This window comes from Setaria italica, chromosome V, assembly GCF_000263155.2.
Source record: "Setaria italica strain Yugu1 chromosome V, Setaria_italica_v2.0, whole genome shotgun sequence".
Lineage (NCBI taxonomy): Eukaryota > Viridiplantae > Streptophyta > Magnoliopsida > Poales > Poaceae > Setaria > Setaria italica.
The window spans coordinates 43,967,738-44,037,188 of record NC_028454.1 but is presented as its reverse complement, the minus strand read 5'-3'; the positions used below and the strand labels follow the sequence as shown (position 1 = coordinate 44,037,188).

Genomic DNA, 69,451 nt, shown 5'->3' with positions numbered 1-69,451 from the left:
GGTAAAGAAGAGAGGGAGTTGTGTGGGCTGGACGGACGGAGAGAGGTAGGACTTAGGCAACGTGGCCGAGTACAGTCCTGGCCCGGATGTTTCATGCTTGGCGCACAGCACAGGTCGCAGTAGATGCGGTGGGCCCGGCCTGGCCGCCTAAATCTAGTAGTTGCCCGGGTTATGGGCGGGCTAGTCATCTTGATCCGCCCGTTAGCCCATCTGGGCTTTTGCCTATTTTTTAAATGTTTTTTCAATCAACAAAGAAAATAGTAAAAATATATCGGCCACTGCAGCTACAGACTTCAAATGCCATGCAGGAATTATAGAGCCTTCCAAGTTCTAATCCAGTACAGCCTTTCGTCTACCCAAGGGAGGATTGATTTCTAGAACACGTGGTTGAACGTGAGGATACGGCATCTGTAGCCGTACGTAGGCACGGTTAGTTGAAGCTGATGGCGCAGTAATGACTTGTTCTAAATCACCCGTCATAAACAAAAACACGTATGCGTTTACTAAAAGTCTAAGTAAATTAAGATAATTCTGAACGACCCTGACACATAAAGCAGTGAGATTGTTTCATGGAGCACCGAGCACTCCGCTTTCTGGATGGGGTCAACTTTCACATCTCTATCGCTGTCGGTGTCTGCATGAAATGCGTTTGCGTTTTGTAATAGAATAAACGATGAAGAGAGGGAAAAAAAAACTGTGCATGCGTTTGGTTCGGCGGCTGTAGATAAGTCAAAATACTTGTAGATCGATCAGCATGCACTGACAACACCTACACTCGTGGTCTTGAAACACGCCGTCTGCAAGATTGCAGCCATGCCACCGTCCACGTGAATACGCTAAAAATACAGGTCCCTTTAGTACGGCTTAGCGTTGCTGTAGCTGGGAAGAAAGATGATGAAGCCGGTAAAGCCCAAATCCCCGGGCTGCGGCCCCATGCAAAAAAATAAATTAATTAAAAAGAGAATCAGAAAAAACTAAAAACTTTGGCCCATGCAGGTCTCGAACCTGCGACCTTCGCGTTATTAGCACGACGCTCTAACCAACTGAGCTAATAGGCCGTTGATACCTTAAAAAGTATGTACTCGATTAAACCTCTGGGTACCACCTCCTCATAAGCATGATCGAGACTTAAATCACAGTACGTAACATCTCATAAGAGCAGTTTTGGACCAATTTAGTTCACCTACAACTATAATTCTTTAACCTGTAGTGATACGAAATCGTTTAGTCAGCACTCTAGGCAAACTTATGGCAGAGTTGCATCCAGCAGCCCCGGTCAGGAACTCATGAGTCAGGACGAATCTCTTCAAATCCTGATGTTCAATCAGTAATCAGAATGTTTCTCTCACCAGCTTCACTCTAGTAATCTGTAATCTAGTCCTTTTCGGTACCAAAATGGCCACTGAACTCCTAGATCGTTGGACTTATTCTTTGTAGAGGAGCTCTCGACTCGCTGGACCAAGCAGCTCCTTCATGTCATAGCAGTACAGCACTGATCCAATGAGGGCGGCAAATGGTATTATCCCACTGCTAGACTTTGAAGAATGAGCAAGTCCAAATTTCAGGACTAATACAGCTGAGGTTGCATGGCAATAAGTAATGGTTGTGGGAGGAAAACTCTCTTGCCAGATTCGGAGATAAGGAAGCTGAATTGTCTATTGTTCCCTTCAACGAATATTTCGACCGCTGAAAGCAGCACATTCGGCAAATCCCCAAGCCGTGCGCTACTTTCCAATACAAAGCCAACTACTGTGTACCAGTATCTGGTGGTTTTGTTGTGAAATTGCAGATGGAGAAGACAGGTGTTTCTCATTGCAGAGATGAACAGTCGTCACAAATGTATGATATACCATCGTAACAGTTATGAATACAGTACCCAAAATCATTAGTCACCACTCTCTAGGAATCTATATCCGAATTACAAGCAGCAGAGGCAGTCAGGAAGTCAAGCACACATTGCTTCAGCTGTTGGAATTCTGTTTCAGAAACAGCTGCTTCAACCAAAAATCTGCATATGTATAGCTCAGAGGCTTCATCGTAGTCCTTCTTCCTCTTCAGTACCAAATGGCCACTGAGCTCCCAGATTGCGGGATTGATTCTCATTTCGAGGAACTCTTGGCTTGCCTTTCCGAGGAGCTGCTTCTCCGCGTAGCACTGGTCGATCGATTAGGAGGGAGATAAATGTCAATACAATGCTAAAGTATGAATTAAGAACATTGTTTCATAATTCAGAACGGAGGTTGCATGGCAATACCTGTGGTAGGAGGAAAACTCTCCTGCCGGATTCAGAGATAAGGACATTGAAAGGTCTGTTGTTCTCTTGCAAGAAGATGCAGACTTTCGAAACCATACATGACAAATCCTCAAGGCTCGCCCCACCTTCGAACACAAAACCACTTACTGGATAACCCACCAGCTGGGCAATGCTCACACCATTGACTAGGGTTGTGAGCTTCTCTGTGGTTGCCTTTTCAACTGGATACTGTACTTTCAGGTAGTATGCCTAATGAACAAAATGTCAGTACAGGACTTGCTGAGAGGTACTGTGAAAAAGGGACAGTTGCCTTAGTGCAATTGACAACTATACGATTCTAAAGACTAACCTGGAAGTGAAGGTGGTTGATAGTTGCAAAGCCACCCAAACTGTTATAACCAACTCTGAAGAAGGGATTCCTTGCCTCCCTAGCAACATACATGGCCATTAAGAAGCTCTCGTGATCAATCCTTTGCGGCAAACAATCCTGGATTTGGGGGGTCAAAAGAACATGGCAGTAACCAATTGGACTCACCTGTGATGTGGAAATGACAAACGATCAATCATGTTTTAATTCTATCAGTAAGGTGTAAGTGAATTTTTGAGAGGGGAACACACTGACATTAATCAAAATGGCACTAGATGAAGATGAAACAGTATCAGGAGCATCATTAAAATACTGGGCAGAGTCTTTATCAGCTTCACAGAATCTGAAGATCACTTCCTCTGGCCTAACTTTTGTGAAATTGAACTTCCCACTATCAAATGGCTGGAGGACTTGGTTCATTCCGAACTCAGTAGGTCGTTTCTTTTGATCACGTCCTTCTATTAATGTTGCCACAAAGTTGTGTTGTCCAGGTAGTACCTATCATCACATGATTGTATAGAATTAGAATAGAAAAAAAAATAAAATCAACAAAAGAAACTTGGGCAGTTAATCAGAGAGAATGGAAAATAAAACCTTAGTTTCACACGAGCTGATGTCATGGTGAAACAATCCCCTTGCCTTGCGATCCTCCCACTGCAACTCAAATCATCATCAAAATGCAAAGTAATGTGCCTCGAGGTTGGGGTGTCAAAACTACAGACCTCTCTGAAAAGTTTGTTCAGAAATGGCGACAAACTTAGACTGTCATTCTCCATACCCAAGGAACAACCCAGGTCAAAACTCTTGACATCCATGGCTAGTTTTGTTTTAACTGAAATCAGCATCAAAACATACAGGCATCAGTCATTCCTCCAGTATATGTGGTTTATTTTAAAATGCTCATATAGTTCATTAATAGCACTATATCCAACATAAGGCTGCACTGTGAACAAACTTAAGCAAATGCCCGACTTTTCATATGCATCAAACGTCCAAAGACAAATAGAGATGTAAAGATAGGTAGTAATGCAGTTCAAGACACTCCATTCGCAGGTTAAATTTGGTTCAGTACCCAGGGACACAAATAATTTCCCATTTTACACCACCAGTTCATCTACAAAATGCTCAATTGGTGATCCATGAGTATTCTAAGACCTCATCCATGAGCCACAAAGGTCACTAAGTTCCATAACCAAAAGCACAGAAAAATCACATAAGCTAAGAGAAATGAAGCCGGCGTACCAACGAAACGCCGCCGCGAGGTTTCGTATTGGCGAGAACGTGATGCCGCGGGAGCAGGAGCAACCAGTGATGGAGCGAGCGGGGCGATAAGAGTATCGACGGTCATGGGAAGAACCCAACTTTTTTTGTGGGGAACGCAGTAAGAAAATGGCGCCTGAGGATTGGATCTCACTCAAAGGAGGCCCTCCCTCAAACCAGCAGCTCGATTCGATGGTTTTGTTGCGAGATTGCGATCGGGGAAGACGGCGAATTCACGCGAATCTCACGTGGAGAAGCAGCGGGAAGAGGAGGGACACTGGGAGGAGGAGCACCAGGACGGCTACGAGGAGAGGGAGGTGTGAACGCACGCTCCGCATGCGTCAAGGGCCGCGGCTCGCCGGCAAACTCCTGAGGGACTGATTCGCAAAAAATTAGATCACGATTAATAGTCGCGATCCAAATTAGGGGGTTTTGAGCAAATAGTTGGATCTTGATTAATAATCGCGATCCAAAATAGGGGGTTTTATGAAAATATTTGGATCGCGATTAATAGTTGCGATCCAAATGAGGGGGCGATTTGCAAAAAATATTGGTCGGGTTTACTGTTGCCGACAGCGCTCCCGACTCGAGGCCGCCGGCGGTCGGCGCTGCGAGAGCGGCGGATGCTTCTGCGGAGGCCGGAGGACGGCCACCGGAGGCAGGGGCCGGTACGCGGTACGGACTTCCCCCAAGGTCGCCAGCAGCGCCGCACAGCCGCGCGCCGCTGTGCCGCTTTCCCTGCACGATTTGCGGCCTGAGTCGCTGCCGCATCCGAGGAGGCAATAGAGGATGGAGATGAAGTGGTCAGCCCCCCAGAGAAGCAACGCCGCGGGAGCAGGAGCATCCAGCGACGGAGTGAGCGGGACGAGAAGAGCAGAAATGGATATGGAAAAGGACCCACCTCTCGTAGCAGAGGAAGCAGGCGGCAATGGCGCCCCGAAGGATTGAATCTCACTCAAGGCAAGCCCCTCCGAACAGCGGTTTTGTTTGGGTTTTGGCCGGAGGTTCCAGCCGGAGAAGACGACGAGCTTACGCGAGGGGAGGACGGAGGAGGATCTGAGGATGTACTGCAACTCTGCAAGCTGGAAGCAGGGGATACGACGGTGCGAAATGGGCCAAGCCGTATACGTATTCGTCCACTGATGGGCCTCTGTGCGAGCCCATCAGGCGAGTTCATGTGGGCCCGCTTCCAGTCAACATAAAGAAACCTCTGTGGACCACGTCCACGGGTGGGTCATCTTGAGACTCTGAACAGTTGGCTCCGCACTGAGATGGGTCCACGCGCGGTCCATCGCGGTGTGTCCCGCGACCGCCGGCCAGGGGGGAGCTCTTCCCGACACCCGGAGTGGGAGCCCGGTGAGGCGGAGACCGGACTCAAAAAGCGGGCGGAGCGGAGCCAAAACCCCAAGCCCCGCAAAACCCCTAAACCCTAGCCCCCTCCTCCTCCGCCCCCGCCCTTCTCCCCGCGGCTTCCAGCGGCTGGGGACGAAGCCGCCGCCATGGCGACCCTCCTCAGGCGCGTCTCGCTGCGGCGCGCCATCGCCGCCGCCTCCTACTCTTCTTCTCACCCTGAGGTTCTCTCCGCTGTATTTAATCGGTTTTATGATTTTGGGCTGGGATGGGTTGGCGAATGGTGGGTTCCCGGTGGAATGATCGATGTGTTTAGTTTAGTGTTTCCAGCGTGCTGATTGGGAGTGGGAACCCTAGTTTGGTCGCGGCGTCGCGGAGTTCGATCATTTGAATGTGAAATCGCGGCCTTTGGGGGCTGATTCCTCCATTGGAATCTCGATTGCCGACTGAGCAAACCCGTTATTTTCCTGTCTGACCTTTTATCTCACTAAATTGATGCACGTTGATCACTTGCTTAATGCTTACTTCTCCCTGCTTTATTGAGCGCCGCCTAAATATCTCGTTTCTGTGGGAAATAACGTTTCCCCATACTGCGTGGTAAGTTTGTTTTTCCAATCATCATACAAAGTCGTAAGCACACTCCATTGCTATTAATATATATGTGTCAGATTAGTAGAGAGGCACCACTGCCTTTCCAGAGGTTACAATCAGTCTCATGCCATGCTAACTGGATGACCAGTGCTAATCCGATTGACTGGCTCATTATTTGTCTATAGTATGAACTGCAACACTGGATGACTAGAATTAAAAAAAGTAATAACATTAGATGCAATGTGATACATGCACTAGAATTAGAAAAGGCTCTTCCTAGTGATTTACTATTTTTCTGTTTCTCTAATACTTGCGCAGAGCTATAAGCAAGGGATCTGTGGCTCCACGTTTCATTGCCGAGAGTTCTCATCTAAAGGTTGTAGTTTAACTCCCATATGCTTTTTTCACATGCTTTTATTATATATAGTGAGCATTGGCATCTGCAGTTCCCCTCGTGCTATCCACGTAGTGTCGCTGTCTTAATCTCCTATTGTTACCTGCACTGTAACTTGATTATACTACTAGATGACTTTTTCCTTTCTTTCTGTTATGCTCCTCTCCTAATACCTACTGGATCACTTACTGATTCTCTTGCCTATGTAGCGAAAAAGAAGTCAAAGTCAAGTGGAACTGACTCTGGTGAGGAGAATATGTCGAAGAAGGACTTGGCTTTACACCAGGCTATCGATCAAATAACATCAGCATTTGGGAAGGGGGCAATAATGTGGCTTGGCCGTTCACAAGGCCATAGAGATGTACCTGTAATATCTACTGGGTCTTTTGCTTTGGATATGGCTCTTGGAACTGGTGGGTTTCCAAAGGTATGCATTTGCATATAAATTATTTAAGCAGATCTTCTTTTCAGTTGATCATTGCATGATTTTATTTTCAAATTGGAAAAATTCAGTTAGTCTAGTTTCTGATGTTCTTCGTTGACTTATTTTATTTTGTAAAAGTTTCGCGCCAATATCTTTTGTAGGGGCGTGTCATAGAGGTTTATGGTCCAGAGGCTTCAGGCAAGACAACTCTTGCTCTACATGTCATTGCAGAAGCACAAAAGAATGGGGGTAAACTCAGAACTTTCTACCCCTCTATAGTATGATTTCCTTGACCTAGCAACTTGCTACTTAGGATAGAGAAAAAAGAGGAAAGTACCTTGATAACTAGGATAACCAAAACTATGAAGTTTAAGATTTTATTTATAGCATGCACATGATGTTGTTAATTTAATGCTCAGCTGCTTTTTTATAGCATTCACCACTAAGGGGTGCACTATCCTATGGAAACTGGGTCCTCCCTCCCTCCCTCTCCCTGACCTAGGAGGGGAGACCACACCAACCTTGACAATTTTTAAGGCAGTTCCTCCAATGCATGATGATTCGTAATTCTTTAAGTATTCTATTTTAACACAAGTCATGAACATAGGTTGCTTTTCAGTTTCATTCACAGATGCCAGTTTCCTTGAAAAAGGTTACTAGCCCACCTATTAAACAAAAGCTATTTGAAGAATGGGAGTTGCAATACCTGAAGTAAAAATGAAAGTATGTCTTACATTTAGAGTATGAAACATGAAAAGAAGTCGGCCGACAGCACCTTTCTCTAGTATGAACATACTTTGTCTACCAATCCTTATCATTTTTCCCTGACATGCACAATCATTTGAGTAGTTTAAAAAATGATTAAATTTTAGTTTTACGTGCACAGGAATTTCTATCTTTAGCTACAAGCTTGTGTTTTTCAACTTCTGTTAAAATATTCTTAATGATTTTATATTTTTGCCATTTTCTAGGTTACTGTGCCTTTGTAGATGCGGAGCACGCTTTGGATCCAGCTCTTGCGGAGTCAATTGGTGTTGACACCAACAATTTACTCCTTTCTCAGCCAGACTGTGCTGAGCAGGCACTCAGTCTTGTGGACACACTAATTCGAAGTGGATCTGTTGATGTTGTTGTAGTAGACAGTGTAAGACCTAGCTCCATCTAGCTGCTTCACCAATCTGATTCTCTCTTTTTGAGCGGAGTTACTCTCAATCTGTGCAGTGGTGCAGTTCCATTTTAGTTTGGAAAAACATTTTCCAATTAGCAGTTCAAGCATGCAGCTCAATTTTAATAGCCTGAAACAATATCTTTCTTTCAGATTTAGCTTACAGTTAATATTATTTATTCAATGATGCAGGTAGCAGCTCTTGTCCCAAAGACTGAGCTTGATGGGGAGATGGGTGACGCACATGTTGCTCTTCAGGCTAGATTGATGAGCCAAGCTCTTCGCAAGCTGAGCCACTCCCTTTCACTTTCCCAGACAATTCTGTTATTTATTAATCAGGTATTAGTCATACATAATTCCTCAGCTTTGGTTAAAGTAATTTATGTAGCATTGAATTATTGATTTCATTATTTGCCACATTGAAGTGAAGCATCACATAAACAAGTCTGAACATGTTCTTGTTACTACAATTGTACATTATTTACCTTCATATTCCAGAATTACATGCTTCTAAAGCTAAAAAAAGAATGTCATACTGTAGATCAGAAAACATTAGCTAACAGTTCTGTCCATTTTTTGAAGGGGTACAGATTTTTCTTGTGCAGTCTTAGCATTTCTACATGCAGTTCATCTGTTTTTAATTGAAGTTCTAGCTATTCTTTTCCTTGCAATGAGCTTTGTATTTTTTGCTACTAACTTAGTTTTTTCATCGCCATTGTAGACCAGGGCCAAGGTAGCCACATTTGGATTTGGGGGACCGACTGAGGTAACTTCCGGTGGCAACGCCTTGAAGTTTTATGCTTCTGTTCGCTTGAACATCAAGCGTATTGGTTTGGTAAAGAAAGGAGAAGAGGTATTTAACTAAGCCGTATCTTTAATATTTCCATGTTTTCTATTATTAGTCAATACTTTAACATGTAAAGTTCTGTATGTTCACAGCATGACTTTGTCGAAACAGAGATGTCCATTTCTGCATGAGACCTATTTAACAGAACCACTACTAGACACATAGAATAGGCAACTTATAGGCACATACATGTGCTGTCACTCTACAAGCATAAATATTAGTGGTTTTGTTTCGTAGTGAATCAGAATAACTGACTTATATTAGATTTGCATGTAGTAAGATTTGGTGCTCCCTGAAACAGTATGCACGTAACTTTATGTTGCTTTTGAATGATAATTGTTTCTATTTGCAGACAATAGGTAGTCAAGTTGCTGTGAAGATTGTGAAAAACAAGCATGCCCCACCATTCAAGACTGCACAGTTTGAGATTGAATTTGGAAAGGGGATATGCCGCAGTTCTGAGCTTGTTGAACTCGGATTGAAGCGCAAACTTATCAAGAAGATTAGTGGAGCATATTATAGTTTCAATGATATTACTTTCCATGGTAAAGATAACCTTAAATCTTACCTTACTGAAAATGAGAGTGTTGCAAAAGATCTAGAGATGCAACTTAAGAAATTGATGGAAACTGAAGCACCTAAAGAGCAGGAGGCTGAAGGCGGTTCCCCAAGTGATTTGCCTGAAGAGATTGTCACACCAGAAACGTCGTCAGAAGAGGATCTAGCAGCTGTAGTCGAAGCTTAACCAGTGATCTGGTGTACTGGCAAGTGGGAACAAAACTTATGAAGCGATTGTTCCACTAAAACAATATTTTGGGCCATGAAGTCACCAGCATGCAGTGCTGTGATCTCATTATAATAGCCTTCAGTTATAACTATGCTTATATAGTGTAGTGTATCCTGAAGAGAATCCACTTTTTGTGAAATCATACTGAGAGCTCGTAGGTGCTGAGGGAGGGTCAGGTATTGTGGCTATTTAAACATTGTTAAGGGTCGGTAAGATGCAGTGATGTAGTCGTGTATATATGCTGCATATCTTGAAGACTCCTCTGGTTGAAGTTAAATTGAGAAGCATTCTTAATTGAATGCTACTAGAATTTCATTGGCCTTCCTCTGCTTGTGCTTGCCTGGTGTTTTTGTTATAGAAACTAGTTTTTGGCTGATGCCTCTGGGAATACAGAGCCTGCGGTGTATGTTCAGGCCTCTTGCTGGAAGACCCGATGAGACCTGGGCTGATCACTTCTCGTTGATCTGATCCACTGACGGGCCTGTTACGGAAGTGTCCAATTGTTGGCCCCTTTTCTGTGAGGGTCTCTTTGCAGGCATATTTTCGTGTAGGAATGGTAGTCATGGTCTGCTCATCCAAGAAAATGGAAGTGGCATCCTTTTCCTTTTCTCGAGATAAGAAAGTGTCATGGCATCTTTTCAGGTGCCGGTAGATGCCCCCTGCAGTACTTTTTGTTCGTTGTGGCGTAAAAAGGTTTAGGTGATTAGGTTGTACTACCTCATTGCCTTTTACCATTTCGTCCAATCCCAAGGTCAAAAGAGGAGCTACTGCCTCAAGCGTGTTTGTTTCTTTAGCACCTCCTAAAATTCCTGTCACATCGAATGTTTAAATACTAATTATGAGCATTAAACATAGACTAATTATAAAACCAATTGTACAGATGGAGACTAATTTGCGAGACGAATCTATTAAGCCTAATTAGTTCATGATTTGACAATATGATGCTACAGTAAACATGTGCTAATGATGAATTAATTAGGCTTAATAGATTCGTCTCGTGAATTAGCCTCCATCTGTGTAATTAGTTTATAATTAGCTCATATTTAGTCCTCATAATTAACATCCGAATATTCGATGTGACATGAATTTTAGGAGGTCCTAAAGAACCAAACACCCCCAGGCGTGATTATAAACCTTTCGGCGAGTAGTTGTCTGCTGGAGGTACTCTTCGGCAAGTCAACAGCAATAATTTACTCCCTCGTTTTTGTTTTTCTAAGGCGCACGTATATTAAGATTTTCAAACTTTACAATCTTTGATCAATAATTTAACCAACATTTTTTATTTTTATAATATAAACTTGTAATGGTTAGATTCTTTATCAAATGTACTCTCCAATGATCATAAGTTCATAATCATAAACAATATAATATAAAATAAATGAACGGTCAAAGTGTAATTTAGGAGACCCTGTCAAGTCATGTCACGCCTTATAAAGATAAATGGAGGGTGGGGGGTGTCCTTTGTTAAGGTGACAGTGACAATGCTTTCAGTTGAGCGCCATGTGCATTATGTAATCGCGCAACTAGGCTCTTAACTACCACTTGGTGCTGCTACTTCTTTCGGAAGACCTAAATAAATATCTCCTCGCCTGGAAGTCATCTTAGGCAGGGCAGTTAGGCTTGGCTTATTGGATGGATTCATTCAAGAGGCGAAAAATTCTTATCCATAGAAGAGAAGAAAGAGGGAAACGAAACTAGAACAGGGCACTCCCAACAAGCACTTGTATCAGTGTATGAGAAAGATCGAGCAGAGCACGATGTCCAGAGCAACGACGATCTATAGAGAAAAAACAGCCAACAACCAGGTGGTGACTCGCTTTACTGCGATCCGAAGCAGGAGGCCCTGTCGTCCGCCGGTGCCCAATCCAGCCTCGACGCGTGACGGCAAGGACACACCCAGCAAGCGTGCGGCAACGCGCACGGACACGGCAAGTACGAGTTGCCCGTATGGCGTCGGGCGTCGGCGTCGCCCCTGCCATCCCGGGCGGCTGTGGCTGGCCCTTGTGCTCCGTAGCCGCCCCCGCCCACCCTCCGCCGGGAGCGGCAGCAGCAATCCAACGCGGTGGCTGGGCGCTGTACGTTGCGGCACATGCGCTGCACCTGGAGGCTGGAGCCTGTCCGTGTCCGTCGCCTCCCCTCCCGTTAAGAAGCTGTGCTTATGCGTGCCCCCGATCTATCCATCGATCGATCCCGCGACGATGATGCCCAAGGACGCGAGAGGCCAGAGAGGGTGGTTCCGGGGGGGACACCGTCATGTGCGGCTCACATGCTCGCGGCGCTTGCCTGTGCCTTGTGGTGGTGATCTTGAGGCCTGCTGCGTCTCTTGACCAGAGGGAACGAACTCTACCATACGATGATGACGCCATCTCGATGAGCTATCCTTATATCCTACCACCTCGTTAGGGGTGCGTTTTTAGCCGCTTCCTCGTTCTTGTTTCCTTTCTTGTTTGCTACCCTCCACACGCGTGTGCATGCGTTGAGGAGGTGCCAAGAGGGGCTTGAAATTTTCTAGGGGTTTCCATGATTGTAGATGCCGAAGTTTGCAAGTATTTGCAAGCACATTCGGGGCCTATATAGGTGTGGGGCTTGCTGTTTCTGCTGATGGCGCCAAAGGAGTGGAGCGAGGGTTTGGTAGGCCTATTATCTAGGGCGGGGCATACGCACACGCACATGCGCATTGATCGCTCGGCGCTTTCTGTTGATGTATATGCTGGGTATCGTGGCGCACCAGCGTGGCCATCATTAGCGCATTGATCATGACCGTTTTGTGTTAGTGGCGATTTGGTGTGTGCCATTATTGAGTTAGTTAAGCGGCGGTACGTGCTGAACATTTTCAGTTGAGAAGTTAAACTGCTTGTGCTTCCGATCGGAGTATGCCATCCGGCATTTGATGTTATCATTCAGGCACATCTCCATTTGTTTAGCATCATTGAATTGAGCCTGAGAGGGGTGAAGAATTACTGGCGGCAAAAGAAAACTACAAGGAGAAACATCTCGCTGCAGTGCCAGACAAAAAAAAAAGGAAAATAGAGGCAGGACTTAGTATATGTAGTTTTTTCCGGCCTCCTTGTGATGTGCCGATAATTCAGCTGTTTATGCTGACTAATACTGGGAAGAAAGACATCACGTCGTATGGTCCCTCCGTAGAGGCCTTTTCACAGCCCCACTGTTGGCAGGAATCTTGACCTCGATAGTCATCCATGGGTCCATATGCCTACAATTCGCCTATTAAATTAAGAGAAACGAGTATTTGTGTATTCAGAGAAAAAAAGAATAATCATTTCGATCAAAACAGATAATCTTGCCGATACACGCACGGACTAGGAATTCATGATTGGCCACTTCCCTATTGCACGTCGCCTTTAGGCATTAAGACCAGCCGGGAATCCGGCCGTTTGACTAGCAAGCTAGCTATAGCTGCATGCTTGTAGAAGTTGTAGTAACGCGGCGTAGCTAGCTTCCGCTTGATCCATTTGATTTTGATTGGACTTGAAGGACCAGGGTGAATTGGGTGTTTTAAAAATTAAGCTCCAAACCCATATAGAAATCTATATCAATTTCTATCTAAATATTCACATAGCTATTTCTACCGCAAAAGAGTTTTGCACCCTAAGTTTCAATCCTATAAATTATACATGGCAATTCTAGAAAAGGTAAACACGGAATTGTAAGTGCAATAAAAAATGCGGAAGGTAAATGAGGTAGAGAAGGCAAACTCCCAGCGTGGCGACACGGTGTTTTTTACAAGTATCGAAAGCAAAGCTTTCCACTAGTTCTCGTTGTTGGAGCCCCTCTCAAAGAGAATGCTCTCAAAGAGAATGCCCGCGCAAGGGCATAAACTCCTCGGTCAAGTAACTCTGTAGGATAGCCGACGGGTCTTCCCCACACGCAAGTGGATCTCCGCCTAGCCTCTTCTGAATGCTCCTTGCCGCTCTTCACTTGGTAGAGCTTTGTCAAAACACTGAGGGCCTCTCCTCCCTCTCACAAGCACCGGCGGCCACTCCACAAACGCGATTGGAGGGTCTCGCAAGACTTACAAGCCCCAGATTTACAACTCTTGGTGTGAGCAAGCACCGATACGGTGTGCAAACCTCGCCTAACTCTACGCTAATCCCTAAAGCAATGCGTCAAAAGGTCTAAACTAGCATTAAACAAGACCTAAGCCTTATGCTAATTGCTTTATTCTTCTCTTTAGCACTTTGGTGAATAGAGCACTTGTGTGTATGTGAGAACCAATCCTATAGCTTCTCCAAGCTCTAACACCCTTGAAATGGCCAGGCAAAGGGGTATTTATAGCACCAAGCCAAGAAACTAGCCATTGCATAGCCGTTGCAACTTTCTGCGCATCACCGACTCATTCGCTGCCATGGTCACTGTAGCCACTGTATGAATCGATGAGGCTCAATTATACTCCAAAACTTCCAGAGCCGATCTGAGCCAAGCTGACGATCACTGACTGATTCGGTGATGGTTACTATTACCAGAGTATGAATCGGTGCTAACAGTGCACGCGCCTACCTTGCCCCTAGCTGTGGTCACCGACTGATTCGGTGACGGTTACTGTTACCAGAGTATGAATCGGTGGTAACGGTGCACACGCCTACCTTTGTCGTGTGGTCACCGATTGAATTGGTGATGATTACTATTACCAGAGTATGAGTCAGTGGAATGTGTCGGTGCATATTTTAAGTAGGATTCGCTTCAAATCTTTGCGTGTCTTTGTCCCGTCTTCATGACCATCATTATAAGTCTTAGAATAAGACTATCTCTGAATTTTTTACTATCATTTGAATGCCATAGAATTCTTCTAAGTCTTTCTTTTTCTTCTCATTTTGATGGTCTTGTAACCTTAAAACACCTACAAAGGTACATCTTGCAAACACATTAATCCTGTTATCATTAATCACCAAAATCATTATGACCTAGAGCTATTTTCCTTACGGGACTAATCACTAGTAACGATGAGCTTGCTAGTGCCGACTACACATTTGCAAATGGATGATGGGACGAGTGGTCTCTCGCGCGCTCCCATCCACACCCTAAACTACTCGTAATCAAGGCGCCTTTTCGGGGGTTTTATGAGCACCACGGCCTATCAAATCAGCGTGTCCCGATCCATCCCTCCAGCTAACTGTGCCGGGGCCAAACACATTTAGTACCAAGAGCTATATCCTAATATCCACATGCATGGCATGATCCATCGGAGCCACTAGAGATCTATGTGGCTACAAGTTCAGTAGTGCTAATTGCCGAAGATAGGCAAATGCGGTGATTTTTCACTTGGAATCGTATTAACTTTTGCCGGATGCAGAGCAGAGCCAATGTTTGGACGAGCGGCCGTCGTACGAGGAAGTTTAGCCCCGCCGCTGCCCGCTGGCGGATTATTGATGAGGTCTCACGACGGCGCACGGCGAGCTGCCGAGCTGGAGCTGCCTGTGGACGACAGCTAGTAGCAAGCAATAAGCATGAAGTGCAGCAGCTAGGCGCCATAGCATTACCATGCATGCAAATACAACCACACGCACACGCAAATGATTGTACTAAGCATAGATATCAATTGCATCGCCATTTATTTTCTCAAAGCTTTGAAGCTTGTGCTGGGTTGGCCCACACGACATGAATATGATATGATAGTGTGTGTGTGTGTGTGTGTGACATGATCTAAGTGTACTGGCATTACTGTTTAGTGTGTGATGATATTTTTGAATGCCGACTCACTTGCTGGGAACTCGAGGAAGAGGAGGAGCAAATAATGGAGGCTGCTTGCAGGCAGAACCGCAGAGCAGGCACCGGCCTCGGCCAATCATTGGTGCCGGCAGGAGTTTGCATTATTATTGTTGACCGTGTATACGTAGAAACCTCTGATGAGCGCATGTGGAGAGCGAGAGAAGTTTTTGCGTTTTTCTCTCTCATGTGACTTGCGCCGACCATTGGCGTGTGATCAACCATGGTTTGTCTCCCCTGGGTGTGCGGAGGTCAAGAGCTGGTTGCCTCTATGGTCCAGGTTACCATCATGGTGCTGCTAGGGCTGGGGCACCATGGGAGTGTTTGGGAGGAGGGGGTTAAATTTTAACCCCGTCACATCAAATGGTTGGACACTAATTAGGAGTATTAAATCTAGACTAATTACAAAATTAATTACACAACCCCTAGGCTAAATCGAGAGACGAATCTATTAAGCCTAATTAGTCCATAATTTGACAATGTGGTGCTACAGTAACCATTCGCTAATGATGGATTAATTAGGCTCAATAGATTTGTCTCGTGATTTAGCCTAGAGGTTCTGCTATTAGTTTTGTAATTAGCTCATATTTAGTCCTCCTAATTAGTATCCGAACATCCGATGTGACAGGGTTAAAGTTTAGCCCCTATCTCCCAAACACCTCCGATAATCTTGCAGTTGGCGCCTCTACCACCACCATGACGCCAAGAGTCTCCTGCAAGGGAAACATCTGGAAGCCTCCTAGGAAACAGTGTGTGTTTCTTCGAATACATAGCGATACTGTATTGTAAAACAAAAACATACTCCGTATAGGAGTTCTTATCTTAGAAAAACAACTGATGCGTGTAGCGATGGCGTGGTTTCAGTTCCTCCAAAATCAGCACTGCAGCAATTGGTGTCGGTGGCCGGCCAGGCCCATGGATGCAGAGATGATTGCCGTGCGCGCGATCACTGGTGAAGATGTGATGCCGCTGCCATCATCAAGAGCATATAGGCACGACGATGCCCTGCTTAAACTCTGTTGTGTTGGATCCATCACTTGGGTGTGGAGGAGAGGAGGCCACCACCGCCACCTGCAGAAGCATCACAACACACACACTAATAACACCGCAGCAGGAATCTCGCATGTGGTCGATGCCGACCACAAACCAAATCGAAAATCAATACGCGCTGCGATCCGGCCGGCCGGATCATGCAGTGCGACAAAAGCAACCTTTCTTATTCGGATTTTTCAGGGACAGACCACGTAATCTAAACCCATTCACTCATTCAGAACCAAGGCCCGTGTGCATGGCAAAAACAGAGGAGCTCAGCTTAGAACCAAGTGGCGACGAAGACACACACGAGCCGAGGTCGAGCGATGCTCATGCGTGCGTGCAGGGACGAGCTTGGCTGGTGGCGTCAGCTAGCCGTCAGGTACGTTTTGAAGTGAAACTGAAGGAAGACGAACGGGCTCGCATAGCTAGCGCATGAGTGCGCGGGAAGGAAACGGTCGCATCGCACCCGGCATCGACCCATGCGGGGGCACGACGGTGGCGGTGCGTGCCTGCGGGGCTTCCGGGCTTGGTTGGTTGGCTGGTTGGAGCTCACCAACAATTCATGCCTGCCTGCATGCATGCAGCATACATGGGGTGGTGTATTTTGAGTGAAGGCGACGGAATCGTAGCTGCGAATGCGCATGTGCCGTAACGTGCTGCTTCTCTATTTCTCTGTGTACCTAGCTTCCGCTTCACAGGAATACAACTGAAAAAAAACATATTCTTTCTATTATTATTCCTGATACTACTCCCAGTACTTGGCAAATGTATACAGCTGCACGCGCACGCGGCACGTGGTACGGACCACGTAGGCTGGCTCGGTGGCTCCAAAGCACGAGGAGGTCGCCGCGTGGACAGCCGGGCCTCGGCTGCCACCACCTCTGGTAGCGATGCTGTGGTGGCCACAGCTAGGCCATGTTAGTTACTCCCAACTCCCAACTTTGACACTATGCAAAAAGAAGATTCCCCATCACATCAAACTTGCGGTACATGCATGGAGTACTAAATGTAGATGAAATTAAAAACTAATTGCACAGTTTTGTTGTATTTTGCGAGACGAATCTTTTGAGCCTAATTAGTCAATATTTGGACAATAATTCACAAATACAAACGAAACGCTACAGTGTGCTACAGTGCTGTAACAGTAATTTGGCACCTCCCAAATTCCCCAACTAAACAAGGCCCTAGTAGTCAGCTTACCTGCCAGCACAGCACGAGGTGACAGCCGGCACCGCCACCGTGGTGCCCCCCCCACCCCCCGCCCGCGCCAGCTGGGACCCGCCGCGGGCGTCGGGATGCGTGGCGTGGCTGGGCCCAATCGCCGACCGGTTCGTACGTACGATCGCTGGCCCGGGGCGTTAAGCCGCGTTACCGTCCGTCCACGTGTGGGACTGCAACAGTGGCCGTCCGATCCCGGGTCCCGGCTTCAACGGGAGGGCCCCGGCTACAGCGGCGCCGCGCGCGCCTCCGCCACCCTTCTGGGCTCTGAGTCGTCACGGTGCGGCCGGCGGCGCGCGGCCGACAGCCACGGCGGGCGGCGAGCCGGGACAAGGCAAGCAAACTAGCGCCGCCCAATTACTATTGCCGCTAGCTTTCCCGGCCGGCCGCATGTGCCGCTGGCTTTCCCGGCTCCGGCCGCCGTCTCTCCTCTGTCTCCCCCACCCACCCGCCCGTGGCGCCTCCGAATCTCCAATCATCGCGAGATATTTTTTTCTGTCTGAATCATCCATCAGCTATTCAGCTCTGTCTCATCCATCCCTCCGCAGATGCAAACACAGCCGCCCATATACAGGTGTGCGTACGGTACGTGTGGTGTGGGTTCGGTATACAATTCTACTCCTACATGACTTTTGCAATTATAAAAGGCAAAATAGTTACTTTGATCCCTGAGGGTCAACTTCGTCCCTCAACTTTCAGAGCTCGTTCGGCTGGCTGAAAAAGCCGGTTGTGCTTTTTTCGGCTGGGCTGATGAGCCTAGCCGTTCGGCTGCCCATTAACGGCTTCGCACCTCCTTTTCTCTCCCTCTCTCATTCCATCCACAATAATGCAAACCTTATCCACCTTACTCTCCTCTCGCCCACTCTCTCGCTCTCGCCCGCTCTCCGCCACCATCGCTCCCTCCTTCTCCGTCCCCAGCGTCATCCTCCCTTCGTCGACGAAGCGGCCTCCAGCAAGCAGATCCAGCACGGGGTGGGCTTTTCATCACCGACGCCGAACCATTCACCCCCACAGCGTCCTCCATCGTCTACCCGCAGAGCCGAGGCACCCGGGGTGAAGCCGGCCGCCAGGGATCTAGGTCACCGCCCAGCACGGCAGCCGGGATCCGAGCTCGCGGCGGCCGCTGTCTTCACCGTGGCACCCCCCGCCTGCCAACTCGAGCAAGAGGCCCTCACTCAGATCTCCCATCCGCCACATCCCGGCCCTGCCGCCGCCATAACTTGAGGAAGCCTCCATTTAGATCCAGGTAATCCCCATTTTTTGTAGCAGTTTTACCGCCATAGGTTTCTTGCTCAAGCGGATATTTTTGTAGCGATAGTGGTGGTGGGGGGGTTTGGGTGCTTAACTTAAGTACTTTCGATTTTATGATTGAGTGTAGGACATCTCTGAACCTTTGTAGCATCTGTAGGGTTGGTACTAGTATTAGGGTGCTGACCTTTTGTATTTCTGCCTTTTATCTTCTCTAAATTTTGTAAGCTTGGCCTAGTTTCATGCTACTTTATCCTAATTTTAATCCGTTTCAAGCTCTTTTGGTTGAAATTGCCTGGATAACCAGAAATTTTACTAATATACTATACTATATTCATAGATTCCTGGTACAAATAAATATTTTTTCATAGTAAATGCTGACAAATACTTCTTTGAATTTTTATTGGATTACTAACTAAATTCTGGTACTCTACGGAAGTTTTATTGGATTAGTAACTAAATTTGGTACTCTAGCAGCTTCAAATGCTACTGGTTTGGTGGATTGAAATGTGTAGTTTTTTTTTGCTGAAATATACAAGTCAGCATGATTCTACAATGTTGTTGTTGCACTTGTGCTTTACCACTGTGTTACCTCATGCTTTTGCTTGATGCTAATTTTTCATCTAGCGTTATGACAACACAATTTCTAAATTGCAGATATTTCCATTCAGAAGGAGCAGCTCATGTGTTTTCTCATAACAAAAGATCAAATGTTTTGATTTCCCTCCCTGTTGAGGTCTTTGTTTGATGTAAGTAGAACATATAGAACTTTAGGCAAGTTTTATTGGATTAGTAACTAAATTCTGGTACTCAAGCAGCTTGATATGCTACTGGTTTGGTGAATTGAAATGTGTACTACCTTGTTTCTGAAATATATAGGACAATGTTTTACATTGTTGTTGCTGCACTAGTGCTTCACCACTGTGTTACCTCATGGTTTATCTTGCTGCTAATTTTGACATAAACTTTTCTAAATTTTTACTGGATTAGTAACTAAATTCTGGTACAATGTTGAGTGCAAATTTGAAGCATTGATCTGACATATGCAATCCTCTGCAGCGAGCCTACCTGCAGTACACTTTTAGCCTTCGCAACGGTGCCCACACTGGCATCGTCATCCACTTCTTCGTGCTCTTCCCCACCAGCCTGTCCATACAATCTCCGTTACAAACGTGCCAAGACAACTGCTAAGGCAAGTGACATGTTCATTACGTATTGAGTTTGTCTACTTTTATGTCTCCTGCATTTTCTTCTTTGTTAAAATAAAATTGCAGCTCCTACCTACTCAAACTATGCATTGTACAACTGGGCTCAGATAGCTAGCAGCCGTGCCAATTGGGATGAGGCAACAACAAAAACATTCCTCGACCTCTGCGTTGTTGAGAAGAACCAACTGAATTGGAGCAACAAATGCCTAACTAAGTTGGGATGGCAACACGTCTACCGCAACTTCAAACAACAGATTGGTCTAACTTTAGGCAGCAAGCAGCTGCAGAATAAGCTGAGCACCATGCAAAGGTCGTTCATGAATTAGAGGGACCTACAAGTCCAATCAGGCCTAGGCCGTGACAAACATACTGATGGCGTTGCAGCTAATTCTACTTTTTGGGCTACCGACGAAGGGGTACATGCTGTCACCTTTGCAATACTTCTTGTTCATTCAATTCAAGCAACAAATTTTGTCTAACATGTAGTGTTGTGACCTGCAGGAAACTAGTGCTAGTGCTGCCTAGACAAGTACTGCTAAACCACCATCGTTCCTTGACGAACTTTACACGCTGTTTGGCCACACCATCCAAGATAGGGGGACCTTGCTAACTGCAGGAGGTGTCCGTGAGGCAACACCTAGGATTGGGACCGAGGACACTCCAGCAGACATGTACCTAGACCCCATGGCTGCTAGTAGTGCTCGTAATATGTCTAAAAGGCTAACCCAGGAGGAAGTTGTTGACAGTTGTAATACCTGCCATTTTAGTCATCAAAGTGACTCTGAAGAAATGGAAGCAATTCGTGAAGAAAAGAAAAAGAAATTGGCCAAAAATCAAATTCGGGTCAAATTTGACCGAAATTTAAATTTCAAATTTGAAATTCAGAAAAATTTGGCAAAAATATGGAAGGGAGGTGTAAGGGTGATTAGAACTTAAAGATCAAGATTTGGGACAAGACCTGGTTCCAAATACCTCAAGAAAATTCAAAGAAAGAAATTAAAAACCCAAGTACTGTTCACCATCCGACAATAGGGAATTCAGAAAAACAGCAGCAAAGTCCATTTTCAAAATTGATTTCTGTTGAATTTTTCAAACAAGTGGATCGAAACAACTACACCATATTAAATTGTGGACTTTGGACAAGAATCTTCAAGTGTTGTTGATCAGGAATAGTCGAGGGAACTATTTCAAATGGAGGCCTAAAGTCGGCACTTTGTCACGGTAGGTAGCATTTCTGAAAATGGCTAAGTCTGATAACAGCAATATGTGGCCGAGTTTGGAGCTGATTTCAGAGGAATGTAGATCAAAAGGTGTAGGTGTTTTTGGGCAAAATGGAATCCTTGAAGGTTGTAGAACACAAATGAGAAGAAGTTGGACTGCAAGGAAAGGGTTTGGATCACTGAAATCATTTGCAAAGTCGGGTAAATGAGTCGGCCAACTGACTGACGAACTGAACCTTGAAGTTCAGAGAAGTTCAGACAGAGGAGAGAAAGAATTCAAAATTCATAACAAATGGATGAATATCTCGGGTAAGATTTTAAATATGAAGTGTAGAGCTCGAACTTATCTACAACTTTGGTTAAGACACTTGTGAACCGTCGGATGCAAAATCAGCCATGGTGGAGCTCTGAAATTTTCGGGCGCCAGAGATAGAAAGGGGGAGGATGACAGAGCCGAGCTCGACATGTCGCCGCCGCCGTTCTCGGTCGCCCGCCAGCGCGGCAGCTATGCCACCTCCTCACCACGCAAGCCTACGAGTAGACCACGGTGTCGCCCATGCGTGCAGTAAAACGTTTGTATAACTACCGCTCCCGCGCCGCCCGTTTACTGCCGTTCTTTTACCGCCGCCGCTCCTTCTGTCAAACTGCCGCCGCCCAGCAAAATTCTCCCACCGCACCGCACCTCCCGTCGATTCCTCTCGCCCACTCCTCCACAGACACCCCAGCTACACTCCAGTCGAGTTGTTGTCCAACATCCTTGCCGGAGTAACCGTGCTCGCCGTTGTTCTCGTCCGCCGTCGCCATACCTCCTGCTCACGGTGACAACCCCCTTGCGCTTGCTCTCTTCCTTCTTGGGTAGTCGTAGGCAGGTCCTTGGGATGCTAGGATGGTGTAGTAGTAGTCGTTGGGGTAGGTTGCGCCGTCGTCGTGCGTAGCTGCGACCGGCCGTAGGTGCCGCCGCCCGCCGCTGTGGAGGGAGTGGCTCCGGCCATCTCCCGAGGAGCTGTCGCCGCGCACGGGTGCGCTAGGGCATGGGGTTGCTTCCCCGGCCTAGCCTCGTCGCCGGTAGGGCGCCGGCCGGCGAGCCGCACCGCCCCCTGTCACGCGTAGGTTTTTGGCGGGAGGAAGAATAAGGCGCTGGAGCCTCGGGCCCGCGCGTCAGAGGGGAGAAGAAGGAAAGGAAGAGGCCGGCCGAGCGCGGGCGTCGGATGGGCCGCGGTCTTGGAGGCCCAGGTGCGCGTGTGGGTCGCCGGTGGAAGAAAAAGGCCGGAGGCCCAGAGATCTAGCAGGCCGGCGCTACAAAGAAAGAAGAAAAAGAAAGAGTGGGCCAGTGGGCCGATGCTGGGTTTCGGATTAAAGAAGAGAGGAGGAATCGGCCCAGTAGAGCCCGGCCAAGGAGAAAGGGGCCGGCGGGTAGAATGAATAGGAGAAGGGGTGGGTCCGCGCCGCGGGCCCAGCGTAAGAGAGAGGGGGTAGAAGAAGGTCGCGTGAGAAAAGTTGCCAGGGAAGTTTTTCGGGAAAATTTAGATTTCCTTTATAGAATAATTAGTTTAAATTCAAATCTCACCATTTAAATCATAGAAATTTTTAGGAGTGTCCAAAATTAGTGAAACCAATTTTGTTAGGCTTGTTTTATTTTCCTTTATGCATTAAAATTTTTATACCCTAGAAAAATAATAAAAATTTAGGTATTTTAATGCCTTTCTTTTAAGGTAATTAAATAAATACTTAATCTTTATTAAATGCATAAAATATGGAATAACATTTTCATAATCACAAATTATTATTAATTCATAGGAAATTAGGTTTTAAAGTTAGAAAAGAATTATAACATTTTCTAAAAATGAAAGAAAAGGCCTTAAGTAAGGATAATTAGGGAAATAAAAAGTGTGGACTAATCTTCTCGGGTTTTTGTGTGTTGGCTTGCAACTTTATCATGAAGGAAAGTTGTACAGTCATATATTTAAAAATTTGCATTCCTAACCCCTGCATATGTTATGCTATAGACCCCGAAGCACCAGAAGGAGATTACTCGGAATATTCAGAAGGATCTTCGGAGTTTGAGGAAGTCTTTGAATTGGTCCCCTGCGAGGCCAACCCTTCGGACACTACTAACTTTTTTATCGAACAAGGCAAGCCCCGGTGCATTATACCTATTATTTTGGAGTCAATATTTCATGTGTCCAATTATCGGTTATTTGCTATATGTATGCACTAAGTCTAGGAGTTGCTTGAAACCCATTCTTGTGCATTATCATACCTTGTTTTAAGGACATCTTTGCCACTTGTTCAAACCCTTAGTAGATAACCCAAGTCTAGAATTGCTTAGTTGCTTAAATACTTGGTTTACCAACCTTAAGGAAAAAATTTGAGTCATACATGTTATTTAGGGAAAGATGACTCGGAAATTGAGAAGCGGACAGAAGCTAAGGATGTAGTTCTGTCTGCTAAATTAATCTGGTTAAGGCCCGATTCGTTGTCTTAACCTTTGATCAAGTGATAATCATCTGATCACTTACTGGGTATGGGACCAGTAAAGCCCAGTAGGTTAGTAAACTCTTTGATCGGGAATACTTCGTACCCGCGCTTGACGTGCTGGAGATTGGCAGGGGCGTAGCCTGAAACTCACATGGTGATCGGGCCAGACGTGGGGTCCCATGTGGGGGTGCGTCCCTGGGTCCGAGTAGTCTTATTCCCAATCATTGGATTTGCTAATCGAAAAGTCATTACATACGACCTGGACAGTCGTATATAGCTGGTGATCAGGGTACTCTCCTACAGGATGTAATATGATCCGGATCGCCGCAATTCTCGGTTATGAATGCGATTGATCATTGTTGAGCATCGTAGCATAAACTCATGAACGTCATATCTTTCTGTTAATGTTTGATGTATGACTTATTACCTTGTTGTTGCAAATAATCTTTATCATCACCTAGAATGGTTAGGTAAAGACTTAACCCAAATAAAAGATAAAACTAAGGTCTCACTTGTAGTAAGCTTTTTGGCAAAAATGTATCAGCCAAGTACACCGAAAAGCTATCATGTACTTCCAAAAGAAACTATTATATTGGTTAGTCGGGTAAGACTTGCTGAGTACCCCGTACTCAGGATTATCCCTTGTGGCTATCTTTTCAGAAGCACCGCCGGAGTCCACTGAGGAGGAAGCCTCGAAACCCTAGGGTATTGTTATGAGTCTCACAATACCCTTAGAAGAAGTCTCATAATGCTCATCTCCATCCGAACCGTTTATGTTTTAAATCTTAGAACTCTGTCTAACGCTGCACTGTTAAGTTTGCCTCAAACTATGTCTTGTGTTAACTCGTACTTCGTATATGTATGTAAAAATGTAATATTTGTTGATGTTATCCCATCGCGGATACAATCCTGATGTATGGCTATGAGACACGACGTGGATCTTTCGAGGGGTCCTAGGGACACTCGACGGACGACCGAACTTATACTGTTTTAAGTGCGTTTCGCATAATTGCTGCATCGACAGCAATTAGGCACATTTAAACCAGTTTAAGTTGGACGGTTCCGCCACAACAGTCCTCCAAAAAAAAAAGAGTGACAACTTGGAGGACTACGTCAGAGAACTCTCTGAAATTGTAGCTACGAGAAGCCAGAAACATCGCAGCCGTGAGCAAGAGGAGCTGGACCTTGCAATGTAGATTTTAGAAGAAGATGGTATTGATGAGGGGTCTGATCTGTACTGCATGGCAATATATTTATGCAAGAATGCAGTGAATCGAAGGGCCTTCACGAAGATGAAAGCCAGAGAGGACCGCCTGCATTGGATCCAATTCAACTGGGAGAGGGAGAACAAGTAGTTCAATGTGGCATCCGTTGGTTTTATTGTAGTGTTGTGTACTGATGGTAGAGAACAATATCTTAGCATGTAATGTGGCCTCTGGCCTGAACAATGTGTTGTGTGTGATGTCTAATTTTCCAAGTTAAATGTGGTCCATGATTTACATTGCATGTGCATCTATTTCATTCTTACATGAAAACGCATGTGATTTACATTGCATGTTCATTAGTGAGAAAGAAGTTTTATCTTGCTGTTCATTGTACTAGGAAGGCGTGGAGGACCATTGTGGACCTATGTAGTCATCCAGGGAGCAGGACAGGGAAGTTTCTTGACAGGTTTGAAATAGTTTGTTATATAACTTATGGCGGAACTTTTACTTTATAGACTTATGACTGAACCATTAATGTCTATTCTGTGCGCAGGTTGCTTGCACTATGAGCTACGCTGAGGAATCAAACAAAAACATTGGCAGTGATGCTAGCTCCATCGTATACCAGCTGACAAGGGTAGCAGCAGCTGTAGCAGCATTTGCAGCTGCGAGCAGAAGTCCAGCTCCTGTGGTGAACCCGCCCGTTGAGTTGCCACGGATGACCGGACATCAATGGGTTGAGCTGAATATGCAGGAAAGTTGGAGGTGCTACGACAATTTTCGTATGTATCCTGACGTATTTCTTCAGTTGCATGATATCTTAGTTAATTATAATGGGCTGGAATCAACACAAGGGACCGAATCTATCGAGACTTTAGCTATGTTCGTCTGGGCTTGTGGGACACAATAGGCTTCTAGACAGATTAGAGATAGATTTGAGCGGTCATTGGACACAATTAGTACGAAGATGGCTCATGTGGCAGATGTCATGTTCTCATTCGCACAGACGGTTATCGCTCCAAAGGACCTGTCGTACTCAAAGGTTAATAATAGGCTCAACCCATATGCACCGTTCTTTGATGGGTGCATAGGTTCTTTAGATGGAACTCACGTTCCCGTACAAATCGTGCGTGAGTCACATTTGGACTTCATTAATAGGAAAGGGTGGCCAAGCTTTAATGTGTTAGTCATAGTGGATATGGACATGCGGTTCACATATGTAGGAGCAGGGAGGACGGAGTCCAGTCATGACATGGCGGAGTCCAGTCATGACATGGCGGTGTTGAGGGACTGTATGGAGACACCAAATTACCCACATCCACCTCCAGGTATGTTAGTTGGCTAATTACGTTCATGAAGCTACAATTGTAAAAGTGTTGCACTAATGGTGAATATGTTTGATGTTGTGTAGGAAGGTACTATCTGGTGGACTCGGGTTACGCAGTTCGTGAGGGCTATCTGGGGTCATATCGCAATACGAGGTACCATCTAGAGGAGTTCAGCCGAAGAGCGGCTGAAATTTTGGAGAAGTTCAACTTCCACCATTCGAGTCTTCGCAATGTTGTGGAACGGGCATTTAGCATGCTCAAATCGAGGTGGCATATTTTGCGAGAAGTATCATTCTATGATCGAGAGAGGCAAACAAAGATCATTATTGCTTGCTTTGCACTCCACAATTATTTGTTGGACCGTGCCGATGCAAGTACCGCAGATAGGAACATGGCGCGAACTCCGGATTACGCCGTGTCTGCATGGGTGGCAGCAAATGCTACACCTGATATGGCAAGTGTACGAGATTGGATTACGACAGGAATCTCCTTGATGTAGTTAACAGGTATGGCTGGTTTTGGATTTTGCTTCTATACAAGTTTGCATAGATGTTGATGAGACCTATGGCTATACCAAAATGGGTACATGCAGGTGATGACAGCAAATTTTGATATTTAGGCAGCCAGGTCAAGCAGACCCTAGCAATGGTACTGGATGCCTTGCTGTTGGCCTCCCTGTAATGTTCTATGTCTATGTGTGTTTGTTTCTACCATATGTTGTATGTCAAGTAATTTGTGTGGAATTTTTTTATTGTAATGGCTGTTAGTAGAACGACACTGATTCATTGACTATTGATATGGTGATGGTGGGTTACTTTGATTGGTTGGTCTCCGTTTGCGCCAAAAAAATCAAAATCAATTGCGTGCGTTCCTGCTAAAAATTTGAACTCAATTGCGGCATCCCGCAGTACAAGCCAGCTACAAAGAAGCAGTAGATGCAACGCAGCTAGAAGCAGGCAGCTGCCAAGCAGCAGCTGCAACCAGCAGCCAGCAGCGCAGCTGCCGAACGAGCTGTCAGATTAGCCAATTTACTCCCTCAACTTTTATTTTTGGGCCAAACTCGTCCTTGTGTTGATGTGGTGATCTATGTTAGCATAAGACTAATGCAAAAATTCCATTTTGCCCTTGGCTCATCTAGGTCAAACATGTATGTGCTCATACTCCCTTAATACATGTACATAACAATATATTTTTTAAAACTACCACAAAATATGGTTTCTAAAAAGTATATCTATTTGTACTCTTTAAAGTCATTCATGTGCTCGTACGAATTTGATATGCAAAATGTATGTACTCAAATAAGTATTTACTTATATTCTTTTGGTATATATACAACTCAATATGTGTAGTCATGTTCTAAAATCAACCTGCTCTCACATACTTGTGGTACGTTATACATACTCCATGTATGTATTTATACTCCCTAGCAAACATATGTATCCTCATATTTATTTTGGATCATATGTTATTGTAATTGTAAAGGTGAAAATTGTAGAGAGAAAAGAGCCAAGGGTAAAGTGGACATTTTGTATTAGTTTCATACCAATATGGAGCCACGTATCAGCACAAGGATGAGTTTGATCAAAAACGAAAGTTGAGGGATTAAATTGGATAATCTGAAAGTTGAGGGACGAAGTTGATCCAGTTCAGAACCAAGATGCTTATTTTGCCATTATAAAATTGTGGTTGACGCCACATCACTTGGACATTTGTGCATCCTAGGTTTAATGTATGTAACCAAGGCTCTCCCTCGGTGATTAATGCTGCCATGTGGTTGACAATGTTTAACAAAGATTACATCGCGGGTGAAATCGGCTCACCAATTGGTCGTCCGAGATGCAGTAACATGTATGGAGAGTGGGTCGATGGCGAAATCGGATGCTGTACAGGGCGAAACGTGCATCTAGTAGTACCCGGCAACACGTCCAAATCGGTCGGCCAACAGTGATGGGTGATGGATCGTTTTACATGCGCACTGCTACGTGTGCCGCTGTTACTGCGTATGGTGAATTGTTAGCAGTACAAGCAGTGCTTCTCTCTTTCTCTCTCTTCACAAAAGATTTGGATCTTGGAGTAGCTTAGTGCCTCCTGATCTCCGTGCAAGAAGCGTTAATTCTGTGTAGGTCTGCCTGCGTTGCAATTGTACCTGCAAACCTCTCATAACCGCGAGCTTGTCGATTGACCGCACTCGCTTAGAGAGGACCAATAGCTCCCTGGGATTCTTTCTTTACTGGATTATTCATTTTGCATGTTTTTCAGGATTAGACTGCAATCCTTCTCTCCATTGCTTTTGTCTTTCAGGGTTGAGGATTCCTCCCAACTTCCTCCATTCTAAACAAGGTTAGGGGGTGTTTGTTTCTTTAATCACTCCTAAAATTCCTATCACATCACATCGAATGTTTAGATACTAATTAGAAGTATTAAACATAGACTAATTACAAAACCAATTGCATAGATAGAGACTAATTTGCGAGATGAATCTATTAAGCCTAATTAGTCCATGATTTGACAATGTGATGCTACAGTAAACATGTGCTAATGATGAATTAATTAGGCTTAATAGATTCGTCTCGTGAATTAGCCTCCATCTGTGTAATTAGTTTTATAATTAGCTCATGTTTAATCCTCCTAATTAGCCTTCAAATATTTGATGTGATATGAATTTTAGTCCGGACTAAAGATCCAAACAACCCCTTGTTAACTAGTGGACAGCATTGCTAGTTCAAAGATTGTTGGTGCAGAAACATACACCCAGCACTTAGAAGATTAAAAAGGGTGCCAAAAGAAAGACAAAATGCTTCAAAAAGGAGCGAGCAATAATCTCACACCATGGAAGGATTAGTGGTCAATTCTCTCCCTCCCCTTTCTTTAATCCATCCCCAAAGCCTGGTCATCAGCCAAACGACGCCTCCACCCAACAGCAAGATCTTTTCCCTTATTCCCTGCCCCTAAAGACGCTAATAATTCCTTGACACGTCCAGGCCCCTATCATCCATACGACTCCCAAGTGCCTGTCGCCTAAAGCCTCATGGCATCACCTCAAAGCTAGCACTTGCCCTGTCCTCTTAATAATTCTTAAACTAGCTCTCTGATGACTGAATTAGAATAACTCACCGGGTGAATGCATGATTTGGTCTCTCTGAGGATCCACTGGAAAGCAAGGCTTGATCTAACTCTGACAAATTTAAATCTGTATTAAAAAAAAAGCTAGGGAAACGCATGGAATCATCTGCCAGTGGAGGGGCCATTCAAACATAATTATGCATTGTTTTCTCTTAGTTAATCAACCGGCTAGTACTGCTGCATAAACAATTTTGTTGGGATGTCAAGATTTGTTTGTTTATACCTCCTGTCTCTGGGCTGTGGTTTGGTTTGGTTTGGGCATCTGATGGATGGAATCAGAGATCCCTTGCAGCAAAGGGAATAGAAAACCCCCCACTTGGAGGGGGGTCACTATGCTGGCACTATAGCTTAGATCTGTGTGTTAATCTTGGTTCCAGTTGTTAAGTTTGGGATCTAATTTTGGTGCCATTTGCACATTCATCGGCGGGTTCATAGTTTAGAGAAAGAAAGGCCGAAAGGGTGCTTGGGAGTGGCAATGTTTAGCCACGGGCATATGCAACTTGGCTTTACTTTGGAGAAGTGTGTGGCAGAAACATCAATCATGTGCTGGTTGCAGAAAATGCAGTGATTTAGTCGATCAGCAAGGACATCACAGCACTGTTCTCGGCTAAATACTATACGGTACTAGTGCGTGAGAGAAAAACTGCCCCCCAAAAAATCATGGAAATGGTGTTTATTTTTCATATGGATTTTTTTAGGGAAAATATTTTGCGTTTGAAGATTTGTGATTTATTTTATACACATATATCATGAGTTCAGATACGCTGTTGAGATGCTCTTTCTTCATTGTAAAGTAAATATTTTTTAGTTCATTGTAAAGTAAATTGAAAAAAATAAGGTGATGTAGTCATTCTGAAATTTTTGACCAAGTAGTTTGGACATCAATATCATCGTGGAGAGGGAGTGAGAGGAATAAACGGAACATCACGACTTGCCATCTAGGTCATCTTGCTTTGATTGGAATCCCTTCCTACAACTTGTATTTGACATGCCTCTTTGGATGTTTGTAACTATATGAGAACTCATACATGGATCGAATGAACCCTTCATGAACAGTGACACTTCTCCTACTTTTACTAAAACGAAAGACAAACGGCGGCTTACCAACTTTTTGTTATCCACGACTATAATCTAAAAATTTTCTAAGAATGGCTAATAAAACACTTTTTTCTCCACATAATGTTGAGTATGATACACACCACTCTGTGGTGCCTAGAATTTCAACAATCAATCCTTGTATCACTATCCATAGGGTTTCTAAAAGGCAGCCACAAGTCGCTAACAGCAATTCTCTAGCATTTCTTCTATTACTGCTAAATAAGAACTACTCCCTCCATCCTATAAAATATAGGTCATTTAGCTTTATAGATTCATAGCATGTTTATATGCATAGCAAAATCTATAAATTTAAAAAAGTTAAAATAACCTATAATTTAGGACGGAGGGAGTAGTAGAGAAAAAATATATGGCTGGTGATGAAACAAAGGAAAATATTAAAAAACTAAATGATCAAACAAAACCTAAACCTAACTTCCAAAGTTTGAGTGTGAATTTTGTACAATTTTGTTCAAACACACATGCTCGCTAAGACACTAACCAACCATGCTACTAGAAACAAGTCCACATCTCACATTGTCTAACTGACAAATCATTTCCAAGAAACTGAAAAGCTTATCCAAACTCCACCATAAGCAATGATGCAACAAAAATAAATAAAAATAAACAGAGAAGGGAGCTGAACCATTTCAATAGCCCCTTAGGAAACATTATTAAATAAAAGAAAACCCCACAGGGAGAAAAGAAAATGGCATTTATTTCACTTTCCCGGGCCCAGGCCCTGAAATCTGAATAAAATCCACTCTCAACTCCAACGTCCCCCCACTCTCCATTATTCCTCCCTTCTCTCCTCTCTCTCCTCCCCCCACCGCCCCACGCTCCCCCTCCGCCTCCGCCGCCGTCGCCGGCAAGCTCCGGAGCCGCGTGGAGACCTCGCCGGTGAGATCCGTTTTCCGTCAGTACGGGTAGAGATCAAAGCTAGAGCGTGGTGAGTGTGCCCGCCAAGGTGTGGCTGCATTCGGCCTCCCGCTCCTCATCCACGCGCGCCCGCGGCCTCCCTGCGAGGCTGGCTCTGGAGGCTCAACCTGGGCTCGCAGCTCGCCTCCTCCAACCTTTCGTGTCGCTGCCGCACAGTCACTCCCTCCCTAAGCCTGATTCTCGGTCCACCGCCGCCGCCGGCGCGGTGCTCCTCCCTCGGTCTGGTGGAGTGGCGTGGGGTGGAGATCCGTCCTGCCGTGGAGTGATTCCTTCTTTCCTTGGTGAGCAATCCTAGCTTGTTTGGATGGGTGCCCCGAGAGTTCCATTCCTTAGCTGTAGGCACGAGCAATCAAATCCACCATTGAGTTGTGGATTTGTGTTCTGCGTGGCGCCACGCCCTCTAAAGTTCATCAACACCGATGGCTCGAGCAGTTCTTCTTCAGCGCGCAAGATTGGTCTTTGTATTTTGGGAAAAGAAATGTCGGTTCTTCTGAACCCCTATGCCCCACGCTATGTCCACAGTCCACCCCTGAAGCTGCCGACACCTGTTTTTTCTTTCCTTCCTCTTTTATTTTTTGGCATGATAAGAGTCAAATGCAGCACGCTGGTTACATTGGAGCCTTAGATTTGTTCAAAACAGGTGAATTTGGTTGATAAAAAATTGTATTGGGCTCCAGGAGCTGGAAATCACAAATTTTGTAGAGGAAACGTCCTTTTCAGTGGGTTGTTTCTGAAAACCAAAGTTGATTTTTGGACAACAGTGTGTTGTGGGCTTGCCAGTAGATTTCAGCCATTCCTATCTCTTCCATTTCTACTAGAAATGGCTGGATGTTTTCTTTGTCCCATTCTCCAATGTCCAAACCTGTTATTTCCTTTTGTCCTTAGGAAAAGCCTATCTAATTTTATCTTTTGAGAATGTTTAGAGCGAAATGCTAATGTTATCCCTTTTTGTTGTGTGTCCTGTAATCAGATGTTGGAGCTCAGGTAGAAGTTAATAATGGACGTGATGGAGGCCGAAGAAGGTCCTTTTCTGGCTAATGATGCCAAGGTATCATCTTTACAGTGAATTCATTTGGTATTCCTGTTGATCTGTTGTTTGTCTACCTTTTGTAAGTACATCCTAAAAGCCTCCTATGTTTGTTGATCAATGAGGATTACCTTTTTATTTTCAATGGTTAGTACTATTGCAATGCTTTGATTTCTATAAGGTTCTTTTTTCTTAAAAAAATCTACTGCTTAGCAGGGGCCTTTGTACTGTATGGAGCAAGTAATATACTTACAATAAGTTAATGTGACCTATACCTTCTCGCTTTGGGATTTGCTTAATTTCACTACAAAATCTGATTTTTTTTTGTTTATGCAGTTGCACGCAGGAATTTGTAGAGCATTTCATCCAGCGGTATCTAAGCTTTCCACCATTTTCCCTTTCATCGAAGCATCAAGACCCAGAAGCAAGTCTGGTATACAGGCATTGTGTTCACTACATGTAGCTCTAGATAAAGCCAAAGGGCTTCTTCAACATTGTGCAGATAGCAGCAGGCTCTACTTGGTAACTTCTTGTTTCTCTCTGAGATACTACAACACACTGGATAGAACCACAATTTCTATTGGAGATTTGTGTGATTGGAACAGTTTTCATAACAGTGATTTTATTTTACTTCTAGGCCATCACTTCGGAAACTGTGCTTTTGAAGTTTGAGAAATCTAGAAGCCAGCTTCAGGAAAGTCTAAGGCGCGTTGAAAGCATAGTAACGGAAGATATCAGCTGTAAGGTATATTGTGCAAAGAAACTCATCTAGTCAATATCTTTGGATCACTGTTCTCTTACCTTTTGCCTTTGTTGCTTTATGAATTTGCAATATATTTGAATGTGCAGTACTTACTGACACCCTGAACTTGTTTATGTACAGATTACAGAGATTGTTAGCGAGTTAGAGGAGATTGTCTTTTCATTGGATCGGTCAGAGAAGGAAGCTGGTGATGATGTGATCAATTTGCTCCAGAGAAATAATAAAACAAATGGTTCCAGTGACAGTGGGGAGCTGGATGTCTTCCATATGGCTGCTCTAAAATTGGGAATTACATCTTCTAGGGCAGCACTCACTGAGAGAAGAGCCCTCAAGAAGCTAATTGAGAAGGCTTGTTCTGATGAAGACAAGCGGAAAGAGCTTGTTGTGTCATACTTGTACAATCTCATGAGGAAATACTCAAAATTCTTCAGAAGTGAGGCTGGTGACGATACAGATTCTCAAGGATCGTCTCCCTGCTCACCTACAGTATTAGGCATGGATGACATGTACGGGCCCTACGGCAATGGCCGAGCATTCAGTAGACAGCTTTTGAGCGTTCAATCGTTCAATTCAAGGTTTGGATCTTTCAATTCTCGGCTCGGATCATTCAACTGCAGACGTGGCGGCGGTCCAAGGTCTGAAAATATGTCGATCCCTCCTGAAGAACTTAGGTGCCCTATTTCCTTACAGCTCATGTATGACCCAGTCATCATTTCATCTGGGCAGACTTATGAGCGTGTTTGCATTGAGAAATGGTTCAATGATGGTCACAGCACATGTCCAAAAACTCAGCAGCAACTTGCCCACCTGTCATTGACTCCAAACTACTGTGTCAAGGCCCTGATCGCCAGCTGGTGTGAGCAGAATGATTTTCCAGTTCCTGATGGTCCACCGGGGTCTTTTGATGTAAATTGGAGACTTGCTTACTCAGACACTGAGGCTACAGGTTGCGTGCCTGTTGAAAGTTTTGATTCTACCAATGTGAAGAGTGTCAAGGTTGTCCCGATGGAGAGTATGAGACAGGAGGAGCCGGCAAACAGCGAATCAGGAACGCTGGATGACAGCTCTTGTAATGATTTCGATTTAAACGAGGGCTATGGGAACTTGCTGCTCTTGCTTCATGAAAGAAGCAACATGAACAAGCAGTGTAGGTTGGTGGAGCAGATAAGGTATCTTTTGAAAGATGATGAGGAAGCAAGGATCCAGCTAGGCTCAAACGGGTTTGCTGAGGCGCTAGTTGAGTTCTTGAGGAATGCCGTGAATGATGGAAATGAGAAGGCGCAGGAAGTTGGCGCCATGGCTCTTTTCAACCTCGCAGTCAACAATAACAGGTATTATTGCCTAGTCATCTGCTGCTAGCCTATTGTCGCTAGTTGGAGATATCTAGAGTGTATGCTAACTCAAAATTAGTGTAAGTGTTTTTTTCCTAACATTTTTACCAATCAATACCCATTCTTATTTCAGAAACAAAGGACTTCTGTTATCTGCTGGAGTTGTTGATCTACTCGAGCAGATGATATCAAATCCTCGCCTATCTGGTCCATCCACAGCACTGTACCTTAACCTTTCCTGCCTACCTGATGCGAAGGCCGTCATCGGTTCAAGCCAGGCTGTGTCATTCCTAGTCGACTGTCTGTACAGCCAAGAGGCCGGCGACACTAAAAGCAGTTCCTGTAAGCATGACGCCCTGTACACGTTGTACAACCTCTCGATCCACCAGGCCAGCGTCCCGGCACTCCTTACCGCAGGTATCGTGGATGCTCTCCACTGTCTTCTCACCGAGTCTCCAGCTTCGGAGGGCCTCGGTTGGACAGAGAAGGCCCTTGCGGTGCTCATCAGCCTTGCAGCCACCCAGGCCGGCAGGAAGGAGATCATGTCCACACCGGGTTTGGTCAGCACGTTAGCGACGCTGCTCGACACGGGCGAACTGACGGAGCAGGAGCAGGCTGTGTCATGCCTCCTGGTGATGTGCACCGCCGATGACAAGTGCATCGTCCCGGTGCTCCAGGAAGGGGTGGTCCCATCCCTGGTCTCCATCTCGGCGGCTGGGACTGGGAGGGGCAGGGAGAAGGCCCAGAAGCTCCTGAAGCTATTCCGGGAGCAGAGGCAGCGAGATGCGCCGCCACCCCAGCAGCCACAACAGCAGCAGCAGCAGAGCCAGCTGACGGAGGCGGGAAACGGTGGTGGTGCCATCGTGTGCCACCGGGAGTCAAAGCCGCTGTGCAAGTCCAAGTCCCGGAAGCTGGGGCGGACATTGAGCTCTCTGTGGAAGAACAGAGGCTTCTCGCTGTACCAGTGCTAGGATCTAGAGTAGGGTTGAGTCGATCAGTGGATATGTACATCTCCTTCTGCCTTGTTTCCCTCCTGATCTTTTTGGTGTTTTTTTTTGGCGGTGTCGTTTTCTACGGGTAAAGCGAAGACCTTCATGTTCTTCCCCCCCTGCTCGGTGGGGTGATGTAGGGCATTTTCCACTTTTGCCTTTGTCAAGAGATGTGTACAGTTGTTTCTTTCTTCTCTATCAGATAAGATGCTGCTTCCCTGTCAATCCAGCATCCATTGCAAGCAACTGAGTGTTTTACATGCAAGATGCATAGCTCGTTTTGCTTGCCTGAAGGAAAGAACTGATCAGACCTGAAACACACTTGGATAGGCTGCTGTTGACACCTGATGCGCCAAAAGGCTCTTCACCAGACACTACTGCAGCGTAGGGTAAGATCGACGGCAAATGAGCTTGGTGAGAGATAATCACACCAGGTGGTAGTGGTAGATGGTGGCATTGACACATCCTGCCGACAGGGATGATGAGCGTAATGACTCGACTCGCATGGAATTGACTCCACGTTTTTTCTGTTGACGTTTCGCCCCGACATCGCGGGGTCCTACCTGAGATTTTCCTTCATTAGTGCTCCAAATGTGATCCGTGAATTTTGCTGGCCTCTTAGCTATTGGATTGGGTCCCTGTTCCGTTCCTGTATTTGCTAGAAGGTGCATGGACGAGAGAAACAACTACAAGAGGTGTAAGACCAGCGTCGGAGCCCGACGGCCTCGTGGAGAGATCCGGCGCATGGTGAACGGCTGTGCTTAGTACACGACGGATGGTAAAGTATTTTAGGAGTACGTCCAATTTACAAACAACCGAAGTACAGGTACTAAAACAAACAGGCAAGGCTGACCAGGTTAGCATATCCATATGACCGTAAGGATGTTCATTGAGCGGTGAACAAAAGCGAACAATCGCTTGAGAGATGAGGCATTAAGACATCCAAAATTCCTAACCTCAGGTTTAGAATAATTTTCAAAAGCTAATTTTGACTAAAACATTCCATCAAAAGACAGAAGTAACTGAATATTCTCAGGGATCTTAGTTCCACCTCAAAAGACCGAAGTAACTAAAGATGGCCTCTTTGCGTGTTCAATCACATTTGAAGTCACGCAGCAAAATTATAGGGACAATTCTAGGGGATGGCTTGACAGGTGGGGTGGGTGTTAGTTCCATCTCAAAAGCTTGACGGGTGGGGGGGATGTTAGTTCCATCTCAAAAGCTTTGACGAGTGGGGTGGGGTGGGGGCATCTCAGGAGCTCCGGGAACAGGAAGCAACTGCAACAAGAAAGAATGTTGACATTTAGAGAGCGACAAGCTGAACATACATCATGACGAGCCCTTCTGTTTACAAGGAAACAATGACCTGTAATGTTTATTAAATCTGTTACCTGTAGATCCCTCAAATTCCTTCATTTTCCTCAGTCCCATCTTCATCGATTTCCTCAGTTGCATCACTGCATCCATAACCATAAAATAAACTCAGACTGTATGAAGTCTTCCCAAACAGAACAGGGAATTAAGTTTTTCCCACAGAACGACACATCCTGAATGCCACCCACTTCAGGATTGCAATTTCTTTCCCAGGAATGTGCCATTCTTAAGAGTGGCAAAGGTTAAATCCCTTTTCTAACCCCAACAAAAGAAAACTCAAATACAAAACTCACTCGGATGTTTTGTATGCATTCCAAGTGCTGACAAGCCTAAGAAGAAAAAAGATTTATGTTAGAACATATTCCAAAGTTGTAACAAAATGTATAGATAAAGACAGACAGAGATATTAATAGACACACCTTTCTGGTTTTTCAAACACATATAACACATGCAGAACCAGCTTTGTAATAAATCTGCCAAGGTCATATGCAACCATAATATCTAGTATAACAGGATCTTCGATTGATTGAACTCCATCGATCTTCATCCGAAAATAATATGGAGTTAGTTTTTATGTAGAAACTATATATTCATGTTTGAACTAGAAAAGTAGAACAGATACAACATGTACGGGATAGGAACAGTACAGAAACTATGCAGACAGGAACAGATACAATTCTTGTGTTTGAGATAGGAACAGATACAATTCATGTTTATACAATACATGTGTACAGATAGAATACAGAAACTATATACCTGTGTGTATTTCAAGCCATGATTACTGAAATTCCTCACAAATCTGAGGAGATCCCAGTAATGATCTTTGTATGTTTCTATACTACTAGAAGCTTCGTCATAGTGGAACACCTTGTTATATGGCATGATAGCACCTATTTTTGTCCACCCAACGCGATCTAAGCGCCGAAGGGGACGATATTCAAAATCTGCATTCTGTCTACGGGCGTCATCACACAATCTGAAGAGCCTTTCAAGCAAATTTGACGTGGACGCTGGTGGCAGAAAAGCCATATGGTCAGCAAGAAACTTCTGGAAAATCTCAAATTTTTCAGACTCAAGCTCAGGGAGAGACATCACATCAGAATGAAATTCGTCAAAATAGGCTGGACCCTTGATGCCTTCAATCTTGTAATACGGGCGCAAGAGGACTATGAACTTCTGAAGGTCAGCAACAATTCCATCTTTAGTTGCATTTACTGCCATCTTGTCAATGATTAATGTTGCACCATCCCCACGAACCCGAATGTCAAGTATACTCCATTCCCCATTCCAGCAGTGGCCAGCCTTATGAACTTTCAATATGTAGTTCAGCAAACGTTTAGCAATTTTCCTCCCAGTTCGTGTCAAAACTGTAACTATATCCTTATTGAAAAGAGTGAACAACCTAACCAATCTTTTCCTCGATACGAAGTTTGGGAAATATTCTTCACTGCATGTAAAAAAAATATTAGTCTTGGGCTATCTACATATCTAGCAAATATGCTCATTGCATGATAATCCGTAGAGAATTAAGAATTTCTATCTCTTTCATCGATTTTTTTTATTACATGAAAAGGAGAAATGGATACTAGAGAACTTACCCAAGAAGCTCAGGCAAATGGGCTATATCAGCTGGTAATAACTTTCGCTCCTCATCTTTTTCCTCTGTATGGACCACATCATCTGATACATGAGAACTTGTTGAAGTTTCCGACACAATGGAAGCAATATCCTTGCCTTCGAGGTCCTCAACATTTTCAATGTTGGCAGATGCCAATTCTTGGCTGCAAGTCACAGAACATCGCTTTTAGTACAAATTTATTTACTGGCTGCAAATCACAGAACATAGCTCTTAGTAAAAAAATATTTCAAAATGTGACTTTTGGATGAACTCAGCAGCAAACCTTGGATCAGTAATTTCGTCCAAAAGTTCTTCCATCACTACATTTGCTTGCACCATCTTTTCAGTATACCACTTTTTAGCCTGATGTCATATTTGTAGTCAGGAACAATTGAAAAGAAACTTCATAACAATTAAGTAAGTTCCATTACCAACACTTCTTCAACTCTCAAGCTAAAATATGTTAGCATGGTTCTCGTTGTATTCTGACTTTTGCCTGCCTCCACAAACGAAAACCCTCCTTCGGGCAAATTGGTGGAGAAGAAAGTGCCCTCACTTCCGACTTTTAAGATACCTAGAAGCACATCAGACGATGGCTTCTCCCTTTTCATTTCCATCAAATGCTATAGAGAAACAGGGGTGGGTGGATACAAATTATACATGTTGATGTTGATGAATATGAACAGTTTGAGTCAACAATCTTTACCTTCAGTTGTTTCAGCTGTTTCAGAGCATCCCTCACCTCAGGTGGTGTTACAAGAAATTCTGGTCCTAGTATCCATTTCTTGAAAATTGGGTCGACAGGCAATCCATGTGATTTCTAGAAACATTTTTTTTTCCATGTCAAGCCAACCACAAAATTATAGAAGCTCGATAAAATTGTACAAAGAAATGTCAATGCTCACAAATACCTCTACAGTTTGATCACCATCAGACAGGATGCTATAAGCATCTTCATCCGAAATCTAAACCATGAAAAAAAACTATGAAAATATGTAAAGCAATATACACTATACAATAAGCAACCCAGTGTAAATAGCTTACCTGATCCCAGTATTTCGCAAATGCGTCCTTGTTCCATGAACGATTCTACAGAATATTTACAAAGATTCAATGAAACATTATAAAGAGCTCGTGTGTTTTGTTGGGGAGAGGAGGGGGGGGGGGGGGGGGGTAAGGCAAAAACCAGAGCAGCTTTGGAAGTTGGCACATGAGCTTCAAGATGTCTTTCATAATTAATTTCTGTGCAGAATTCCTCCAAACATTTCGAACACTTGTACACTTTCTGGTTGATGTGTGCCTGTTGCAACAAAATACAGTACACACAACATCAACCTTAGATTAGTTAACACTGTACCAGTTGGAAAAAACAAAGCATTCTGCTGATTCCTTACCCTGGTGTATGAAAAGTCACCAGCTACAAATATTTCTTTTTCATCGACCTAATATTATCAACATGGAACAAGACAATAATAAGCACAATTGCCATTTTCAAAACACAGATGCACAGAAGGGGCATGCAATGACATAGTTACATACCATAGTTTTCCAAGAAGCAGAAGGGTTCTTCTTGTGAAGGGCTTCATCTTCTACTAACATGTATACAGTACCATTGTGCTGCATAAAACATACAGAAGATATAAAACCAGAAAGCTTATTAAAAAATGAGAGACTCCACTTAAAGTAAAGGTTCATACCTTACAAATGGTATTGAATTCCCCGTTCAAATACAAAATACCAATTTGTCCAGGCTCAAGTTGCTCTTGTAAAGAGGGAAAAACCTAGAAGTTCATAGGCAAGCTCATTTTATAAGATTGGAAAAATGAGAAAGCTCATCTTATAAAATTTGGAAAATAAGACATCTGCATAAAGTTAAGAACTCCCTTTTCTTTTTTTCCCAGGTTACTGACAATGGTGAGTCCAATATGAATGGTTTAACCATGGGGTTGATAAAGTTCATAATTTATCACACTTTATGTTGTGTAGTCCGGTTAATCAGGGTGGGATCGGACTATGCACCTGGGAATCTTACTAATGGTGTCAATCATATATCCAGGAATAAACAAATTTACTTTGAGCAACAATGATTTCAACGTGTGATATACTAAAGAAATGTTATCATGCATAATCATTTATGTTACACCTAAATGATTGGAGTCAATACCTGCTCATTGAATGCAGGTGCATGGAGTAGTGGAACTCCCAAAATGCGAAATAAATCATATTCTCTTGAATCCTCAAATTTGGCAGTGCTGTAGTGTTTACAGGCCAAAAAATGGAAATTAGGACAAAGCAAAGTCACGAAATACTGAAACAATAAAAAACAGTTAACCCACAAGGATAACCTACCCAGCCACAGGGTTAACCTTAATGCCCGTGCAAAGTCTCTTAGTGATATCAAAGTACTCTACAACGATTCGCTGACTCTCAGGCGTTGGCAGTACATTGTTCTTATGCCAGTTCAAAATTTTTCCCGAAATAAGCCTTTCCATGAATTGGGCCACTGTAAACTTGGGTTCACGGGAATCAAAATTGGCTTCATTGTTCAAAACCAACCAATTCGAAAGAGAAGTTAGGGCAGAAGCCGCCCTGTCGTTGCAGACCAAAACTTTTGTAGATCCGCCCATGAACTCCATCTCCCGTGCCGTGTACCTCATCTTTCTGTTTCAAGACCTGCAGAGGAGATTTGGGTGGTAGGAAGGAGGTCATACGATGGGACATTGCGTAGTGGGGTGATATGTCTGTTGAATACATACAAGAGTCCTAGCATTAGAGTTCCCAGACAACAAATTGAGCCTGAGCCGGTTGCAACTTACTTTACCACGAGTTCGACGAACGGCGTGAGGCGACACAAGGGCGGAGGAGAGCTCTGCTGCGTGGAGGAGGTCGACGTCCTCGCCGCGTCACGGGCGTCGCCGGTAGAGACAGCCCGTGGTCGTCGCCGGTAGCTCGGCGCGTCTACGGGTCCACACCCGCCGCACAGAGATGTCGAGTCGTCGGCGACCTAGGCCATCTCAGATCGTCGGGTTACGCGGCGGGCGGCGGGCGGCGGGCGCGGGCAGAGAACCAAGTCATTGGCGGCTCATTTGCCCTAGGCAAGGGGACAGTGGTATCTTCGGGCCTGGATAGGCTCCTCAGCCCAATTACGGCCTGCTGGCCCACGCCCACCGATTCAGCAGGAATGCAGGATTCAGAAATCAGAAACTCTTCTCTGCAACCGCAAGCGCGTAAGGATGGCGATGGGTAAATCCTCATCGAGAATGGCCACCCCAGACGCATCCCCACCATAAAAATTTGAGACCGTCAGAATCCCTATATCCACAATGGGTGGGGCATTTTCCCCATACCCATAACCGGCCGGGTAAATACCCGGCGGGTCACCCGTACCCGCCAATAGTTTATTCATGGCGTCGACTTCAACTGTCATGAAAAAGGACACAAGATTGCATCCTGTACAAGAAATGAGTCTCACTCTGGGAAAACGAGAGGTTCCGGTTTGGCAAAACTGGAGGTACCGGTCTTAGCTGTGAGACCCATATCAAGCTAAACAAAGACTTCCTTAAAGCTCAAGAAAAATATATGGGAGGTGTTACTGTCCGAAGTTAAGATAAGAAAACAACAAGCAACATCAAGCACAAAATTTTCTATGCATGTCAAAAGAAGGGTCATCTTGGTAAGGATTGCCCAAATGGTAACGTTCGTAAGCTCAAGTTCATCCATAATGATTCTAAGGAGCTTAGGAAGAACCTAAATGACTCTTGTGCTGCCAAAGTGACTCACTCACCTAAGGCTAGCTGTAACAACTCTACCTTAATTAGGTGTAATTAAACTTAAGTAAGTCATTAGTCACTAAGTAAAAGAGGTGAAAGGTCCAATTTGCCCTAAAAAGCTCTTTTTGGAGTTAAATATAAAAAATGAGTTTTTTATACAAACTTAAAATTTTGCCTGAATAAGAGTTGTAAAACTTTTAATTTCAAGCAACTTTTATTATATACACTTTGGCTGATTCGGAGTGGGAGAAATAAGAATCAAATCAGGAGTATATTAAAACCCTACAATTGACCTAAGTCCTGGAATTCATGTTTTTCCTCAAATTTGCAGCCTGTTATCTCACAATTCTATATCTAACCTCAAGTCAGACCTTTAATAGAAGTTGGAGTTCCTTGAGTGTGTTCCAACTTTGTTACACTGACCCAGGTCCATTTCACAACTGAACCTGCTCAAAAACTTGGTCAAAGTCGAGTAAAATAGTCAACTCAGCCTTTTTGCATTCCAGCGCTAAGTCTGAAAAATGTCCAGAGCGCCGCGCATCTTGGCGAGCCTGTTCCTCCAAAAATCTGAACTGAACTTAAGAAAAGTCCTTAATAGAAGCTGGAGTCCTAAGATCGAGGAACTTTTCGTTTAATAACACTTTGGCCTGATTCAAACGGGAAGCTATTCAAAATCTGAGCCAAAGTTGGCCAAAATGCTGAAAAACAGCAAAACCAAGTTATGCCTAAGTCCCTGGAGGCCGGCGTTCTGCCGAACTTTGCAACTCCATAGTTTCAAATTCGTCTTGTTTTCAAGCAAACTCCTTTTGTAAAGTTTGCAGCCGGATGTCAGGTCTACAAGTTTTACTTTTGGAGTTTCACGAGTTCCTTTGAAAAGTTTGGAGAAAAATGCCCCCAAAATCGGCCTTGTTGGCGGCCCCAAGGAGCGCCCCGCTCAGCGCGCGCCCGGGACGTGCCCAGCATGTTCGCCCGAGCGTCGCCCACCGCGTGGCTCTCGCCCACCGGCGAGCTCGCCGACAGCCAACCAACGGCCTCGACGGGACAACTCGCTCGCCAGGACGCCCTATGACCACTTGACTCTATCCTCCCTCTGCCCGAGTATCTCCCACGCCTAATGCCGCGTTGCGCCACTGCCGCTCCCCTCCGCCACGCCATGGCTGCTCGATGGCCGAGCTCCGCCTCCCCAATCTGCCGCTCGACGGCGACAGGACAACCCCCGGTTGGCCCTATCGCTCCGCCCGACAAAGAAGATCACGCACCCCTCCTATCTCTCCCGCCCAATCGCCGGAAAATCCTCGCATGCGCCCGCGCCCTTCTTCTGCCAGCGGGAGCCGCCGGCCAAAGGCGCCACCTCGTTCTCCTCCCCCACTCGCCTCTAGCCACGTCCGCCGCCAGCATTGGCTCCGCCCTTGCCCTCCGCACCTCCCCGACCCTATAAAATGAGACGATGAGCCGCCTGCGCAGCTCCCCACACCCGCAAAGCTCCGCCGCTCCCCTGTTTTTCCAGCGCCACCGCACGGGTCTCCTGTGGAGCTCCCACCTCCACGCCACCCTGCACCCCGCTGCTCGCTCCGCCACACCGCCGCGCACGTCCCCGAGCAACTTGTTGCCCTTCAGGAGCCCCGCCGTCGCCAGAACATCGTCGGGACCCCGCCGCCGAAGCCGCTTTCGTCCCCAAGCCATTTCGCCGCCGCCGAGCCTGCTCCTGCCACCCTAACCGCCGCCAATCGACCCTAAATGAGCCCGCGCTCCTCCCCGGTTACTTGTTGCCCTGGCTCGAGCCTCACCTCGCCGGAATCGGGCGAACATTGCCGCCAGCCGCCGCGAGTACCTGTCTGTATTGTTTACCTTCTTCCAAGGGCCTTAGCGCAAGAACTAGGGACCCCTATGTAATTAAACCGTAGACCCGAGGGTTAGTTTGTAAGTTGTTTTCGGTTTTTTGTTTTAAATCTGCAGAAAATGATTTAAACTTTGTAAATGCACCATAAAACGTAGAAAAATCAGAAAAATGCCAAACCACTTTTGTTGAACTCAGTGAACTGTCTAGTTTCATACAAAAATAATCTTGCCCATGTTACTGTTGTAAATAATATCCTATAGTTTTATTTCTTGCTTAGGCCTTTTAAATCATAGTAAATCGAAGAAAAATGCTAAAAGGGTAAATCCAACTCTGAGGTGCATGTTTCAGTGAGTAGAAGCTCAGAAAAATACTTAGAGCCCTGGAGTAGAACTTGATATCACTGTTTTAACCTTATATTTGAAATCTAGGGTTAAATCTTCGTTTTTGCATAAGTTTTAAACTAGAGCTGAGAAAAATATGAATCCACTTGGAGTAGCTTAGTTTTGAAGTGCAGTTTGTAGGAAAAATATGGAATATGGTCAGAAACTGAAAGAAACCCACTTTCCTTTATAGAACAAGATAAATAGGAGAAAAATATGGGAAATAGATGTCCTTCTCCAAAAATCATGAAAATTTCACCAAAGCCACTGTAACACACCTTCAATCTACTGTTAAAATTTCACCCTCAGAATCACTGTAGGTTTTGAGATAAAAATGATTAAGTTGATGCTACCCTTGGTGGTAAAATACGTTTCATTCTTTTTGTGGTAAGCCAATGGATCCCAAATTTCTACAGTAACTCAGTGATGACACAAGTAAGGTGCTGTAATTTTTTCTCAGTGCCATATTGTGGCGGAACCACCTCGGATTAACTTAATTAAATCACGGTTAAGCCGCCTGACACGCGACACTCATGCCTTAGTCAAGTTAACTCGAAGTGCCGTCGGATTTCATCCGATTTAACCACTTAACAAGACCAAGTTAGCATAACCCACACGAAGGTGAGTGGTGCAGAGAATACAACAGATCAACCAAATTAAACAAGTTCGACGATTTATTTCAACATTGGTTCGAAATTCAGAGTTTTACAAGATTCAAAAGCAGCGGAAAGATGAAATAACGGAAGTTAGCGCCAAAGTCGGATGTCCCTGATGAGGCTGATCGGGACATCAGTGATCCCTTTCCTCGCCGTCCGAGGAGGGATCCCACTCGACCGTCCACCCAGGAGGAAGCTAGGGCGGCCAAGTGCCAACAGCAGCAAACTCAGAGGCTGCAACTTCACCTGAAAAGAGAGCCACAAACAAGGCTGAGCTTCTAAGCTCAACAAGACTTAACCGACCGGTGGGAAGAGCTACTCCACCACTTCTAGACATGCAAGGCTCTTTGGCTGAGGGGTTTGTTTTGCTAAAAGCGACCACAGTGAGTCCTTACTTTCAATATTTTAGCTCAGATTCTGTCGTTGTCAAGATTTGCGGATCAAGACTTAGACTAGTAAATTTCTTTTATGCACGTAAGGCTTCGGATGGTGGCGTGGGAGACACGGGGTTAGACTGGTTCGGGCAAAGGAACGCACTACGTCCAGTATCGGGGCTACTCATGTTACCCACGCGGGGTTCTGTAGTAGGGGTTACAGGAGTGCGAGAGAGGGAACTGATCCCAGGTCTCTTGAGAGTGTGTTCATGCTCTAGGTGGGTGTGAGTGTATTCTGTTTGCTTGAGTCCCGTGTCTCAGGACCCCCGGTCCTCCTTTTATAGCGCAAGGGGGAGCTCGGGGTTACAGTTGAGCCAGGCGTGAGGAGGAGTAAAAGGGATAAGCTAAGTAAAAATATAACATAAGGAGAGGGACCCAGAGCTGCCGCCCCTCGCTCCGGCCTCCGACCCCTGTTAGCGCGTCCGTCGAGGAAGGGCGGTTTCTTCCAGATCCTGTCGATGATCTCCCGGTCGCCGTTGTCGCCGAGCACGATGATGATGTTCAGCCTTGGCATCTGTTCCCGCTGGGGAGGATAGCCGATTCTGTTACCCTGCTGATCGCCCATGAGACGCGGACGTCGCATCCCTGTCATTTGGAGCGCAGGGCGCGAGAACGAGCGGAACGCCCTCCTATGCCGTTCGGCGCGGGCCATGAGTACCTTGTGGCAAATCAGAGGGGGCCGCGACCACTGCAGCTCGCGTCGCACGGTCGCACATGGGTATTCGTGTCAGGTTATGTTGGGGGTGCCACCCCTTTTCTGCATGCCAGGGCCGCGGCGCATTTATGGTGAGTTCGATAGGGGGACCCACGAGATCAGCACCCTGATCCTCGGATTCGCGCCCGAGGTGGATATTTGTCTTGTGGGCCCGAACGAGTCCGACCCCCGTGCACAGGGTCGGGCGAGGCGGAGTCTTGCGGTGGGGGTCGGGCGCTCCCGACCCCGGTCCCCTGGGTCGGGTGAGGTGGAGTTTAGTCTTCAAGGAGTCGGGAATGTCCGACCCCGTGACGCCGGGTCGGGCGAGGCGAAAAGTGGCCTCTCCTTCCCATATTGGACCGACGGCGATCTTGCTACCTCAGGCAGGCCTGGTCCTTTGCGTTTTGTTGTTTCCATGGGCTTGGGGAGATCGTTAATATTTCCCCCCAACAGTAGCCCCCGAGCCTGTGGTGGAGCGGGGACGCTCCTCCAGAGGCTGCTGTGATCGCCAGAGCGGGATCCTCACGATTGATCCGGGATAGGAGGTGTTGTTCGGATGGTTCGACCGAGGGGATTAGTTAGGCGACTCGTCCTGTGGGGTACTCGGCGCGGGCGGGCTTCTTGTCGTTCCCTTCCGTATGCGAGCCTTAAGTTGAGACCACCCGCGTGGCCTTAGGTTGCGAGGCCAGCCCCGAGCCCCTGCGCGTTGCAGGGGACCGGTCGGAGGTTGGGTTGACTTTTGTTCGTTCCCCCTCAAGCGTCCGTTCGCTAGGTCGGAGGGGGCGAGCCGTGCCATGCTATCCTCATCGGACGAACCGTGGTGCTCGTTGAGCTACTGACGGGTTGATTCGAGTGGGATCCCGGTCCCCGTTCGGGGGGGTCCGACTTAGGCCAAGCTGGTGGCGTACCCCAGGCTCCGGTCGGCCAGTTCATATAGTTCCCGAGTTCGTTCGGTCGGATCTGGGGGCTCGTTGCCTTTCTTCGGGGAAAAACCATGAACTTTGATGCCAATCCGGACTCGAACGTGAGATTGAGACGCCCTGGGCTGTTGCGCGCCTGGGTGACAGTCGCTAGCGGACCCGTCTCTCCTCACCCCTCACTCAGGGTTATCCTGAGGCGGCTGTCGAACCCGCGGCGGGCCAGCCTTCGAACCTCTGGATTGTAATGGGCCGTAGGGGCATTTTCAGCCCTGTATCCCCTTTTTACCTTTCGATGGGCCTTGGGCCGAATCGTAGTGGATGTCGCGTCCTGGGCTGAATGTGGAGGACGTCGTGTGCATGTTTTCCGGGAGACAAAGTGGTGGAGGGTGCCGACCCGTAAATCGAGGGAGGAGAGGATGTTTCTGTTGCAGATCGTGCGCGGTTTCCGAAAAGAAGACGGGCGTGACGGGGGCGTACCTGGCGCCACATTTATTGCGATAAGGGCGTCAGTTCTGCTTCCGTCGCACCTTCCCTATAAAACGAGTACTTCCCCTCGCTGGTTCCGCCCGCCATTTCCTTCAAGCCTTTTCGCCTCCTCGCGCGCCCTTAGCTCCTTTGGGCTCGCTTCGTCCTCCTCCGCCCAGCGTCGCACCCTTTCTCCCCATCCCCCGTCGAGCTCCTCCCCCTCCGGCGATGGGATCCTGGGCAATTTGCCACTTCAGCCCCTCGCGCGCTAAAGGCCTAGTGAGGAAGGGCCTCCTCTGCGAGAGGATGGAGGTGGGTGAGTGGGAGCTTCCGAAGACGGAGCAAGCGCTGGCGCCGCCCGCCGGTTATGTCGTCTCCTTCGCCCACTTCCACGAGAGGGGGTTTGCGACTCCGCCGAGCCTCTTCTTCCGCGGGCTCCTGCATTATTATGGGCTTGAGCTGCAGCACCTCAACCCCAACGGGATCCAGCACATCGCGGCGTTCGTCGCGCCGTGCGAGGGATTCCTGGGTATCGAGCCCAACTTCTCGCTGTGGAAGTACTTCTTCACGGTGAGCCTGTACCAGAAGGCGGAGAAGAAGGGGAGCCAGCAGCGGTCGCCCCCGGTGCCGATAGGGTGCGCCGGAATCCACCTCCGCCATACCCGCGCCAAGGAGTACATGGCGATGAAGACCGCGGCGTCCCACAAGGGGTGGCACTAGCAGTGGTTCTACGTGAAGAACTACTCGAACTCCCCCCTGCCGGAGTTCACCGGCCGCGTTATCGAGGCGGCGCTAGAGGTGTGGGCGTACGGCCCGGTTAACAAGGAGAAGAAGCGGATCCATGGCCTGCTGCAGGCGATCGAGCACCTGAAGGCGAGAGGGTTGACCGGAGCCGGAGTCGTCGGGGCATACCACGCCCGGCGGGTGGCGTCGCTGATGCTTCGGGTCCGCTCGCTTGCCGACATGACCCCGGGTGCACCGACCGAGAGCACCGCCCTTGCGATGGGTGCGCTCGCCGCCTCCGAGATCTGGCGACGGATTCGTGAGGCGCTGGAGGACAAGGACGCCGACTATCCGGTGCCCGGGCACCCTCCGATGCGCCCAGACGAGAACTTCATTGACTTGGTAAGGATTTTGTGCGCCAATCTTCTTTTTTCGTGTTTCTTGGTTCGCCGCTCTAATGCGGGTTCTTTTTGCGTTTGCAGGGCAGCATGGCCCGGGTCGTGGACTCGCGCCCGCCGGTGCTGGAGGACGCCGAGCGGCGGCTGCAGAACTGTCTCCTTGCTGAGAAGCAAAAGCGCCGCAAGGACAAGGAGACGGCGAAGAAGAAGAAAAGGGCCGCCAAGGAGTTCCAGCGGTGGCGACGAGGACAGGTCGTGTCGGACGATGATGACGACGATGACGACGACGATGAGGAGGAAGAGGAGGAGGATGACGACGACGAGGAGGAGATTACCCTATCCTCCCGGTCGGGCGCGCTCGTTATTCGGGAGACACGCTCCCAAACGGCCGCGAGGGATGAGGCGGGCGGATCATTCGCCCAAGACTTGGTCCCGCACAGCTCTGGGGCCGTGCCCCAGGGGTTGGCGCGGAGCGCTCCCCAGGGGTCGGTGCGAAGCGTCCCCCGGGGTTCTACAGAACCCGCCCTCATCCCCGTGCCTGCGGCCCAGGAATAGAGGAGCGGCGACAAGCGGCCGCTGCCGGACGCCTCAGGGTCGGCGTTCGGCTCGGAGGCGAAGCGCGCCGTCCTTGCGCCGGGGGAACGTGAGTTGAATTTCCTCGCGAACCTCGTTCCTTTCCATGCATCATGTTTGTTTCCGCTGATGTTTGTCGATTGTTTTGCAGCACCGCCCCTCGAGGCCTCGTTCTGCAGCTGGCGCCCAAGAAGGCGCTGCGGGTGTCGTCCGCCCCTGCGGAGCGGACCGCGGCCCCGCCCGCGGTGAGCAGCGGGGCTCCTGGTGAGGTCACGGGTCCCACCGCGAAAGTGGCCCCCGTGGCGGGGACCGGTAGAGTGGTGCCGCCACCGGGCGCGGGAGAGGGCGTGGACCCCGCTCCGCCTTCCGCTTCCTCGGCCGACCCCGCGGTGCGGAGTATCGCTCCCTGGGGCCCTCAGGCCGGGGAGGCGATCGACGCCGAACATTAATGCCCTTTTAACCGTCCTTCACGATGCCTTCTTATTTATTGCCCTTTTTACTTCTGACGGGACACGCCTTACCAAACATCCATGCTTTCTCTACTTATAAATGCCAGCCTTGGTTTCGCTCTTGAGAACACCCGCTCCACTTGATTCCTTTTTCTCCGATTTGTTTTCGTCGGAGTGTTTACAGCCATGTCTTCTTCATCCTCTTCTTTCTCCTCTGTTAACCAGGTAGGAAATCCATCTCCGCCTTCTTTCAGTTCGATTCCCCCAAAACACTCTAACGTAGGCGGTTATATATTGTTTCTTTTTCCAGCCACGGCGCCTTAGTCCTGAACTCGAACGAGCAATCGGGCTCGTGTACTCTGACGAAGCATTATCACAAGAAGATAAGGACCTGATTAGGGCTCATCGTGAAGAACTTCGAGATCATGTCCCTGCCGACGTCCAACGGATCTGGAACTTCATCAACGGCAATGACAACAGGCGACCCCAAGTTGACAAGAGCCACCCACTCCCTCGTCCAGTTACCCTTGAAGACACCGCGGCGGGGACATCGCGCCCGACGATGGATCGGAGTCATCCTCTTCCTCGTCAAGTTGAAGCGGAGGCCGCGATGAAAGACATAGAAGAACGAAGTATCCGTCTTCTGATAGAACTAGACAGGATTGAGAGAGAACTCAAGAAGAAGTGTGGTTGATTATTTTTTGTTCTAAGGGCGACTTGTACTACGTCGGCCGTGTAATCTATCATCCGTACCGAATGATGAATCGGCTGATTTGGACGATTATATTTTTCCTTTAGGCGATTTTTTCTTTCGTATCGGCTGCGTGTTTGTCCGTCATATTCTGCGATCAATTCTTATGCTCCGACCCATATACTGGGGTAATACCTTTTCAAGTATCTCCCGTTCAAAGCCCTAGTAAACTCTTCTCCTTCGATTGTTTCCAAAATGTAAGCATTTCCCGGGGCACATCGGCCGATTTTATACGGCCCTTCCCAAGTGGGAGACCACTTACCGAATTTAGGATCCTTTGACCCAATCGGCAGCACTAACTTCCATACGAGGTCCCTCGGGGAGAACTGCTTAATTTTGACCTTCTTGTCATACCATCTGGCCACTTTCTTCTTGTTTTCTTCGATACTGATCAAAGCTCTCAAACGTTGACCTGCCAAGTCGTCAAGTTCTCTTTTCATGAGCGAGGAGTAATCATCGGCCGCCAGCTGATCTTGGAGCGACGTGCGTCTCGATCCTGTTCTCAACTCCCATGGCAGTACTACCTCATGACCGTACACCAACTGATAAGGAGACACCTTGGTGGCCCCGTGGTAGGCCATCCTGTATGCCCATAGAGCCTCGGTCAGACATAAATGCCATTTTTTGGGTTGTTCCTCTATCTTCCTTTTGATCAACTTGATTATCCCTTTATTGGAAGATTCGGCCTGACCATTGGCTTGAGCATAGTACGGAGAGGAGTGTAGCAGGTTGATCCCCATATCGGCCGTGAACTCTTCGAATTCTCCTGATGTGAACATCGTTCCTTGATCCGTCGTGATAGTCTGAGGGATGCCGAAACGATAGACGATATGATCCCTTACGAAGTCGACCATGGCAGCCGATGTTACGGCTTTTAACGGAATCGCCTCCACCCATTTGGTGAAATAATCTATGGCTACTAGAATGAATTTATGTCCTTTGCTTGATGGAGGATAAATTTGTCCGATGAGGTCTATTACCCAACCTCTGAACGGCCACGGCTTGATGATCGGGTTCATGGCCGATGCGGGCGTACGTTGCACATTCCCGTATTTCTGACAATCTTGGCATCCTTTATAATATTTGAAGCAGTCTTCGAGGATTGTCAGCCAGTAGTATCCATTATTCCTAATCATCCACTTCATCTTATGTGCCGATTGGTGGGCTCCACATACTCCTTCGTGGATTTCTCCCATCAGAGTCTTCGCCTCCTCTGTTCCTAGGCATTTGAGTAGAACACCATCAATCGTCCGGTAGAACAAGTCATTTTCTAGTAACACATATTTTGTGGCCTGAAATCGTATTCGCCGATCCACTTTCTTAGACGGATCTTTTAAATAATCGGCGATCTCTTTTCGCCAGTCGTCGGCCGTGAGCTCTAGAACCATGGCGCCCTGAATCGGCCGATATCCGGACGCGTGCTGGGCAAGCCTATTGGCCTCTTCGTTATGATCCCTAGGGATATGCTCAATAACCGGGACTTGAATTCTTTCAGAAGTTGGAGGCAATCTTCCTAATAAATCCTTAATATGTCATCCTTGCATTCGGACCTTCCTGTCAATTGGTCCACGATAAGCATGGAATCCCCAAAAATCTCGAAGGCGTCGGCCTTGATCTCCCTTAGCAATTGTAGTCCTTTTAACACAGCTTGGTACTCTGCTTGGTTGTTAGTGGCGGATGCTTCTATCGGCAGAGAGAAATCATAGCTTGCCCCCCGAGGCGATATGAGAATGATGCCGATTCCTGATCCGGCCCCACTTGACGAACCATCAAAATATAAGGTCCACGGTACTGGCTCCACGACGGCGATTTCTGGTCCGCAGTGCTGGGCAACGAAATCGGCCATAACCTTACCTTTGATGGCTTTTGCCGATTCATATCGTAAATCGAACTCAGATAAAGCCAAGATCCATTTTCCGATTCGTCCTTTCAAAATCGGCAATGACATCATGTATTTTACCACGTCGTCTTTGCATACGACTACACATTCTGCCGATAACAAATAATGTCTGAGCTTGGTGCATGAGAAGTAAAGGCATAGGCATAGCCGCTCTACCGGGGGATATCTTGTTTCAACGTCCAGAAGTCTTCTGCTAACGTAATATATTACTCGTTCCTTTCCTTCAAACTCCTGAACCAAAGCCGACCCAATAGCTCGTTCATCGGCTGATAAATACAACTTAAATGGCTTACCAGTTTGAGGTGGAATCAATACTGGTGGCGAGACCAAGTACTGCTTGATATCTTTTAGTGCCTTGCGTTGCTCTTCTCCCCATACGAACTCTTGGTCGGGTTTTATCTTTAACAATGGTGTGAAGGCATGGATACGTCCGGATAGATTAGATATGAATCTTCTGATGAAATTGACCTTGCCGATTAAGGACTGCAACTCAGCTTTATTCTGTAGGGCCAGGACTTTATTGATGGCCGCTATGGTCTTCCGGTTGATTTCTATCCCACGTTCGTGAACGATGAATCCCAAGAATTGTCCAGCGGATACGCCGAAAGCACACTTGTTCGGGTTCATCTTCAGCCCGTGTTTTCTCGTGCATTCCAGTACCTGCCGCAAATCGGCCAGATGTTCCTGGTGTCCTTTCGATTTGACCACGACATCGTCGATGTAAATTTCCACCAGAATGCCGATAAGTTTGTGAAATATGTAATTCATGGCTCGCTGATACGTAGCGCCGGCGTTCTTCAAACCGAAAGTCATTACCACCCACTCGAATAAACCAAGGTGATCCGGGCACCTGAAGGCCGTTTTGGATATGTCCTCTTCGGCCATTAGTATCTGATTATATCCAGCGTTTCCATCCATGAAACTAATAACTTTGTGTCCCGCGGCAGCATCTATCAGCACATCGGCCGTCGACATTGGGTACCCGTCCATCGGCGTGGCCTGATTGAGATTCTTGAAATCGATGCACACGCGGAGCTTCCCATTCTTTTTGTACACGGGTACAATGTTGGAGATCCATTCGGCGTAACGGCATTGCTGAATAAATTTTGCTTCGATTAGCCTCGTGATTTCGGCCTTTATATCGGGCAGGATTTTAGGATTACATCGCCGTGCGGGTTGCTGATATGGCCGATATCCCGGCTTTATGGGTAACCGGTGTTCGACAATGGACCGGTCTAATCCGGGCATCCCATGGTATTCCCAAGCAAAGCAATCTTTAAACTCTTTTAATAAACTTGTCCGGGCATCTCATGGTATTCCCAAGCAAAGCAATCTTTAAACTCTTTTAATAAACTTGTCAATTTACATTTGTATTCTGGATCCAAATTAGCACTGATGTACGTCGGCCTTGGCTTGGTGCCATCGCCTAAATCTATCATCTCTAATGAATCGGCCGACGTGAACCCGTGCCCTAGCTTTCTATCTTCCCGGACGAACTGATCCATTTAATCGGAATCTTCGGAGCCGACTGCTCGGATCGGCTGTATACAAAAATCGGACACCTTCAGGAAATCAATGTCCCATATCCTCCCGGATATGCACTTGACATTCTCGCAGCTCCATTGCTGTGTATCGGCTGCCGCGACGCTGTATGTGGAATCGACGGTGACCACTTCGATGTTGTCGCTGACCCACTGCACGAGGCATTGGTGCATTGTAGACGGGATGCAGCAATTTGCATGTATCCAGTCTCGTCCGAGCAGCATGTTGTAGGACCCTTTGCCATTAATAATAAAGAAAGTAGTGGGAAGGGTCTTACTGCCGATGGTGAGGTCAACGCAGAGCGTGCCGCGGGCGGGAGACACGTTGCCTTCGAAGTCCTTGAGCATCATGTTTGTCTTGGTCAGGTCGTCATCACTCTTTCCTAGCTTCCGAAACATGGTGTACGGCATGATGTTAACAACAACTCCTCCGTCTACTAGTAATCTGGTGATGGGTCGGCCGTTGACAAGCCCCTTGAGGAATAATGCCTTTAGGTGTTGCCGTTTGTCGTCCTCGGGTTTTTCGAACGTGGCTATCATTGGTTGTAAAGCCAATTGTGCCATCTGTTCTTTTATTGCCGACATGTTCTATCGGTCGGCAAGAGTCATGAATTCCATCGGCAGAATAAAAACCATGCTGACGTCGGCTGCCGATTCCTGGTTGTCATTGTCCCCTTTGTCGTTTCTTTTAGGGCGCCAAATCCGAGGCCTGTCGCTTTTCTTGTCCATCATATGTTGTTGTTCTTCTTCCTGTTGTTCCCATTGGCGGAGATGTTGGATTCTTCGTTTCTGAGATTTGGTCAATCCGTCGTGGCACCACCTAGGGTTTACAGGTTTAGTCAATGGCTTGGCACGTTCCCATTCTAGTTCGCGTCCGAAGGGGTTCTCGTCTGATACTCGAGTGTCGGCCATCTCTTCTAGCCGATCATGAGCGCTGACTCTGTCTTCTGGTTGGTTGTGCCGATCGAGTCTGCCCTCCGGCCTGTCGTTTCGCTCGCGCCTGTCTTCCGACCGGTCATATCGGTCACTTCTGCCCCCCAGCCGATCACGCACTGAAGGGCGCCGGTCCTCTTGTTCACGCCAGTTCCTGCTGATCGGCTCTAGCCTTCCATCTCTGGAACGAGACCTCCTGAATGACCGATTGTTACGATATGGGCGGTTCCACTTAGGGCAATTATCGGCCGATGGCAACCTAAGGTTATTTTCCCAACAGTGGATGAAGAATGGGCATCGCCAGTGGTCTTCATGTCGTCGCATCATCTCCTCCCGTATTCTTAAACTTTCTTGTTGTCGTTGATACTTGTTGAGTAGAAATTGGGAGGTGATGGGCCTGCGTGGTTCTCCCGATCCTTCGCCTTCATCCTCGATCCGTCGTTTCCCCTTGATGTCTTCGGGCGTCGTTTGATTTCTGGGGTCTATGGCACCGCTCTTTTTAGCCTATTCAGATGTTAGCACCTGGGTCTGGAGTGAATTCTTTCCCATGTCAACCATGTTGGTGGGGAAGGGGTGCTGGTCGATCTTCATCGGCTTGGCCGGCTTTGTTGGGACTTCAAATTTGAGCCTGCCTTGTTCGATGGCTTATTGTATCTGCTGTCGGAAGATTTTGCATTCATTTGTATCGTGAGAGGTGGCATTATGCCACTTGCAATATTTCATCTTCTTCAATTGCTCGGCCGACGGGATCGTATGGTATGGCGAGAGCTTGATCTGTCCTTCCTGGAGGAGAAGATCGAAAATTTTATCGGCCTTTGATGTGTCGAAACCGAATGCTTCCGGCTCCTTTTTCCCGAACGGACATGATATCGGCTTTTTTCCTTTAATCCATTCCGCCAGGCCGATTTCTGTTTCTTCTTCAGATTCAGTCCCTTCCAAACACGCCATTTCTGAAAATTCCTTCGCGGGTCAAAGGGGCGTACTTCCTGACCAGACAATCGGTGCACGATTTGGCTCAGGCTCTCAAACTCCTGTGAGGCATATTTCTCTTTGATATGAGGTAGGAGACCCTGGAAGGCTATGTCGGCCAATTGCGCGTCAGTAAGGGCTAGGGTGTAGCTTTTGTTCCTGATCTCCTTGAACCTCTGCACGTACGAGGATACTGGTTCATCACTTCTCTGTTTGAGGCTGGTTAAATCTGAAAGCTTCATCTCGTGTACCCCCGCGTAGAAGTATTTGTGAAACTGCCTTTCCAGGTCAGCCCATGTAATTACTGAGTTGGGTGGTAGTGTAGTGAACCATTGGAAGGCCGACCCGGACAGGGATGACGAGAAGAGGCGCACCCGTAGAGCATCTTGTGCCGCTGCCTCCTCGCATTGGATGATGAATCTGTTCACGTGTTCTACAGTTGAGGTATCAACCAGTCCCGAAAACTTGGTGAAATCAGGAACTTTGTACCGATGGGGAAACGGCAGTAAGTCATAATTTGGTGGGTATGGCATCCTGTATGTGTAAGTTTGCACCTTTGGTTTTAAACCGAATTGCTCTTGAATAACCTCCGCTATGCGTGCTGTCCAGTCTGGTTGTTGTTGATGGACTATCGGCTGGGGAACCGGCACGTGTTGGTAGACCGGCGGCGGGATGACCGGGTGGTGACCGAAAGCGTGCGGCGCCTGATGCGACGTGGCCGGCTACGTAGTCGGAACCGGTTGTCTTAGTGAACCAGCCGTTTCATCATATAGTATGATCGGCGCAGCGCCCCGAAGTGCTTCCGTTGCTTCCGCCCCCCTGCTCATCTCCGACGCGACTGGCTGATACTATGGAATCATCGGCCGCGCGGCCGATTGGAAAGGTCCCTGAATTGGAGAGCCTCCATGGCTGGCCGATTGATCTTGGACGGCCGTCGCCGATGGTGCCCCTCAAGGCACGGAATTCAAAGGAGGCAATTGTACGGAGGATAACTGAATAGATTGCGGCTGGAGATACGGCGCGCCGTTAGGCCCCAGAGGGATTGACGATGAAGGGGCGCTGGGACCTCCAGTTGGAGCCTGAATCGGCTGAGGAGCCGAGTAGGGTATACTTGAATAACTCCTGGTCGGGGTCCTGATGGGTGGGGCGTATGCCGGCCCCAGGTATCCTTGGGACACGCCGTTGGCCAAGGAGCTGATCACGGCATTGTATACCATGTTAGAAATCACCGGGGATTGATCAATGAAAGCTTGATAAACAGACTGTTAAACCATCTCGGACATCTTGCCTGAGTTCTCGGCGATTGTGATTTGGCGGGGAGTTGGAAACAGGGCCTTTTTGACAGTTTCCCCGCTCCTGGTACGACTGAAGGATTGTAGACACGTCTTCCGGTAGTATGCCATCTGCTTTTCCAACTCCTCCCTCCGGTCGTCCTTGAGGTCTGCTTCCGTCACCTCAATGACGTTGTCTTTCGAGACTTCGGCAGCTTTTGACATAGTAGCGGTTGTATTGGTCCCACCGGGCGTGCCAAAAGCGTGTTGGCGCTAGAAATCGACCGATCGGATCTCTAGCGTCGGACACACGACCCGGGAGAATCTGCTTAACTCCTTTTCGGGTGATCGCCCTGGTGCGGTTCGCGCGGCGTGCCAGCCAATCTGACCTGTTGATTGGCAAGGAAAGAAACGTGTCAGGTCCCGGAGGTCGCGATCGGCTAAGGTTCCGATCTCGAGAAAGCTTATCGGCGAATCGGCCGATTTGCTGTAATAAAGAAATCGGCTATAATACAGCCGATCACCAAACAACGTTGGCGAAAAATACTGTTAAAGTAAATCAAGCAACGCTACGGTAGCAACACTAGGAACAGACCTAATCGGCTATACCAAGACTAATAGATTCAAGCAATAAGATATGAATAAGCCGAAAGTTCTAATTCCAGGCTGGATAACTGCTGATAAAACTAGAACAACAGGTAAAACCTAGAATTCTAGTCAATATCGATAACTAGTGAATAAATCTAAACGAAACGACATTGATGCGCTCGAAGTTAAAGCTTAGATATTACTCGATAAACGGAACTTACAGAATTGGCCAGAGATCAAGCTAATACAGTCCCGCCAACCCGTACGAACTCGTGGAAAGAAGAAAAGTATTGGCAAAGCCGCCTGCTCGAAAGTAAGTGCGAGGAAATAGTAGTTTGTTGTATTGATTTGATGATGATTACAGATCTAAGAAGGCAGCTATTTATAGCCTGTTACAACCAATCTCTTAACCGATTAGGACTCTATCTCTAATTTTAAACAAAAACAAATATTTACTAGTATGATTCGTATTGGAATTGATCATTGCGCTCCCATGGGCCGATCTCCCCTTTATCTTCATAGTTCATTTTAAGCCCATATTGGCCCAATTGCTCCAGCCTCCCAATTGGCTGATTTTCACCAACTCCATCCGTCGAAATACCGCAGCACCAATCGGCCGATCCTCAACTGTAGCACCAATCGGCCGATTCCCAATCATGACGTCCGTATTTTGCCGCATTTCCTGATTTCTTCCCTCCTTGACGCCGATTTCATATGTGTCAAAATCTGGCATCAACAACTGGTCCCATACCCAGTAAGCAATCAGGTGACATTCACTTGATCAAAGGTTAAGACAACAATCGGGCCTTAACCAAATTAATCTAGCAGACAGAACTAACATCTATAGCTTCTGTCGGCTTTCTAAATTTCCAAGCTATCTTTCCATATCTAGCATGTATGACCCAACAATTTACCTTAAGGTTCGGTAACCAAGTTACTTTAAGTATCTAAGCATTGCTAAGCATGGGTTAATTACTAATTATTGAACAAGTGGCAAAGATGTCCTTATAACAAGGCAGGATCATGCACAAGAATAGGTTTCAATCAATTCCTAGACTTAATGCATTCATATAGAAAAATAACCAGTAATTGGACCCATGAAATAATACTTTTAATTAGATAGGTATAGATGCACCGGGGCTTGCCTTGATCTGTAAAACTGTTAGCGTTGTCCAACGGACTGGCTTCACAGGGGATCAATTCAACGATCTCCTCAAATTCCGAAGGTCCTTCTGATAATTCCAAGAATTCTCCTTCAGGTGCTTCGGTGTCTAAGATATAGTACATGCATGGGTTAGTGATGCAACTTTTTGAATACAAGACTATACAACCTTCCTTCATGACAAAGTTGCAAGCCAACAAGTGACTACACAACTTATCATGATAAAGTTGAAAGCCAACACACAAAATACCCGAAAAAAATTAACCCACCATTTTTTTATTTCCTTCACTAATCCTACCTCAAGCCTTTTCTTTTATTTTTAGAAAACATTATAAATATTTTCTAATCTCAAATCTAATTCCTATGGATTAGTAATAATTTGTGAATACGAAAACATTATTCCATATTTTATGCATTTTAATAAAGGTTAAGTATTTATTTAAATACCTTAAGGAAAAGGCATTAAACAAATACCTAAATTTTATTTTTTTTCCTAAGGTATAAGAATTTTAATGCATAAAGGAAAATAAAACAATCCTAACAAAATTGGTTTCACTAATTTTGGACACTCCTAGAAATTTCTGTGATTTAAATGGTGAAAAATGAATTTAATCTATTAATCTAATAAAGAAAAACCTAAATTTATCCCTAAACCCCCGGCCCAACTTTTCTCAGCCGCCTCCTCTCTACCCTCTCTCACTCGTGCTGGGCCCGCGACATTGGTCCATCTACTCCTCCTCTTCACCTTACCCGCTGGCCCACTGGACCGACTCTAAACACCCCTCCCCTTCCTAACTGCCTGCCAGCCCACCGGCTCCTTTTCTTTTCTCCCTCCGATGCCCGGCCTGCTGAACCGGCCCAACCTCTTCTCCTACCCCGGCCGGCCCTTCTCCCCTTCTTCTACTGACGCGCGGGCCCCCCCGGTGCCAGCACCTTCTTCTTCCTCGCGCCAAAACAAAGCGCGGTAGGGGGCGGCGCGGCTCGACAGCCGGCGCCCCACCGGCGACGGGGCCGGGCTGGGGAGGCATCCCCACGCCACAGCGCACCCGTGGGCAGCGGCGGCTCCCCGAGAGATGGCCGGAGCTAGCTTCTCCATGGCGGTGGGCAGCTTGACCGACGGGCGGCCGTGGCCAAGCACGGCAACGGCACCACTCGGCCCTTTAACTACCTCTACAGCTTCCTAGTGACCTATGGACTTACCCACGGCTTACCAAAAGGAACAAAAGCGACGGCAAGGGAGAGCTCACCGTGAGCAGGAAGCTTGGTAGCGGCGGACGGAAACAGCGGCGGCTAAGAGCTTGCCGGCGGGGAGGTTGGACAACAAGTAGGCACGGTGGTCAAGGAGGTGTTGGTGGGGATGTGGGTGAAAGGAATCAAGGCGGGAGGTGATGTAGCGGTGGAAATTTGCTCGGTGGCAGAAGCTTGGCCGTGCACTGCGGGCGGCGGTAAAAAGACAGCACGGTAAAGGGCGACGGCGGTAAAAATTCACCGCGCGCATGGACAACACCATGGCCTAGTCGTAGGCTTGCGTGGTGAGGAGGTGGCCCTATGCGTCGAGCTGGAAGACTGGCGACATTGCCGGCGGTGACACGTCTCTGTTCTGCCGCTTCTCTTCTCTTTCCTTCAGTCCGAAAATTCAGACCTTAACCACGGTCGATTTTGAATCCGACGGTCCCAAAGTCCTTTAGGCAAACTTGGAGATAAACTCAAACCCTTCAATTGATATATAAGCTTTCACCCGAGATAAACATCCTAAAGTTGACATTTTTGAGTTTTTCTCTCGGGTGACATGGAATTGTTCTGAATCCCTGATTCAGTTCGACAGTCAAAGCTCATGGTCATTTACCCTTCTTTTGACTCAATTTCAGTGGCTCAAATTTATTCCATATAGTTCAACACTAACCATTCATGCTCTACAACTAACAGGGATTCCATTTTGCATATAAACTTATATATCTCTTGCACTACTTTTCTCTGAATCTTGCCCCAAACATAGCCACTTGCTGCTGTTTTCAAACTTAGGAAAAATGCAGTTTCAGTAGTTAGGCCGAACTGCCAGAGTGCTAACTTTGAGTCTCAACTTAAATTTGATTCCTTCACTATTCCTGATCAACAACACCCTACTAAACTTGTCCAAAGATTATATTTCACTACTGTGCTATTGCCTTTGTCCACTTACTTGGAAATTTAGGCAGACATCAATTTCCATGTTGGATACTTGTATAGTTTTTTTGAATTTCCTGTTTTCAGACAGGGAACAATACTCATTTGCTTCTCATTTTCAATTGCATTTCTTGAGGAGTTTAGGAATTGATTTAATGTCCAACTTCATTCCCTTGAGTTCTAAACTTTCTCAAGCCTCAACTTCATATCTTTGCTAAATTTTTCCAAATTTAAATCTCCAAATCGCAATTTTAGCTAAATTCGGCTCAAATTTGACTTTGAGTCAAATTTCTTTCTTTTTGCTCCAAACATCATTACCACTTTTCATTGGTATCTTTAGGGTGTCATTAACACGAGGTGTTACAATACGCCCTCGTGGATTTCCCCCATCAGAATCTTTGCTTCTTCTGCTCCGAGGCATTTGAGTAATACCCCATCAATTGTTCGATTAAACAATTCATCTTCAAGCAATACGTATTTCGTAGCCTGAAAACGTACTCGTCGGTCGACCTTCTTGGACGGGTCCTTTAGGTAATCGGCGATCTCCTTCCTCCAGTTGTTATCGGCGAGTTCAACAGCCATAACTCCTTGAATCGACTGATATCCGGAGGCATGCTGAGCGAGCCTATTAGCTTCCTCATTGTAATCTCTAGGAATATGCTCAATCACCGCGGACTTAAACTCCTTCAGCAGCTGGAGGCAATCTTCATAATAAATCCTTAGAATATCATCCTTGCACTCAGATTTGCCAGTTAGTTGGTCCACGATGAGCATGGAGTCCCTGAAAATTTCAACCACGTCAGCCTTGACCTCTCTGAGTAATTAGATGCCTTTTAGAACGGCCTGGTACTCCGCTTGATTATTAGTGGCGGTTGCCTCAATCGGCAGAGATAAATCATAGCTTGCCCCCCGAGGCGATATGAGGATGATGTCAATTCCTGATCCGGCCCCACACGAAGACCCATCGAAATATAGTTTCCACGGAGCTGGCTCGACGACGGCAACCTCTGGTCCATAGTGCTGAGTCACGAGATTGGCCATCACTTGACCTTTGATGACCTTGGCCGATTCGTACCTTAGGTTGAATTCTGAGAGCGCCAGAATCCATTTTCCAATTCTCCCTTTCAAAATCAGCAGTGATAACATATATTTGACAACATCATCTTTGCACACCACCACGCACTCGGCTGATAACAAGTAGTGCCTGAGCTTGGTACAAGAGAAATATAGACAAAGGCACAGTCGTTCTACCGGGGGATACCTAGTTTCAGCGTCCAGAAGTCTCCTGCTGACGTAATAGATTACTCTCTCTTTCCCCTCGAACTCCTGGACCAACGCCAATCTAATGGCCCGTTCATCGGCCGATAGGTATAATCTGAATGGCTTATCGGCCTGCGGAGGAACCAATACCAGAGGTGAGACCAAAAACTGTTTGTTGTTGTCCAATGCTTTTTGTTGCTCCTCTCCCCAGACAAAATCTTGGTCAGGTTTTAGTTTCAATAATGGGGTGAAAGCTTGAATGTGTCCAAACAAGTTTGATATGAATCGCCGGATGAAGTTAACCTTGCCGATTAAGGACTGTAGCTCGATTTTGTCTTGTGGGGCCATGACCTTGTTGATGGCGGCTATAATTTTCTGATTGATCTCGATGCCGCGCTCGTGGACCATGAAGCCTAGAAATTGGCCGACCGAAATCCCAAAGGCACACTTGTTACGATTCATCTTTAACCCATGTTTCCTTGTGCACTCCAACACCTTGCGTAAAATTGGCCAAATGCTCCTGGTGTCCTTTTGACTTGATTACGACATCGTCGATGTAGATTTCCACCAGGACACCAATAAGTTTGTGGAATATGTAATTCATGGCCCGTTGATACGTAGCTCCAGCATTTTTCAGACCGAAAGTCATCACCACCCATTCGAACAAACCGAGATGGTCTGGACATCTAAAGGTTGTTTTTGAGATATCTTCTTCGGCCATTAGTATTTGATTATATTCAGCATTACCATCCATAAAGCTGATGACTTTGTGTCCTGCAGCCGAGTCTATCAAAACATCGGCCGTCGGCGTCGGATATCCATCCATTGGTGTGGCTTGATTAAGATTCCTGAAGTCAATGCACACGCGTAGCTTTCCGTTTTTCTTGTAGACGGGCACACTATTGGAAATCCACTCGGCATAGCGACACTGCCGAATAAACCCCGCTTCGATTAATCTTGTAATCTCAGCCTTTATATCAGGTAAAATTTTAGGATTACAACACTGCGCAGGCTGCTGATATGGCCGATACCTTGGTTTTATAGGCAACCGGTGTTCAACAATAGACCGGTCTAAACCAGGCATCTCGTGATACTCCCAAGCAAAGCAATCTTTAAACTCTCTTAAAAGAAATGTTAACTCACGCTTATACTCGAGGTCTAACTCAGCACTGATATACGTCAGCCTTGGCTTGCTGCCGTGTCCAAGGTCCACCATCTCCAATGAATCGGCCGACGTAAAACCGTGCCCAAGCTTCCTATCTTCTCGGACGAACTGATCCATTTAATTTGATTCTTCAGAGCCGATTGCTTGGATCAGCTGTAGATCAAAATCAGACACTTTTAGGAAATCAATGTCCCAAGTTCTACCAGATATGCATCTGACATTTTCGCAACTCCATTGCTGCGCGTCGGCTGCGGCAACGCTGTAGGCAGAGTCGACGGTGACTACTTCGATGCTGTTGTCGACCCACTGAACGAGGCATTGGTGCATTGTGGATGGGATGTAGCAGTTTGCATGGATCCAATCTCGCGTGAGCAACATGTTATAGGACCCCTTACCATTAATAAAAAAGAAAAGTGGTGGGGAGGGTCTTACTACCGACGGTGAGGTCGATGCAGAGTGCCCCCCGGGCCGGAGATCTGTTGCTTTCGAAATCCTTGAGAATCATGTCTATCTTGGTTAGATCTTCCTCTTCTTTGCCCAGCATACAGAACGTAGCATATGGCATGATGTTCACGGCGGCGCCTCCGTCCACCAGCAGCTTCGCGGCTGGTCATCCGTTGACGTGTCCTTTAAGGAACAGAGCCTTGAGATGCTGGCGTTTATCATCTTCGGGTTTCTCAAAAGTGGCAGTCAGTGGCTCTAAAGCCAATTCTGCCATCTGTTCTTCAATCTCCGCTGCATCATCTCGGTCAGTGGGAGCCATGAACTCCATCGGCAAGATGAACACCATGTTGATATCAGCTGCCGAATCATGGTCATTGCCTTCTTCTTCGTCGTTTTTTCTTCTGGGGCGCCAAACCCGAGACCTGTCGCCTCTTCTGTCCACCGGTTGCCTTTGTTCCTCTTCTTGTTGCTCCCATTGGCGTAAGCGCTGGACTCTCCTTTTTTGGGACTTGGTTAGACCGTCTGGGCACCATTTGGGATTTACTGGTTTGTTAGGCGGTTTTGCACGCTCCCAGTCTGGCTCCCGTCCCAGAGGGTTTTCATCTAAGACTCTTGCATCGGCCATCTCTCCCAGCCGATTATGTGCATTGGTCCTGCCCCCCAGCCGATTGCGTTGGTCTATTCTGCCCCCTAACCAATCACGCACTGAAACGTGCCAATATTCTTGCTTGTGCCTGTTTCTGCTGATCGGCTCTCTGGAGCGTGATCTCTTGAACGGCCGACTGCTACGATACTGACCGTTGCATTCAGGGCAATTGTCGGCCGATGGTAACCTGAGGTTGTTTTCCCAACTGTGGATGAAAAACGGGTACCTCAAGTGATCTTCATGCAGGCGCATCATCTCCTCGTGACGCCTCGAGTCCTCCCGTTGCCTCTGATATTTGTTGAGTAGATCCCTGCACGTGTCGGGGCGTCGCGGCCTCCCCGAGCTCTCGCCTCTGGTTTCCATCCAGCCTTTACCTTTAATGTCTTCGGCCGAGGTCTGATTTCTGGGATCCACCGCACCGCTCCTTTTGGCCGATTCTGACATCAGCACTTTGGTTTGTAGCGCGTTCTTCCCTACGTCAACCATATTAGCAGGGAAGGGGTGCTGATCGATCTTCATCGGCTTTGCTGGCTTTGCTGGACTTCGAACTTGAGCCTTCCCTGCTCGATAGCTGACTGTATTTGTTGTCAGAAGATCTTGCATTCATTCGTATCGTGAGATGTGGCATTGTGCCACTTGCAATATTTCATCTTTTTAAGCTGCTCGGCCGACAGGATCGTGTGGTAAGGTGAAAGCTTGATCTGTCCCTCTTGAAGCAACAAGTCAAAGATTTTGTCGGCCTTTGATGTGTCGAAGCCAAATGTTTCTGGTTCCTTTTTATCGAACGTGCACGATATTGGCTTTTTCCCTTTCACCCATTCTGCTAGGCCGATTTTTGCTTCTTCTTCCAACTCAGATCCCTCCACGTATGCCACCTTTTTCTGAAAATTTCTTCGTTGGTCGAAAGGGCGCACCTCCTGACCGGACAGTCGGTGAACGATCTGACTCAAGTTTTCAAACTCCTAGGAGACGTACTTCTCTTTGATGTGTGGCAGGAGTCCTTGGAAAGCAATATTGGCCAACTACGTATCGGTCAAGACCAGGGTGTAGCACTTGTTTCTAATTTCCCTGAACCTCTGTATGTAGCTGGCCACTGACTCATCACTTCTTTGCTTGAAGCTGGTTAGATCTGAAATTTTCATCTCATGGATCCCCACATAGAAGTACTTGTGGAACTATTTTTCCAAATCGGCCCAAGTGACAATGGAGTTGGGAGGTAGCGTCATAAACCATTGAAGGGCCGATCCGGAAAGAGATGACGAGAATAGCCGGACCCTCGGGGCATCTTGTGTAGCAGCTTCTCCGCACTGGATGATGAACCTGTTGACGTGTTCAACCGTAGACGTATCATCTAGGCCTGAGAACTTAGTGAAGTTGGCTACTTTGTACCGATGAGGGAACGGCAACAGATCATAAGCGGACGGGTATGGTGTCTTGTACGTGTACGTCTGTACCATTGGTTTCAACCCAAACTGGTCCTGTATTGTGTTAGTTATCCTTTGTGGTCCAGTCTACTTGTTGCTGATGCGGTAGTTGCTGATGCACAATCGGTTGAGGAATCAACATGTGCTGCTGGACTTGCAGTACCGCAATTGGGTGATAGGCAGGTACGTGCTGCGGATCTTGTGGCTGGATTGTCGGCTGAGGAGCCGATGGCTGATGTAGCACGGGATCAACTTGTCGTAGTGGGTCTGCCGTCTCTACGTACAATACCAGTGGTGCCACAGTTCTGAGAGGTTCTGGAGCCCTTGCCCCCCTGCCAATTTCTGTAGTGGGCTGTTGGTATTGTGTGGCTCTCGGCCGAGGGGCCAACTGGAAGAGCACCTCCACTGGAGATTTTCCGTAACTAGTTGACGGGTCCTAATTGGCAGGCGTTGCGGCTGCTCCCCACGGCGTCGAGTTTGGGAATGGCGGTTGTGCGGGGAGAATTGGTGAAGGGTAAAACGGTGCTCGTGTCTAATAGAGCATTGTGCCATTATATCCCAGGGGCATTGAAGTGTTGTATCCTCCATTTGGCATACGCATTGGCTGTGGAGCCGAATGGGACATGTTTGGCACCGTCGAGAAGCTTCTCGTTGGTGCCATGATGGGAGAGGCGTAAGCTGGTCCCTGATACCCCAGAACTCCATCGTTGACCATGGAGCTGACGACGGCGTTGTATACAATGTTAGTCATCACCTTAGATTGGTCGATGATGGCTTGATAGACTGACTGTTGTATCATATCAGACATCTTTCCTGAGTCCTCGGCGATAGTGATGTGGCAAAGAGTTAGCAAATGAGCTTTATTGACCGTCTCCCCGCTCCTGGTTCGACTAAAGGACTGTAGGCATGTCTTCTTATATTCTTCCAAAGCCCTTGCTATCTCTTCCTTCTGTCGTCCTTGAGATCTACTTCAGTGATTTCGATGATGTTATCTTTAGAAATCTCGGTAGCCTTTGACATGATGGATATTGCTTCGGTCCCACCGGGCGTGCCAAAAGTGTGTTGACGCTAAAAATCGGCCGACGACTCTCAGCGTCGGACACACGACCCGGGAGAATCTGCTTAACTCCTGTTCGGGTTATTGCCTGGTGCGGTTCGTGTGGCATGCTAGTCAATCTGACCTGTTTATTGACAAGGAAAGAAAGATAATAAATTCCAGGGGTCTCGATTGGCTAAAGTTCCGATCTGTCTTGAAGAACGTATTGGCGAATCGGCTGATTTACTGTGCAAGTAACCGGCTATAGAACAGCCGATGACCATGTAGCAATTGTAAAGAAACTACTGGAGCAACTTAAACAACGCTATAAAGCAACACTTGAAACAGATCTAATCGGCTATATGACAATTAGTAAAAATAATGATAATAAGCCGATAGTTCGTACTTCAAGCTGAATAACTGGTGATAAAACTAAAACAATAGATAAAAACCTATAATTCTAGTTAATATCGATAACTGGTGAATAAATCTAAAATGAAACAACAGCGATGCGCCCAAAGTTAAAGCTTAGATATTACTCGATAAGCGGAACTTACCAATTGACCGGAGATCGTACCAAAGTTAAAGCTTAGATATTACTCGATAAGCGGAAGTAAATTGTGAGGAAAGAGTAGATTTGTTGTATTGATTTATGTGTTGTTTTTTACAAGCCTTACAAGGCAGCTATTTATACCCTACTACAACTGCTTTTCTAAGAGACTAGGATTTATCTCTAACTTTAAACAATATCAAATATTTACAAGCACGACTCGTATCAGAGTCGGTTACTATCTTCTCACGGGCCAATCTCCTTCTTCAGCTGATCTTCATCCTGACCCCCACCTTAGGCCCGTACTAGCCAAGCCACTCTTGCTCCCAATTGGCCAGCCCACATTGCCTCTTTTCACCAATCGGCCGAAACACTGTAGCTTTAATCGGCCGATTCCCAACTGTAGCCTCTAGTCCACCGCGTCGGCCGCCTTCATTCTTCCTTGACGCCAATTCCAAACACGTGTAAAAATCCGGCGTCAACAGTTTTCAAGCTACTCCAACATTTCATCAATGAAGGGTAGCGGGAAATGATCCTTCTTTGTCACCTTGTTGAGCTTCCTATAATCTATGCACATCCTCCACCCAGTAGGAAGACGTTGCAGGATTAGCTCATTCTTTTCATTGGTGACAACCATCATTCCTCCCTTCTTAGGTACTACCTGAACGGGGCTAACCCACTCACTATATGGCACGGGGTAGATAATCCCAGCGTGTAGGAGTTTCAGGACCTCCTTCTTAACGACATCCCTCATTGCATTATTTAACCTCCTTTGAGGTTCCCTAGAAGGTGTGATGGTAGGATCTAAGGGGATGCAATGGGTACTAAGAGTTGGGCTAATTCCCTTGAGATCTTGGAGGGAATATCCAAGAACGGCTTGATATTTCTCTAGGACAGCGATGAGTCTCGCGGATTCCTCTTTCGAAAGTTTATCAATAATGATAGCGGGAGACTCGTGTCACCATGGAGGAAGGCGTATCAGAGGCTTGCGGGTAAGGTTTTTAACTTGATCGGAGGTCTAGGAGGCAACTCAAACTCGGATATATCTATGGGTTCGGCGAGATCATCCTCCTCTTCGATGAGTTTTTCAGCGTCTTTTTCTAGGTGGGATTCTGGTGAGTTGAAAGGAGAAATTCCCATCACCTCTTCGATCAGCTCAGAATCAAGGGAAGGATCTGTCATGAAGTTTTTAGCTCTAGAGATCTGGATAGAAAAGGTTTCCATCCCTATCCGGGCATCAAGCTTATCCTGAGTCGGAGCATCTATGAGTAACTTCTCAATGGCATGCCTGATCATGAGATCGAAGCTTTGTACATCAAAAACATGAAAGTCAAGGACTGCTTCGACATCTTCATGTCTAATAGACATGTGCTGCAGAATCCCTACTCCTTCTAGGAATTCTCTAGAGGAGGTCCGGAAAGTTTTATCGGTCGGAACCAACGGCTTGTCTCCAAAAAGTTGCATCACGCATTCGCTGGAGATGATGTTGGCTCCGACAGTGGGATTATAGAGGATGTTTACTGGGTTTCCTCTTATGGCACACGGAATGGTTGATGGAGGGGAGCTGATCTGGAGAACTTCTGACGATAGCTCCAGCTCCCTCGACCACTCACTCGTCATAATGGCCGTCAGCTCCCTAACATTTTCCCTTAGGAAGGTGGCTTCTATAGGATCATCAGGAGGGATGGGTACCGACAGTTTTCTCTTGCAGAGATAATTTGAGGTGTTTTCGAAATCTTCAAAGAGATCATCCTTGAATTCAAAAGAGAGCTCTGAAGGTTGAATTTCTTCTTCCTCCGAAACTCATGGTTTAGGAGAAAGTTCTAGGGCTGAATCTAGGGATGTGGAAGGTGAAGGATCGGATTCAGCTACTAGAATGTCCTCATGGCTTGACGTATGCTCTTCTCGAGAGGGTCTAGACTCAGCCACTAAGGAGGTGTTTTCGGTGATACGATCTAAGATTTTTCTACCTTCGGCTGGAGCC

General features: G+C 46.7%; 5 protein-coding genes and 1 non-coding gene across 11 annotated transcripts in view; 2 read left to right on the top strand and 4 right to left on the bottom strand.

The window, feature by feature from the left end:
- Window positions 1–34, bottom strand: part of LOC101780161 (4-coumarate--CoA ligase-like 5) — a 4,207-nt gene extending 4,173 nt beyond the window's left edge. Inside the window, exon 1 of the mRNA XM_004970882.3 lies at window positions 1–34. This exon is cut by the window's left edge and continues 1,098 nt beyond it. The gene's annotated coding sequence lies outside the window, so the exon portion shown is untranslated.
- Window positions 35–984: 950 nt separating this feature from the next.
- On the bottom strand, window positions 985–1,058 carry TRNAI-AAU. Its single transcript has one exon. It is a non-coding gene; the product is annotated as a tRNA-Ile (tRNA).
- Window positions 1,059–1,790: 732 nt separating this feature from the next.
- Window positions 1,791–4,981, bottom strand: LOC101780560 (GDP-L-galactose phosphorylase 1). Of its 3 annotated transcripts, XM_012846086.3 has the most exons (9): window positions 4,783–4,957; window positions 4,446–4,643; window positions 3,864–4,258; window positions 3,344–3,453; window positions 3,216–3,275; window positions 2,877–3,119; window positions 2,604–2,789; window positions 2,255–2,503; window positions 1,791–2,154 (listed from the first exon to the last, which is right to left on the bottom strand). In XM_012846086.3, the coding sequence occupies exons 3-9, from the start codon at window positions 3,967–3,969 to the stop codon at window positions 1,900–1,902; spliced, it is 1,209 nt and encodes a 402-aa protein (XP_012701540.1). In that variant the 5' UTR covers window positions 3,970–4,258; window positions 4,446–4,643; window positions 4,783–4,957; the 3' UTR covers window positions 1,791–1,899. The 3 variants fall into 3 exon arrangements, with proteins under 3 accessions (XP_012701540.1, XP_004970940.1, XP_004970941.1); XM_004970883.4 differs by having other exon boundaries at window positions 3,864–4,643; XM_004970884.4 differs by lacking the exons at window positions 3,864–4,258; window positions 4,446–4,643 and having other exon boundaries at window positions 4,783–4,981.
- Window positions 4,982–5,185: 204 nt separating this feature from the next.
- Window positions 5,186–9,763, top strand: LOC101781240 (DNA repair protein recA homolog 3, mitochondrial). The gene is made up of 8 exons (XM_004970885.4): window positions 5,186–5,455; window positions 6,141–6,198; window positions 6,426–6,643; window positions 6,802–6,889; window positions 7,612–7,784; window positions 7,998–8,144; window positions 8,527–8,658; window positions 9,005–9,763. The coding sequence occupies exons 1-8, from the start codon at window positions 5,381–5,383 to the stop codon at window positions 9,395–9,397; spliced, it is 1,284 nt and encodes a 427-aa protein (XP_004970942.1). The 5' UTR covers window positions 5,186–5,380; the 3' UTR covers window positions 9,398–9,763.
- A 21,325-nt stretch (window positions 9,764–31,088) lies between these two features.
- Window positions 31,089–35,635, top strand: LOC101779505 (U-box domain-containing protein 45). 2 transcript variants are annotated; one of them, XM_004970881.3, is made up of 6 exons: window positions 31,089–31,221; window positions 32,231–32,308; window positions 32,624–32,809; window positions 32,925–33,032; window positions 33,171–34,381; window positions 34,515–35,635. In XM_004970881.3, exons 2-6 carry the CDS (start codon window positions 32,258–32,260, stop codon window positions 35,350–35,352), a joined length of 2,394 nt encoding a protein of 797 aa, XP_004970938.1. In that variant the 5' UTR covers window positions 31,089–31,221; window positions 32,231–32,257; the 3' UTR covers window positions 35,353–35,635. The 2 variants fall into 2 exon arrangements, with proteins under 2 accessions (XP_004970938.1, XP_004970937.1); XM_004970880.3 differs by having other exon boundaries at window positions 31,109–31,541.
- Window positions 35,636–36,200: 565 nt separating this feature from the next.
- On the bottom strand, window positions 36,201–41,451 carry LOC101778823. 3 transcript variants are annotated; one of them, XM_004970878.4, is made up of 18 exons: window positions 41,179–41,451; window positions 40,712–41,035; window positions 40,527–40,614; window positions 40,060–40,143; window positions 39,902–39,979; window positions 39,757–39,804; window positions 39,549–39,662; window positions 39,407–39,451; window positions 39,274–39,327; window positions 39,069–39,182; window positions 38,794–38,985; window positions 38,646–38,725; window positions 38,343–38,525; window positions 37,501–38,191; window positions 37,164–37,285; window positions 37,038–37,073; window positions 36,762–36,827; window positions 36,201–36,648 (listed from the first exon to the last, which is right to left on the bottom strand). In XM_004970878.4, exons 2-17 carry the CDS (start codon window positions 41,017–41,019, stop codon window positions 36,773–36,775), a joined length of 2,292 nt encoding a protein of 763 aa, XP_004970935.1. In that variant the 5' UTR covers window positions 41,020–41,035; window positions 41,179–41,451; the 3' UTR covers window positions 36,201–36,648; window positions 36,762–36,772. The 3 variants fall into 3 exon arrangements, with proteins under 3 accessions (XP_004970935.1, XP_022683021.1, XP_022683022.1); XM_022827286.1 differs by having other exon boundaries at window positions 41,184–41,451; XM_022827287.1 differs by lacking the exon at window positions 41,179–41,451 and having other exon boundaries at window positions 40,712–41,052.
- Between the last annotated feature and the right edge of the window lie 28,000 nt (window positions 41,452–69,451).

Coding starts and splice junctions, on each gene's coding strand:
- LOC101778823 (XM_004970878.4), bottom strand. CDS start 41,019: ATGAGGTACACGGCACGGGAGATGGAGTTCATGGGCGGATCTACAAAA. Junction 37,074..37,163: donor GTGTTTGAAAAACCAGAAAG/GTGTGTCTATTA, acceptor TTTTCTTCTTAG/GCTTGTCAGCACTTGGAATG. Junction 36,828..37,037: donor AATGCATACAAAACATCCGA/GTGAGTTTTGTA, acceptor TTATGGATGCAG/TGATGCAACTGAGGAAATCG.
- LOC101780560 (XM_004970883.4), bottom strand. CDS start 3,969: ATGACCGTCGATACTCTTATCGCCCCGCTCGCTCCATCACTGGTTGCT. Junction 3,120..3,215: donor TCAGCTCGTGTGAAACTAAG/GTTTTATTTTCC, acceptor ATGTGATGATAG/GTACTACCTGGACAACACAA. Junction 2,504..2,603: donor TCAACCACCTTCACTTCCAG/GTTAGTCTTTAG, acceptor TTTGTTCATTAG/GCATACTACCTGAAAGTACA.
- LOC101781240 (XM_004970885.4), top strand. CDS start 5,381: ATGGCGACCCTCCTCAGGCGCGTCTCGCTGCGGCGCGCCATCGCCGCC. Junction 6,644..6,801: donor GAACTGGTGGGTTTCCAAAG/GTATGCATTTGC, acceptor TATCTTTTGTAG/GGGCGTGTCATAGAGGTTTA. Junction 8,145..8,526: donor TTCTGTTATTTATTAATCAG/GTATTAGTCATA, acceptor TCGCCATTGTAG/ACCAGGGCCAAGGTAGCCAC.
- LOC101779505 (XM_004970881.3), top strand. CDS start 32,258: ATGGACGTGATGGAGGCCGAAGAAGGTCCTTTTCTGGCTAATGATGCC. Junction 32,309..32,623: donor TTCTGGCTAATGATGCCAAG/GTATCATCTTTA, acceptor TTGTTTATGCAG/TTGCACGCAGGAATTTGTAG. Junction 32,810..32,924: donor ATAGCAGCAGGCTCTACTTG/GTAACTTCTTGT, acceptor TTTTACTTCTAG/GCCATCACTTCGGAAACTGT.